The sequence below is a fragment of the Acipenser ruthenus genome, chromosome 60 (assembly GCF_902713425.1).
Source record: "Acipenser ruthenus chromosome 60, fAciRut3.2 maternal haplotype, whole genome shotgun sequence".
NCBI lineage: Eukaryota > Metazoa > Chordata > Actinopteri > Acipenseriformes > Acipenseridae > Acipenser > Acipenser ruthenus.
In genome coordinates, this window is record NC_081248.1 from 3,578,496 (window position 1) to 3,639,443 (window position 60,948).

At 46.1% G+C, this 60,948-nt stretch overlaps 1 protein-coding gene across 2 annotated transcripts; it reads right to left on the reverse strand.

Moving 5' to 3' along the window:
• Window positions 1–20,779: 20,779 nt before the first annotated feature.
• Window positions 20,780–60,140, reverse strand: LOC117410204 (ras-interacting protein 1). Of its 2 annotated transcripts, none has more exons than XM_059018574.1 (15): window positions 58,394–60,140; window positions 49,965–50,077; window positions 47,725–48,545; window positions 46,493–46,713; window positions 44,452–44,652; window positions 41,715–41,937; window positions 40,429–40,778; window positions 32,286–32,447; window positions 31,900–31,937; window positions 30,202–30,350; window positions 29,902–30,008; window positions 28,401–28,662; window positions 27,607–27,782; window positions 27,335–27,476; window positions 20,780–22,250 (listed from the first exon to the last, which is right to left on the reverse strand). In XM_059018574.1, the coding sequence occupies exons 2-15, from the start codon at window positions 50,075–50,077 to the stop codon at window positions 22,072–22,074; spliced, it is 3,144 nt and encodes a 1,047-aa protein (XP_058874557.1). In that variant the 5' UTR covers window positions 58,394–60,140; the 3' UTR covers window positions 20,780–22,071. The 2 variants fall into 2 exon arrangements, with proteins under 2 accessions (XP_058874557.1, XP_058874558.1); XM_059018575.1 differs by lacking the exon at window positions 58,394–60,140 and adding an exon at window positions 58,069–58,171.
• Window positions 60,141–60,948: the final 808 nt, after the last annotated feature.

Sequence of the window (60,948 nt, forward strand, 5' to 3'; positions counted from 1 at the left end):
ATAGAGTGCACACCATGGGATTGATTCACCTGCCAGAACAGTCAATCGAGTGCACACCATGGGAATGATTAACCTGCCATAGCACTGTCAATAGAGTGAATACCATGTGACTGATTCACCTACCATAGCACTGTCAATGGAGTGCACACCGTGGAACAGAATCACCTGCCACAACACTGTCAATAGAGTGCACACCATGGGATTGATTTACCTGCCATACCACTGTCAATAGAGTGCACACCATGGGAGTTATTCACCTGCCATAGCACTGTCAATAGATTGCATAGCATGGGACTGATTCACCTGCCATACCACTGTCAAAAGAGTATATACCATGTGACTGATTCACCTGCCATACCACTGTCAATAGAGTGCACACTGTGGGACTGATTCACCTGCCAAAGCACTGTCAATAGAGTGCACATCATGGGACTGATTCACCTGCCACAGCACTGCGCACTGTCAATAGAGTGCACACCATAGGATTTATTCACCTGCCATACCACTGTCAATAGAGTGCACACTGTGGGACTGATTCACCTGCCAAAGCACTGTCAATAGAGTGCACACCATGGGATTGATTCACCTGCCATAGCACTATCAATAGAGTGCACACCATGTGATTGATTCACCTGCCACAGCACTGTCAATAGAGTGTACACCATGGGACTGATTCACCTGCCATAGCTCTGTCAATAGAGTCTACACGAAGATTTGATTCCCTTGCCACAGCACTGTCAATAGAGTGCACACCATTGGACTGATTCACCTGCCACAGCACTGTCAATAGAGTGCACACCATGGGACTGATTCACCTGCCATAGCGCTGTCAATGGAGTGTACACCATGGGACTGATTCACCTGCCATAGCACTGTCAATAGAGTGCACACCATGGGACTGATTCACCTGCCATAGCACTGTCAATAGAGTCTACACGAAGATTTGATTCTCTTGCAACCGCACTGTCAATAGAGTGCACACCATAGGACTGATTGACCTGCCACAGCACTATCAATAGAGTATATACAATGGGACTGATTCACCTGCCATAGCACTGTCAATAGTGTGGCCACCAGTGACTGATTCACCTGCCACAGCACTGTGAATTGAGTGTACACCAGGGACTGATTCACCTGCCACAGCACTGTCAATAGTGTGTACACCATGGACTGATTTACCTGCCATACCACTGTTAATAGAGTGTACATCAGGGACTGATTCACCTGCCATAGCACTGTCAATAGAGTGCACACCATGGGATTGATTCACCTGCCAGAACAGTCAATCGAGTGCACACCATGGGACTGATTCACCTGCCATAGCGTTGTCAATAGAGTGTATACCATGTGACTGAATCACCTGCCATACCACTATCAATAGAGTATACACCAGGGAATGATTCACCTGCCACAGCACTGCGTACTGTCAATAGAGTGCACACCATAGGATTGATTTACCTGCCATACCACTGTCAATAGAGTGCACACCATGGGAGTTATTCACCTGCCATAGCACTGTCAATAGATTGCATAGCATGGGACTGATTCACCTGCCATACCACTGTCAATAGAGTATATACCATGTGACTGATTCACCTGCCACAGCACTGTCAATAGAGTGTACACCATGGGACTGATTGACCTGCCACAGCACTATCAATAGAGTATATACAATGGGACTGATTCACCTGCCATAGCACTGTCAATAGAGTGCACACTGCGGGACTGATTCACCTGCCAAAGCACTGTCAATAGAGTGTACACCATGGGACTGATTGACCTGCCACAGCACTATCAATAGAGTATATACAATGGGACTGATTCACCTGCCATAGCACTGTCAATAGAGTGCACACTGCGGGACTGATTCACCTGCCAAAGCACTGTCAATAGAGTGTACACCATGGGACTGATTGACCTGCCACAGCACTATCAATAGAGTATATACAATGGGACTGATTCACCTGCCATAGCACTGTCAATAGAGTGCACACCATGGGCTGATTCATCTGCCACAGCACTGTCTATAGAGTGCACACCATGGGAGTTATTCACCTGCCATAGCACTGTCAATAGAGTGCTTAGCATGGGACTGATTCACCTGCCACTGCACTGTCAATAGAGTGTACACCAGGGACTGATTCACCTGCCACAGCACTGCGCACTGTCAATAGAGTGCACACCATAGGATTTATCCACCTGCCATACCACTGTCAATAGAGTGCACACCATGGGCTGATTCATCTGCCACAGCACTGTCTATAGAGTGCACACCATGGGATTGATTCACCTGCCATACCACTGTCAACAGAGTGCACAGCATGGGACTGATTCACCTGCCATAGCGCTGTCAGTAGAGAGTACACCATGGGACTGATTCACCTGCCATACCACTATCAATAGAGTGTACACCAGGGGAGTTATTCACCTGCCATAGCACTGTTAATAGAGTGCATAGCATGGGACTGATTCACCTGCCATAGCGCTGTCAATAGAGAGTACACCATAGGATTGATTTACCTGCCATACCACTGTCAATAGAGTGTACACCATGGGAGTTATTCACCTGCCATAGCACTGTTAATAGAGTGCATAGCATGGGACTGATTCACCTGCCACTGCACTGTCAATACAGTGTACACCATAGGACTGATTAACCTGCCATACCACTGTCAATAGAGTATATACCATGTGACTGATTCACCTGCCAGACCACTGTCAATAGAGTGCACACTGTGGGACTGATTCACCTGCCAAAGCACTGTCAATAGAGTGTACACCATGGGACTGACTGACCTGCCACAGCACTATCAATAGAGTATATACAATGGGACTGATTCACCTGCCATAGCACTGTAATAGAGTGTACACCAAGGGCTGATTCATCTGCCACAGCACTGTCTATAGAGTGCACACCATGGGATTGATTCACCTGCCATACCACTGTCAATAGAGGGTACACCAGGAAATGATTCACCTGCCACAGCAATGTCAATAGAGTGTACACCATGGGATTGATTCACCTGCCATACCACTGTCAATAGAGTGCACAGCATGGGACTGATTCACCTGCCATAGCGCTGTCAATAGAGTGTACACCATGGGACTGATTCACCTGCCATACCACTATCAATAGAGTGTACACCATGGACTGATTCACCTGCCACAGCACTGCGTACTGTCAATAGAGTGCACATCATAGGATTGATTTACCTGCCCTACCACTGTCAATAGAGTGCACACCATGGAAGTTATTCACCTGCCATAGCACTGTCAATAGAGTGCATAGTATGGGACTGATTCACCTGCCACTGCACTGTCAATACAGTGTACACCATAGGACTGACTCACCTGCCATACCACTGTCAATAGAGTATATACCATGTGACTGATTCACCTGCCATAGCACTGTCAATAGAGTGCACACTGTGGGACTGATTCACCTGCCAAAGCACTGTCAATAGAGTGTACACCATGGGACTGATTGCCCTGCCACAGCACTATCAATAGAGTATATACAATGGGACTGATTCACCTGCCATAGCACTGTCAATAGAGTACACACCATGGGACTGATTAACCTGCCACAGCACTGTCAATAGAGTGTACACCAGGGTCTGATTCACCTGCCACAGCACTGCGCACTGTCAATAGAGTGCACACCATAGGATTTATTCACCTGCCATACCACTGTCAATAGAGTGCACACCATGGGCTGATTCATCTGCCACAGCACTGTCTATAGAGTGCACACCATGGGAGTGATTCACCTGCCATAGCACTGTCAATAGTGTGTACACCAGTGACTGATTCACCTGCCACAGCACTGTGAATTGAGTGTACACCAGGGACTGATTCACCTGCCACAGCACTGTCAATAGTGTGTACACCAGGGACTGATTCACCTGCCATAGCACTGTCAATAGAGTGCACACCATGGGATTGATTCACCTGCCAGAACAGTCAATCGAGTGCACACCATGGGACTGATTCACCTGCCATAGCGTTGTCAATAGAGTGTATACCATGTGACTGAATCACCTGCCATACCACTATCAATAGAGTGTACACCAGGGAATGATTCACCTGCCACAGCACTGCGTTCTGTCAATAGACTGCACACCATAGGATTGATTTACCTGCCATACCACTGTCAATAGAGTGAACACCATGGGAGTTATTCACCTGCCATAGCACTGTCAATAGATTGCATAGCATGGGACTGATTCACCTGCCATACCACTGTCAATAGAGTATATACCATGTGACTGATTCACCTGCCACAGCACTGCGCACTGTCAATAGAGTGCACACCATAGGATTTTTTCACCTGCCATACCACTGTCAATAGAGTGCACACCATGGGCTGATTCATCTGCCACAGCACTGTCTATAGAGTGCACACCATGGGATTGATTCACCTGTCATACCACTGTCAATAGAGGGTACACCAGGGAATGATTCAACTGCCACAGTAATGTCAATAGAGTGTACACCATGGGATTGATTCACCTGCCATACCACTGTCAATAGAGTGCACACCATGGGAGATATTCACCTGCCACAGCACTTTCAATAGAGTGCATAGCATGGGACTGATTCACCTGCCACTGCACTGTCAATAGAGTGTACACAATAGGACTGATTCACCTGCCACAGCACTGTCAATAGAGTATATACCATGGGACTGATTCACCTGCCACAGCACTGTCAATAGAGTGCACAGCATGGGACTGATTCACCTGCCATAGCGCTGTCAATAGAGTGTACACCATGGGACTGATTCACCTGCTATACCACTATCAATAGAGTGTACACCAGGGACTGATTCACCTGCCACAGCACTGCGTACTGTCAATAGAGTGCACACCATAGGATTGATTTACCTGCCATACCACTGTCAATAGAGTGCACACCATGGGCTGATTCATCTGCCACAGCACTGTCTATAGAGTGCACACCATGGGATTGATTCACCTGCCATACCACTGTCAACAGAGTGCACAGCATGGGACTGATTCACCTGCCATAGCGCTGTCAATAGAGAGTACACCATGGGACTGATTCACCTGCCATAGCACTGTCAATAGTGTGTACACCATAGGACTGATTCACCTGCCTCAGCACTGTGAATCGTGTGTACACCATAGGACTGATTCACCTGCCACAGCACTGTCAATAGAGTGTACACCAGGGACTGATTCACCTGCTACAGCACTGTCAATAGTGTGTACACCAGTGACTGATTCACCTGCCACAGCACTGTGAATTGAGTGTACACCAGTGACTAATTCACCTGCCACAGCACTGTCAATAGTGTGTACACCATGGACTGATTCACCTGCCATACCACTGTCAATAGAGTGCACACCATGGGAGTTATTCACCTGCCACAGCACTGTCAAAAGAGTGCATAGCATGGGACTGATTCACCTGCCACTGCACTGTCAATAGAGTGTACACCATAGGACTGATTCACCTGCCATACCACTGTCAATAGAGTGCACAGCATGTGACTGATTCACCTGCCACTGCACTGTCAATAGAGTGTACACCATAGGACTGATTCACCTGCCACAGCACTGTCAATAGAGTATATACCATGTGACTGATTCACCTGCCATACCACTGTCAATAGAGTGCACAGCATGGGACTGATTCACCTGCCATAGCGCTGTCAATAGAGTGTACACCATGGGACTGATTCACCTGCCATACCACTATCAATAGAGTGTACACCATAGGACTGATTCACCTGCCACAGCACTGTCAATAGAGTATATACCATGTGACTGATTCACCTGCCATACCACTGTCAATAGAGTGCACAGCATGGGACTGATTCACCTGCCATAGCGCTGTCAATAGAGTGCACACCATAGGACTGATTCACCTGCCATACCACTGTCAATAGAGTGCACACCATGGGAGTTATTCACCTGCCATAGCACTGTCAATAGAGTGCATAGCATGGGACTGATTCACCTGCCACTGCACTGTCAATAGAGTGTACACCATAGGACTGATTCACCTGCCATACCACTGTCAACAGAGTATATACCATGTGACTGATTCACCTGCCATACCACTGTCAATAGAGTGCACACTGTGGGACTGACTGACCTGCCACAGCACTATCAATAGAGTATATACAATGGGACTGATTCACCTGCCATAGCACTGTCAATAGAGTGCACACCATGGGACTGATTCACCTGCCACAGCACTGTCAATAGAGTGTACACCAGGGACTGATTCACCTGCCACAGCACTGCACACTGTCAATAGAGTGCACACCATAGGATTTATTCACCTGCCATACCACTGTCAATAGAGTGCACACCATAGGATTTATTCACCTGCCATACCACTGTCAATAGAGTGCACACCATGGGAGTTATTCACCTGCCATAGCACTGTCAATAGAGTGCAGAGCATGGGACTGATTCACCTGCCACTGCACTGTCAATAGAGTGTACACCATAGGACTGATTCACCTGCCATACCACTGTCAATAGAAAATATACCATGTGACTGATTCACCTGCCATACCACTATCAATAGAGTGTACACCAGGGACTGATTCACCTGCCACAGCACTGCGTACTGTCAATAGAGTGCACACCATAGGATTGATTCACCTGCCATACCACTGTCAATAGAGGGTACACCAGGAAATGATTCACCTGCCACAGCAATGTCAATAGAGTGTACACCAAGGGCTGATTCATCTGCCACAGCACTGTCTATAGAGTGCACACCATGGGATTGATTCACCTGCCATACCACTGTCAATAGAGGGTACACCAGGGAATGATTCAACTGCCACAGCAATGTCAATAGAGTGTACACCATGGGATTGATTCACCTGCCATACCAATGTCAATAGAGTGTACACCATGGGACTGATTCACCTGCCACAGCACTGTCAATTGAGTGTACACCATAGGACTGATTCACCTGCCACAGCACTGTCAATAGAGTGCACACCATGGGAGTTATTCACCTGCCACAGCACTGTCAATAGAGTGCATAGCATGGGACTGATTCACCTACCACTGCACTGTCAATAGAGTGTACACCATAGGACTGATTCACCTGCCATAGCACTGTCAATGGAGTGCACACCGTGGAACTGAATCACCTGCCACAACACTGTCAATAGAGTGCACACCATGGGATTGATTTACCTGCCATACCACTGTCAATAGAGTGCACACCATGGGACTGATTCACCTGCCACTGCACTGTCAACAGAGTGTACACCATAGGACTGATTCACCTGTCACAGCACTGTCAACAGAGTATATACCATGTGACTGATTCACCTGCCATACCACTGTCAATAGAGTGCACAGCATGGGACTGATTCACCTGCCATAGTGCTGTCAATAGAGTGTACACCATGGGACTGATTCACCTGCCATACCACTATCAATAGAGTGTACACCAGGGACTGATTCACCTGCCACAGCACTGCGTACTGTCAATAGAGTGCACAGCATGGGACTGATTCACCTGCCATAGTGCTGTCAATAGAGTGTACACCATGGGACTGAATCACCTGCCACAACACTGTCAATAGAGTGCACACAATGGGATTGATTTACCTGCCATACCACTGTCAATAGAGTGCACACCATGGGCTGATTCATCTGCCACAGCACTGTCTATAGAGTGCACACCATGGGATTGATTCACCTGCCATACCACTGTCAACAGAGTGCACAGCATGGGACTGATTCACCTGCCATAGCGCTGTCAATAGAGAGTACACCATGGGACTGATTCACCTGCCATAGCACTGTCAATAGTGTGTACACCAGTGACTGATTCACCTGCCTCAGCACTGTGAATCGTGTGTACACCATAGGACTGATTCACCTGCCACAGCACTGTCAATAGAGTGTACACCAGGGACTGATTCACCTGCCACAGCACTGTCAATAGTGTGTACACCAGTGACTGATTCACCTGCCACAGCACTGTGAATTGAGTGTACACCAGTGACTAATTCACCTGCCACAGCACTGTCAATAGTGTGTACACCATGGACTGATTCACCTGCCATACCACTGTCAATAGAGTGCACACCATGGGAGTTATTCACCTGCCATACCACTGTCAATAGAGTGCACAGCATGTGACTGATTCACCTGCCACTGCACTGTCAATAGAGTGTACACCATAGGACTGATTCACCTGCCACAGCACTGTCAATAGAGTATATACCATGTGACTGATTCACCTGCCATACCACTGTCAATAGAGTGCACACTGTGGGACTGATTCACCTGCCAAAGCACTGTCAATAGAGTGTACACCATGGGACTGATTGACCTGCCACAGCACTATCAATAGAGTATATACAATGGGACTGATTCACCTGCCATAGCACTGTCAATAGAGTGCACACCATGGGACTGATTCACCTGCCACAGCACTGTCAATAGAGTGCACACCATGGGACTGATTCACCTGCCACAGCACTGCGCACTGTCAATAGAGTGCACACCATAGGATTTTTTCACCTGCCATACCACTGTCAATAGAGTGCACACCATGGGCTGATTCATCTGCCACAGCACTGTCTATAGAGTGCACACCATGGGATTGATTCACCTGTCATACCACTGTCAATAGAGGGTACACCAGGGAATGATTCAACTGCCACAGTAATGTCAATAGAGTGTACACCATGGGATTGATTCACCTGCCATACCACTGTCAATAGAGTGCACACCATGGGAGATATTCACCTGCCACAGCACTTTCAATAGAGTGCATAGCATGGGACTGATTCACCTGCCACTGCACTGTCAATAGAGTGTACACAATAGGACTGATTCACCTGCCACAGCACTGTCAATAGAGTATATACCATGGGACTGATTCACCTGCCACAGCACTGTCAATAGAGTGCACAGCATGGGACTGATTCACCTGCCATAGCGCTGTCAATAGAGTGTACACCATGGGACTGATTCACCTGCTATACCACTATCAATAGAGTGTACACCAGGGACTGATTCACCTGCCACAGCACTGCGTACTGTCAATAGAGTGCACACCATAGGATTGATTTACCTGCCATACCACTGTCAATAGAGTGCACACCATGGGCTGATTCATCTGCCACAGCACTGTCTATAGAGTGCACACCATGGGATTGATTCACCTGCCATACCACTGTCAACAGAGTGCACAGCATGGGACTGATTCACCTGCCATAGCGCAGTCAATAGAGAGTACACCATGGGACTGATTCACCTGCCATAGCACTGTCAATAGTGTGTACACCAGTGACTGATTCACCTGCCTCAGCACTGTGAATCGTGTGTACACCATAGGAATGATTCACCTGCCACAGCACTGTCAATAGAGTGTACACCAGGGACTGATTCACCTGCTACAGCACTGTCAATAGTGTGTACACCAGTGACTGATTCACCTGCCACAGCACTGTGAATTGAGTGTACACCAGTGACTAATTCACCTGCCACAGCACTGTCAATAGTGTGTACACCATGGACTGATTCACCTGCCATACCACTGTCAATAGAGTGCACACCATGGGAGTTATTCACCTGCCACAGCACTGTCAAAAGAGTGCATAGCATGGGACTGATTCACCTGCCACTGCACTGTCAATAGAGTGTACACCATAGGACTGATTCACCTGCCATACCACTGTCAATAGAGTGCACAGCATGTGACTGATTCACCTGCCACTGCACTGTCAATAGAGTGTACACCATAGGACTGATTCACCTGCCACAGCACTGTCAATAGAGTATATACCATGTGACTGATTCACCTGCCATACCACTGTCAATAGAGTGCACAGCATGGGACTGATTCACCTGCCATAGCGCTGTCAATAGAGTGTACACCATGGGACTGATTCACCTGCCATACCACTATCAATAGAGTGTACACCATAGGACTGATTCACCTGCCACAGCACTGTCAATAGAGTATATACCATGTGACTGATTCACCTGCCATACCACTGTCAATAGAGTGCACAGCATGGGACTGATTCACCTGCCATAGCGCTGTCAATAGAGTGCACACCATAGGACTGATTCACCTGCCATACCACTGTCAATAGAGTGCACACCATGGGAGTTATTCACCTGCCATAGCACTGTCAATAGAGTGCATAGCATGGGACTGATTCACCTGCCACTGCACTGTCAATAGAGTGTACACCATAGGACTGATTCACCTGCCATACCACTGTCAACAGAGTATATACCATGTGACTGATTCACCTGCCATACCACTGTCAATAGAGTGCACACTGTGGGACTGACTGACCTGCCACAGCACTATCAATAGAGTATATACAATGGGACTGATTCACCTGCCATAGCACTGTCAATAGAGTGCACACCATGGGACTGATTCACCTGCCACAGCACTGTCAATAGAGTGTACACCAGGGACTGATTCACCTGCCACAGCACTGCGCACTGTCAATAGAGTGCACACCATAGGATTTATTCACCTGCCATACCACTGTCAATAGAGTGCACACCATGGGCTGATTCATCTGCCACAGCACTGTCTATAGAGTGCACACCATGGGATTGATTCACCTGCCATACCACTGTCAATAGAGTGCATAGAATGGGACTGATTCACCTGCCATAGCGCTGTCAATAGAGTGTACACCATGGGACTGATTCACCTGCCATACCACTATCAATAGAGTGTACACCAGGGACTGATTCACCTGCCACAGCACTGCGTACTGTCAATAGAGTGCACACCATAGGATTGATTTACCTGCCATACCACTGTCAATAGAGTGCACACCATGGGAGTTATTCACCTGCCATAGCACTGTCAATAGAGTGCAGAGCATGGGACTGATTCACCTGCCACTGCACTGTCAATAGAGTGTACACCATAGGACTGATTCACCTGCCATACCACTGTCAATAGAAAATATACCATGTGACTGATTCACCTGCCATACCACTATCAATAGAGTGTACACCAGGGACTGATTCACCTGCCACAGCACTGCGTACTGTCAATAGAGTGCACACCATAGGATTGATTCACCTGCCATACCACTGTCAATAGAGGGTACACCAGGAAATGATTCACCTGCCACAGCAATGTCAATAGAGTGTACACCAAGGGCTGATTCATCTGCCACAGCACTGTCTATAGAGTGCACACCATGGGATTGATTCACCTGCCATACCACTGTCAATAGAGGGTACACCAGGGAATGATTCAACTGCCACAGCAATGTCAATAGAGTGTACACCATGGGATTGATTCACCTGCCATACCAATGTCAATAGAGTGTACACCATGGGACTGATTCACCTGCCACAGCACTGTCAATTGAGTGTACACCATAGGACTGATTCACCTGCCACAGCACTGTCAATAGAGTGCACACCATGGGACTGATTCACCTACCACTGCACTGTCAATAGAGTGTACACCATAGGACTGATTCACCTGCCATAGCACTGTCAATGGAGTGCACACCGTGGAACTGAATCACCTGCCACAACACTGTCAATAGAGTGCACACCATGGGATTGATTTACCTGCCATACCACTGTCAATAGAGTGCACACCATGGGAGTTATTCACCTGCCACAGCACTGTCAATAGAGTGCATAGTATGGGACTGATTCACCTGCCACTGCACTGTCAACAGAGTATATACCATGTGACTGATTCACCTGCCATACCACTGTCAATAGAGTGCACAGCATGGGACTGATTCACCTGCCATAGTGCTGTCAATAGAGTGTACACCATGGGACTGATTCACCTGCCATACCACTATCAATAGAGTGTACACCAGGGACTGATTCACCTGCCACAGCACTGCGTACTGTCAATAGAGTGCACAGCACGGGACTGATTCACCTGCCATAGTGCTGTCAATAGAGTGTACACCATGGGACTGATTGACCTGCCACAGCACTATCAATAGAGTATATACAATGGGATTGATTCACCTGCCACACCACTGTCAATAGAGTGAATACCATGTGACTGATTCACCTGCCATAGCACTGTCAATGGAGTGCACACCGTGGAACTGAATCACCTGCCACAACACTGTCAATAGAGTGCACACAATGGTATTGATTTACCTGCCATACCACTGTCAATAGAGTGCACACCATGGGCTGATTCATCTGCCACAGCACTGTCTATAGAGTGCACACCATGGGATTGATTCACCTGCCATACCACTGTCAACAGAGTGCACAGCATGGGACTGATTCACCTGCCATAGCGCTGTCAATAGAGAGTACACCATGGGACTGATTCACCTGCCATAGCACTGTCAATAGTGTGTACACCAGTGACTGATTCACCTGCCTCAGCACTGTGAATCGTGTGTACACCATAGGACTGATTCACCTGCCACAGCACTGTCAATAGAGTGTACACCAGGGACTGATTCACCTGCCACAGCACTGTCAATAGTGTGTACACCAGTGACTGATTCACCTGCCACAGCACTGTGAATTGAGTGTACACCAGTGACTAATTCACCTGCCACAGCACTGTCAATAGTGTGTACACCATGGACTGATTCACCTGCCATACCACTGTCAATAGAGTGCACACCATGGGAGTTATTCACCTGCCATACCACTGTCAATAGAGTGCACAGCATGTGACTGATTCACCTGCCACTGCACTGTCAATAGAGTGTACACCATAGGACTGATTCACCTGCCACAGCACTGTCAATAGAGTATATACCATGTGACTGATTCACCTGCCATACCACTGTCAATAGAGTGCACAGCATGGGACTGATTCACCTGCCATAGCGCTGTCAATAGAGTGTACACCATGGGACTGATTCACCTGCCATACCACTATCAATAGAGTGTACACCATAGGACTGATTCACCTGCCACAGCACTGTCAATAGAGTATATACCATGTGACTGATTCACCTGCCATACCACTGTCAATAGAGTGCACAGCATGGGACTGATTCACCTGCCATAGCGCTGTCAATAGAGTGCACACCATAGGACTGATTCACCTGCCATACCACTGTCAATAGAGTGCACACCATGGGAGTTATTCACCTGCCATACCACTGTCAATAGAGTGCACACTGTGGGACTGATTGACCTGCCACAGCACTATCAATAGAGTATATACAATGGGACTGATTCACCTGCCATAGCACTGTCAATAGAGTGCACACCATGGGACTGATTCACCTGCCACAGCACTGTCAATAGAGTGTACACCAGGGACTGATTCACCTGCCACAGCACTGCGCACTGTCAATAGAGTGCACACCATAGGATTTATTCACCTGCCATACCACTGTCAATAGAGTGCACACCATGGGCTGATTCATCTGCCACAGCACTGTCTATAGAGTGCACACCATGGGATTGATTCACCTGCCATACCACTGTCAATAGAGTGCATAGAATGGGACTGATTCACCTGCCATAGCGCTGTCAATAGAGTGTACACCATGGGACTGATTCACCTGCCATACCACTATCAATAGAGTGTACACCAGGGACTGATTCACCTGCCACAGCACTGCGTACTGTCAATAGAGTGCACACCATAGGATTGATTTACCTGCCATACCACTGTCAATAGAGTGCACACCATGGGAGTTATTCACCTGCCATAGCACTGTCAATAGAGTGCAGAGCATGGGACTGATTCACCTGCCACTGCACTGTCAATAGAGTGTACACCATAGGACTGATTCACCTGCCATACCACTGTCAATAGAAAATATACCATGTGACTGATTCACCTGCCATACCACTATCAATAGAGTGTACACCAGGGACTGATTCACCTGCCACAGCACTGCGTACTGTCAATAGAGTGCACACCATAGGATTTATTCACCTGCCATACCACTGTCAATAGAGTGCACACCAAGGGCTGATTCATCTGCCACAGCACTGTCTATAGAGTGCACACCATGGGATTGATTCACCTGCCATACCACTGTCAATAGAGGGTACACCAGGGAATGATTCAACTGCCACAGCAATGTCAATAGAGTGTACACCATGGGATTGATTCACCTGCCATACCAATATCAATAGAGTGTACACCATGGGACTGATTCACCTGCCACAGCACTGTCAATTGAGTGTACACCATAGGACTGATTCACCTGCCACAGCACTGTCAATAGAGTGCACACCATGGGAGTTATTCACCTGCCACAGCACTGTCAATAGAGTGCATAGCATGGGACTGATTCACCTACCACTGCACTGTCAATAGAGTGTACACCATAGGACTGATTCACCTGCCATACCACTGTCAATAGAGTATATACCATGTGACTGATTCACCTGCCATAGCACTGTCAATGGAGTGCACACCGTGGAACTGAATCACCTGCCACAACACTGTCAATAGAGTGCACACCATGGGATTGATTTACCTGCCATACCACTGTCAATAGAGTGCACACCATGGGAGTTATTCACCTGCCACAGCACTGTCAATAGAGTGCATAGCATGGGACTGATTCACCTGCCACTGCACTGTCAACAGAGTGTACACCATAGGACTGATTCACCTGTCACAGCACTGTCAACAGAGTATATACCATGTGACTGATTCACCTGCCATACCACTGTCAATAGAGTGCACAGCATGGGACTGATTCACCTGCCATAGTGCTGTCAATAGAGTGTACACCATGGGACTGATTCACCTGCCATACCACTATCAATAGAGTGTACACCAGGGACTGATTCACCTGCCACAGCACTGCGTACTGTCAATAGAGTGCACAGCATGGGACTGATTCACCTGCCATAGTGCTGTCAATAGAGTGTACACCATGGGACTGATTGACCTGCCACAGCACTATCAATAGAGTATATACAATGGGATTGATTCACCTGCCACACCACTGTCAATAGAGTGAATACCATGTGACTGATTCACCTGCCATAGCACTGTCAATGGAGTGCACACCGTGGAACTGAATCATCTGCCACAACACTGTCAATAGAGTGCACACAATGGGATTGATTTACCTGCCATACCACTGTCAATAGAGTGCACACCATGGGAGTTATTCACCTGCCATAGCACTGTCAATAAAGTGCATAGCATGGGACTGATTCACCTGCCACAGCACTGTCAATAGAGTGTACACCATGTGACTGATTCACCTGCCATACCACTGTCAATAGAGTGCACACTGTGGGACTGATTCACCTGCCAAAGCACTGTCAATAGAGTGTACACCATGGGACTGATTGACCTGCCACAGCACTATCAATAGAGTATATACAATGGGACTGATTCACCTGCCATAGCACTGTCAATAGAGTGCACATCATGGGACTGAATCACCTGCCACAGCACTGTCAATAGAGTGTACACCAGGGACTGATTCACCTGCCACAGCACTGCGCACTGTCAATAGAGTGCACACCATAGGATTTATTCACCTGCCACAGCACTGTCAATAGTGTGTACACCATGGACTGATTTACCTGCCATACCACTGTTAATAGAGTGTACACCAGGGACTGATTCACCTGCCATAGCACTGTCAATGGAGTGCACACCGTGGAACTGAATCACCTGCCACAGCACTGCGTACTGTCAATAGAGTGCACACCATAGGATTTATTCACCTGCCATACCACTGTTAATAGAGTGCACAGCATGGGACTGATTCACCTGCCATAGCGCTGTCAATAGAGTGTACACCATGGGACTGATTTACCTGCCATAGCACTGTGAATAGAGTGTACACCATAGGACTGATTCACCTGCCATACCACTGTCAATAGAGTGCACAGCATGGGACTGATTCACCTGCCATAGCGCTGTCAATAGAGTGTACACTATGGGACTGATTCACCTGCCACAGCACTGTCAATAGAGTGCACACTATGGGATTGATTCACCTGCCACAGCACTGTCAATAGAGTGCACACCATGGGACTGATTCACCTCCCATAGCACTGTCAATAGAGTGTACACCATAGTACTGATTCACCTGCCACAGCACTGTCAAAAGAGTGTACACCATAGTACTGATTTACCTGCCACAGCACTGTCAATAGCGTGTACACTATGGACTGATTCACCTGCCACAGCACTGTCAATAGAGTGTATACCATGTGACAGACTCACCTGCCAAAGCACTGTCAATAGAGTGCACAGCATGGGACTGATTCACCTGCCATAGTGCTGTCAATAGAGTGTACACCATGGGACTGATTCACCTGCCATACCACTATCAATAGAGTGTACACCAGGGACTGATTCACCTGCCACAGCACTGCGTACTGTCAATAGAGTGCACAGCATGGGACTGATTCACCTGCCATAGTGCTGTCAATAGAGTGTACACCATGGGACTGATTGACCTGCCACAGCACTATCAATAGAGTATATACAATGGGATTGATTCACCTGCCACACCACTGTCAATAGAGTGAATACCATGTGACTGATTCACCTGCCATAGCACTGTCAATGGAGTGCACACCGTGGAACTGAATCATCTGCCACAACACTGTCAATAGAGTGCACACAATGGGATTGATTTACCTGCCATACCACTGTCAATAGAGTGCACACCATGGGAGTTATTCACCTGCCATAGCACTGTCAATAAAGTGCATAGCATGGGACTGATTCACCTGCCACAGCACTGTCAATAGAGTGTACACCATGTGACTGATTCACCTGCCATACCACTGTCAATAGAGTGCACACTGTGGGACTGATTCACCTGCCAAAGCACTGTCAATAGAGTGTACACCATGGGACTGATTGACCTGCCACAGCACTATCAATAGAGTATATACAATGGGACTGATTCACCTGCCATAGCACTGTCAATAGAGTGCACATCATGGGACTGAATCACCTGCCACAGCACTGTCAATAGAGTGTACACCAGGGACTGATTCACCTGCCACAGCACTGCGCACTGTCAATAGAGTGCACACCATAGGATTTATTCACCTGCCACAGCACTGTCAATAGTGTGTACACCATGGACTGATTTACCTGCCATACCACTGTTAATAGAGTGTACACCAGGGACTGATTCACCTGCCATAGCACTGTCAATGGAGTGCACACCGTGGAACTGAATCACCTGCCACAGCACTGCGTACTGTCAATAGAGTGCACACCATAGGATTTATTCACCTGCCATACCACTGTTAATAGAGTGCACAGCATGGGACTGATTCACCTGCCATAGCGCTGTCAATAGAGTGTACACCATGGGACTGATTTACCTGCCATAGCACTGTGAATAGAGTGTACACCATAGGACTGATTCACCTGCCATACCACTGTCAATAGAGTGCACAGCATGGGACTGATTCACCTGCCATAGCGCTGTCAATAGAGTGTACACTATGGGACTGATTCACCTGCCACAGCACTGCGTACTGTCAATAGAGTGCACACCATAGGATTTATTCACCTGCCACACCACTGTCAATAGAGTCTACACCATGGGACTGATTCACCTGCCACAGCACTGTCAATAGAGTGCACACTATGGGATTGATTCACCTGCCACAGCACTGTCAATAGAGTGCACACCATGGGACTGATTCACCTCCCATAGCACTGTCAATAGAGTGTACACCATAGTACTGATTCACCTGCTACAGCACTGTCAAAAGAGTGTACACCATAGTACTGATTTACCTGCCACAGCACTGTCAATAGCGTGTACACTATGGACTGATTCACCTGCCACAGCACTGTCAATAGAGTGTATACCATGTGACAGACTCACCTGCCAAAGCACTGTCAATAGAGTGCACACCATGGGACTGATTCACTTGGCACAGCACTGTCAATAGAGTGTATACCATGTGACTGATTCACCTGCCATAGCACTGTCAATAGAGTGTACACCGGGGATTGATTCACCTGCCACAGCACTGTCAATAGAGTACACACCATGGGATTGATTCACCTGACATACCGCTGTCAACAGAGTGTACACCAGTGACTGATTCACCTGCCATACCAGTGGTGTACCAAAGGGATCAGTATTAGGTCCTCTGCTATTCCTAATCTACATTAATGATCTAGATTCTGGTATAGTTAGCAAACTTGTTAAATTTGCAGACGACACAAAAATAGGAGGAGTGGCAAACACTGATGCAGCAGCAAAGGTCATTCAAAATGATCTAGACAGCATTCAGAACTGGGCAGACACATGGCAAATTACATTTAATAGAGAAAAGTGTAAAGTATTGCATGCAGGCAATAAAAATGTGCATTATAAATATATGGGAGATACTGAAATTGAAGAAGGGAACTATGAAAAAGACCTAGGAGTTTATGTTGATTCAGAAATGTCTTCATCTAGACAATGTGGGGAAGCTATAAAAAAGGCCAACAAGATGCTCATATATGGTAAAGTTTTGAATTTAAAATCAAGAGAAGTAATTTTACAGAAAATAGGAGGCACTTTTTTACACAGAGAATTGTGAGGGTATGGAACCAACTCCCCAGTAATGTTGTTGAAGCTGACACCCTGGGATCCTTCAAGAAGCTGCTTGATGAGATTCTGGGATCAATAAGCTACTAACAACCAAATGAGCAAGATGGGCTGAATGGCCTCCTCTCGTTTGTAAACTTTCTTATGTTCTTATGAGAGGGCGAGGTTACTGGGCCATCCAGGGCAGATGCTACTCCGGCCCCTCTCAATAGACCGGACATGTGGTACTCAAGCGTGGACATAGTGTGGGGCCGTCAGTAGTGCACGTTTGGGGGCAGGTCCGGTCTATTAAGAACATAAGAACATAAGAACATAAGAAAGTTTACAAACGAGAGGAGGCCCCATTCAGCCCATCTTGCTCGTTTGGTTGTTAGTAGCTTATTGATCCCAGAATCTCATCAAGCAGCTTCTTGAAGGATCCCAGGGTGTCAGCTTCAACAACATTACCCAAGGAAATCCTGACTGATCACGGAACTAACTAAAATACTAAAAATACTTCCCATCAGGACATCTGTTTATCATCCACAGATGGTTTGGTGGAAAGTTTTAATCAGACTTTGAAGCAGATGCTGAGACGATTTGTGAATCAACAGCAAAAACATTGGGCATCGCTAGTCGTAAAACTTTAATTTCGGCACGACTTGTAACCCATTCCCACTGATAACCCTTTCTTTCATGCGGGTCCCAGCGTTACAACCACGAAAGGGCTTGAGGCATCTTTTCACAGAATGACTCAGGCTGGAACACCTCACACAGACTCAGAAGAGCGGCTGATATGGTGACAGCAACGCTGAGTGAAACAACAGCCAAGCAACTTGGTGGTCCAATGGTTAAAGAAAGGGTCTTGATACCAGGAGATTCCCAGTTCAAATCCCAGCTCAGCCACAGACTCACTGTGTGTGACCCTGAGCAAGTCACTTAACCTCCTTGTGCTCCGTCCTTCGGATGAGTCGTAAAACTGAGGCCCTATTGTAAGTGACTCCGCAGCAGTTGTGATGCACAGATCAACCAAGTCGTTCTGGAAAAAAGCGTATGCTAAATGACTAATTAATAACAATAATAATCTAATTTATTATTTATTGTACGTTGGTGTTCCCAATTCTAATCTTCCTCTCTCAGCTCAGTGACTGTGGATCCCAACAGAGCACGCAGTGCTCTGATACTGTCTCAGGATCTAACGAGAGTGATGAGAGGGATAACAGACAGCAAGCTTCCTGACCACTCAGAGCGGTTTGATCGCTATGGTGCTGGGCTCTGAGGGATTCACCTCAGGGAAACACTGCTGGGACGTGGAAGTGGGAAACACAAGTTACTGGAATCTGGGTCTGACAATAGAGTCCAGTCAGAGGAAAGTGAACCCCGGAGCAGGACACTGGATTATAACCCTGTGGGATGGGGGTCAGTACTGGGCATGGACCTCACCATGGACACGACTCACTCCAGAGAAAAATATCCCAGGAGATCAGTTCAGCTGGACTGTGACGGGGGGAAGTGGCATTCTTTGACGCCAGTGATATGAGACCTATCTACACTTTTAAAGAGAGATTTACTGGGAGAATGTTTTCATATTTCTGGACTGGCTGTTCTGCCCCTCTCAGAATGTGTCCTGTGAAGGAAGTTATAAAAGTAGACTAGCCCTATGTGTTCAGGATAAATAATAATAATAATAATAATAACAATAACAATAATAATAATAATAATAATAATAATAATAATAATAATAATAATAATAATAATAATAATAATAATAAACATGTGAACCTCCTCTCCTCTTCTGCTCTCTCCCCTCCTCTCTCTCCTCTTCTGCTCTCTCCCCTCCTCTCTCTCTTCTGCTCTCTCCCCTCCTCTCTCTCTTCTGCTCTCTCCCCTCCTCTCTCTCCTCTTCTGCTCTCCCCTCCTCTCTCTCCTCTTCTGCTCTCTCCCCTCCTCTCTCTTCTGCTCTCTCCCCTCCTCTCTCTCTTCTGCTCTCTCCCCTCCTCTCTCCTCTTCTGCTCTCTCCCCTCCTCTCTCTCCTCTTCTGCTCTCTCCCCTCCTCTCTCTCTTCTGCTCTCTCCCCTCCTGACTCTCCTCTTCTGCTCTCTCCCCTCCTCTCTTCTGCTCTCTCCCCTCCTCTCTCTCTTCTGCTCTCTCCCCTCCTGACTCTCCTCTTCTGCTCTCTCCCCTCCTCTCTCTCTTCTTCTGCTCTCTCCCCTCCTCTCTCTCCTCTCTCTCTCCTCTCGCTGCTCTCTCCCCTCTCGCTGCTCTCTCCTCTGTGGTTTCTGTGCTGTGTTTAAATTATTGGGTTGGGTTAACTATTTCAGCTCCTGTTAAGATTGATAAGAATTCAATTGAGGCGTTTTTGAATTAACAAGTAACAGTTTTATTTAAGCTAATAGCAAGATTACAAAGTATTGATAAACGTTTACAATGCTCAGGGTAAAGCTACAGGCTATTAAAATACAAAAGGTTAATATAAACCAGCCTGTAAGTGACATCCATCCCCATCCCAGCAATATAAACCAGCCAGTCAGTGACATCATCCACCCCCCATCCCAGCAATATAAACCAGCCTGTCAGTGACATCATCCACCCCCCATCCCAGCAATATAAACCAGCCTGTCAGTGACATCATCCACCCCCCATCCCAGCAATATACACCAGCCTGTCAGTGACATCATCCACCCCCCATCCCAGCAATATAAACCAGCCTGTCCATGACATCATCCATCCCCCATCCCAGCAATATAAACCAGCCTGTCAGTGACATCATCCACCCCCATCCCAGCAATATAAACCAGCCTGTCAGTGACCTCCTCTCCCCATCGCCACGGCTGCACATTCACAATCAGAGCTCTCAGTGAGAGGGAAACGTCGATGTCCGTCACGTGTATCAACAGCATGTACAGAACAGTGCAGGATAAGAAATGACAATGAAGAGTTTAATGGAAATTGATAAGAGTTTCTCCTGACATATGCAAAAATGTGAGACTGGTGGGCGGATGTATGGACAGACAGACAGACACCCCCTATATCCCCACAATCTGATATTCTCAATATCTTCTGCTAGATAATGTGAATAGCCAGTGTCATGACAATGGGATCAGCGCTTCTCTAAATATTGTGAATAGCCAGTGTCATGACAATGGGATCAGCGCTTCTCTAAATATTGTGAATAGCCAGTGTCATGACAATGGGATCAGCGCTTCTCTAAATATTGTGAATAGCCAGTGTCATGACAATGGGATCAGCGCTTCTCTAAATATTGTGAATAGCCAGTGTCATGACAATGGGATCAGCGCTTCTCTAAATATTGTGAATAGCCAGTGTCATGACAATGGGATCAGCGCTTCTCTAAATATTGTGAATAGCCAGTGTCATGACAATGGGATCAGCGCTTCTCTAAATATTGTGAATAGCCAGTGTCATGACAATGGGATCAGCGCTTCTCCAGATACAAGTTGACAGACAGATGGAAGGATGTACAGACAGACACCCCCTTTATCCCCAGAATCCCCTGTATCCAACTTCTCCTTCCTGATTGGCTGCATCTGTCGCACAACGCTCTATCATTGGCTCTCTTCTCACAGCTGTATCCTCTGATTGGCCGGCAGGGCTTCCTGTTCCAGGTCCAATAGGAAGGCTCGGATCCTCTGCACTTCCTGCTGCAGCTCCTGCGACGTGATTGGCTCTCCCAACCCCAGCCGAGACACCTCATTAGGCAGGATCAGAGGGGGGTGATCCAGGAAACTCTCGAAGATATCTGATTGGGTGAGAGGAGAGAGGAGAGGAGAGGAGAGAAGAGAGAGGGGTAGAAACTTGTTAGAAATACTGACGTTTCCACAAGAAGTCTTTCTCAATCCCAGTCCAACAGTTTTTTAATAAAATCTATAGAATCGTAAATGGAAGTGTGGTGAAGAAATTAAAAATAATAGCAGGTTAGACAACATTATTAATATTATTATTATTGATTTCTTAGCAGACGCCCTTAACCAGGGCGACTTACAATTGTTACAAGATATCACATTATACATTATTTCACATTATACAGATATCACATTATTTTACATACAATTTCCCATTTATACAGTTGGGTTTTTACTGGAGCAATCTAGGTAAAGTACCTTGCTCAAGGGTACAGCAGCAGTGTCCACCAGCTGGGATTGAACCCACAACCCTCCGGTCAAGAGTCCAGAGCCCTAACCACTACTCCACACTGCTACTGCACATTGCAAAAAGTGTAGAATCCGTCTAGCCCTTAGCGGTCCAAAACAACGCCAAATCAATATGCGTCAAAATAACGGACAAAAATTCAAAGGGCATGTGACAGGGTGGCTGGGTGGTGACTCGGACCAGAAGAAGGCACAACAAAAACAGAAGGTACGGTGCAGTGGCGCGGGCGCCGTTTTATTTAAAGAGAACCAAAAATAAAATATTTAAACAAAAATAAACACTTGCTCACAGAGCAGAAATAAAACAAGTAAACCAAAAATAAAAAATCTCGAACACAAATAATGAATGAGGGTCCGGCTGGGCAGTAGCCTTCACGGATCCTTTTCTTCTTTTTAACTCTCTCTCTCGCCTCTCGCTCTCCCGTTCACTTCCGAACACCCACCTCGAGTGCAGAGAGCTGCAGGTATTTATACAGGTGACCATCTCCCGATTAGCAACTAATTAGTCACTTAACTAATTGGGGAGATGGCCACCTTCTGCACGAGTTTTATAATGTCAATGGGGCTTCCCATCCACGCTGCAAAACAAAACGCACGGCGCTTCACCGTCATTTACACACAAATATAAAACAATAAACAAATACCAAATAACACAGGGGCGGAGGGGGAGCTGCTACATATCCCCCTCCTTGTGTGAAGCACACATGGCCCCAACGGCCACCTCCCCCCTCAGTCTCAATGTCCTGGAAGAGGGGTCTGGAGTAATCCATGGGGGTGGCCATGGTGGGAGGTCCTCCTCTCCCCATGTCTTCCTGGCTGGTAGCTCCCTCTTCCGGGGCTTCAGCCACTGTTCCTCCTGCCGTGAAAGTTCGGCTGGGGGAGCTGGTCTCCTGACCTCCCCCCCCTTCTTCATGGCCAGCAGTTCCCCTCCGTGGGGCTCCGGCCATAGTGTAGTGACCCCAGGCGAAGCAGGATCCCTGGCGACCCCAGGCGAAGCAGGACCCTCGACGACCCCAGGCGAAGCAGGATCCCTGGCGACCCCAGGCGAAGCAGGATCCCTGGCGACCCCAGGCGAAGCAGGATCCCTGGCGACCCCAGGCGAAGCAGGATCCTGAATGACCTCAGGCGACGGCAGCAGCAGCGGACCCTCGGGAGGCAACGGCAGCAGCAGCGGACCCTCGGGAGGCAAACTCGGGAGGGGAGCCCCTGGCCATGGAGACGGCAGCGGGAGCTCCACTTCTCCCTCGTACCCTGTACCCTGTGCGAAGCAAAAGGCAGCCCCAGGCGATGCGGAGCACCAGGTAGCCCCAGGCGATGCGGAGCCACAGGCAGCCCCAGGCGATGCGGAGCCACAGGCAGCCCCAGGCGATGCAGAGCCACAGGCAGCCCCAGGCGATGCGGAGCCACAGGCAGCCCCAGGCGATCCAGGCGTGGCATCCTTGGGCGATCCAAGCGTGGCATCCTTGGGCGGTGCGAGGCTGGCATCCTTGGGCGGTGCGAGGCTGGCATCCTTGGGCGGTGCGAGGCTGGCATCCTTGAGCGGTGCGAGGCTGGCATCCTTGGGCGGTGCGAGGCTGGCATCCTTGGGCGGTGCGAGGCTGGCATCCTTGGGCGGTGCGAGGCAGGGCCGTTGTGGTCCCTCAGGAGGCGATGGCGGCATTGGACCCTCGGGAGGCGACGGCGGGAAGAGAGCCAGGACCAGCGGTGGTGCTGGGGTTGGCCCTCTTTGCAACCACTGCAGCCGGGCGGTTCTCCCCCGTGCTCCCCTCAGCAACCTATGCAGGGGCTGCTGAGGACTGCCAGCATCCTGTCCTGACCCTTTAATTTGTGCAGGGAGAGGTAGCTCCTGCTTCTCTCCCTCTGGCGGTGGTGGAGACAGAGGCAGCTCCTGCTGCTCTGCTCCAGGTGGGGGTAGTGAAGGCGGTGGTGATGGTGGTGGAGGTGGTGAGGCCAACAGGCATCCTCCCTCTGTTAGTGGGGCTGGAGGTAGAGGTAGCTCCTGCTCCTCTCCTCGTGATTGTAGGGGTAGTGAAGGAAGTGGCGGTGTGGCCAGCAGGTCTCTTCCTTCTGCTGGCGGAGGTGGGACCAGCAGACTCTCTCTCTCTGCTGGTAGGGGTGAAGCCAGCAGGCATGCACCCTCTACTGGCGGAGGTGGAGGCAGAGGCAGCTCCTGCTCCTCTCCTCATGCTGGGGGTGATAGTGGTGGTCGTGATGGATGTGAAGGTGATGAAGGCGGCAGGGGCTCCTCCCCTTCTGGCTGCGAAGGCGGCAGGGGCTCCTCCCCTTCTGGCTGCGAAGGCGGCAGGGGCTCCTCCCCTTCTGGCTGCGAAGGCGGCAGGGGCTCCTCCCCTTCTGGCTGCAGCCGTGAAACCAGCAGGCATGCTCCCTCTGCTGGTGGCAGTGATGGAGGCGGAACCAGCAGGCATGCTCCCTCTGCTGGCGGAGGTGGGACCAGCAGGCACTCTCCCTCTGCTGGTGGCTGCGGTGGAGACAGAGACAGCTCAGCTGCTCTGCTCCGGCCGTTGGAGGTGGTGGAGGCGGGACCAGCAGGCATGCTCCCTCTGCTGGTGGTGGTGATGGCTGCAGCACGTATTCCACTGGTGGGAGGGGGCAGTTAGCTGGGAAATGCCCCCACTCCCCACAGATGCAGCAACAGTACTGCACACCCATGCTGCAAAGGAGGGCCTCCCAGCCATCCTCCTCCTGTGGCTCTGGTTCCGCCACTTCTTCCTGAGGTGGGGAGTGGTAGTAGTCGGGCGACACGTGCCCGACCTCGCCAACTTCAAAACACCACTCCTCCCCCCTCCAGCAGGTCATGCAGACGTCCACCTGGCCAGATGCACGGTGGGGCTTGCGACCCGCCCCGCGCTGCTGCTTCTGCCGCTGCTTCTTCTGCCGCTGCTTCTTCTTTCCCATTTTTCCTCCTCTTCACCCTCCTCACACACAATAAAAAACGAAAAAAAAACGAAAAACCTGCAGTACCCTACTGCAGTACCTCTTCTGGCCTGAGTCCAGGAGGCGCTGGTGATCCCACGCTGGACACCACGTGTGACAGGGTGGCTGGGTGGTGACTCAGACCAGAAGAAGGCACAACAAAAACAGAAGGTACGGTGCAGTGGCGCGGGCGCCGTTTTATTTAAAGAGAACCAAAAATAAAATATTTAAACAAAAATAAACACTTGCTCGCAGAGCAGAAATAAAACAAGTAAACAAAAATAAAAAATCTCGAACACAAATAATGAATTAGGGTCCGGCTGGGCAGTAGCCTTCACGGATCCTTTTCTTCTTTTTAACTCTCTCTCTCGCGTCTCGCTCTCCCGTTCACTTCCGAACACCCACCTCGAGTGCAGAGAGCTGCAGGTATTTATACAGGTGACCATCTCCCGATTAGCAACTAATTAGTCACTTAACTAATTGGGGAGATGGCCACCTTCTGCACGAGTTTTATAATGTGGATGGGGCTTCCCATCCACGCTGCAAAACCAAACGCACGGCGCTTCACCGTCATGTACACACAAATATAAAACAATAAACAAATACCAAATAACACAGGGGCGCAGGGGGAGCCCCCGTTCAAAAAATAAACAAACAATATGATTAAACAGCAGGGCTTTTCTACCGCCCTGCTACAGGGCATAATAATAGGAGCATGCTATAGACCAGCAGATTCAGACGCCGAGCAAAATAATGTGTTATACAATGACATTCGAAATGCATGTAGAAAAGGAGAAGCCATATGTGGCAATGCGCCCCGCCCCTGTGTGCATTTGTGTGTTATGTGTTGCATGTTGCGTGTGTTAATGTTGGTGTATAGAGATTGGTACACGGGATATAAACGGGTCTGTGTTTCACGTGTATTTAAAAATGTAGATTTGTATTTAGGCACGAGGAGGGCACAAATCACTTCACGTGCTGGTTAAATGTAATATGTGAGCACAGGGTTGCACAGAATTAATTCACGTGCTGGGATTCAAGTGAATAATTAATTAGTAATTGAATCCCAGCACAACAGTATATATAGACGCACATTTCATTCAGTCGGGGTTGGATGTTCGGTGAGTGGAGAACGGGATTGGAGACGGAGGTATTTGTGTAAAGAATAATAGTTAAAATCTGCTCACCGTGTTTTGTTCGTCTGTCTGTGCACTGTCTAGTCCGTTTTGTTTGTCTTTTTATTTTGGCGTGTAGTGCCGTGTCCCGTGTTTTTGTGTTTAAAACCTTTTATTTTCTGTTCTGGTTATTAAATGCTGAGCGCGATCACGCGCTCAGCTTCACCAAAACTCCATCTCTCTGTTTATTTATTTCCTGGCTCTGGTCTGACACCACCCACTCCGGCCGTCTTTGTGACACCATACTAATTGTGGATTTCAACTTCCGCTGTATAAAATGGGGAACCCGGTGGGGAGCACGACGGACGAAATTGAAATGGTGGAAATGACAAATGACTGCTTCCTAACGCAATTTGTCAAGGCACTGACTAGAGGGGAGGCATGCCTTGATTTAGTCTTTTCAAATAATGAAGACAGAATAACTAAAACAGAGGTCAGAGAGACATTGGCAAACTCAGACCACAACATGGTCTAATTAGAAGTGATTTTTAAAACCCCAAAAGTAAGGACTAAAGCTAAGGTTTACAATTTTAGAACAGCAAACATCAGAAGGGGGCATGGCCTACCTGAGCTCAGATTGGAATCTTCAGGGGGCTGCCAGGAAGTGGGCGGTTCCCTGCCGGCTCCCAGCCTATAGTGTCGCAGCAGGTGATTCAGCTGGGCGGGGCTTAGTAAGGGGTATTCCTCCTGGAGAGAAGACCAGCTAGACTGAAGAGAGAGAGAAAGAGAGAGAGAGATGAGAGAGGGGAGAGGAGATAGAGGGAGGAGAGAGAAATTTGAATTTGAGGTAGACAAGAAGGGGGAAGGGGTGTTGGAGGAAGTGATGTCAGAGCCCTACATGTATGAGGCGGGTTTTGGGGATGCACAGGAAGTTGACGGTGATTGACAGCTTGCGGAAGAACTCATTGGCGATGTCACCGAGCCCTGCCCCCTGGAGCCAGTCCAGAACCAGGTCCAGATTCGTCCGGATTTGAACCGCGCGAGACCAGGTGAAGAACGAATCAGAACCAGAACCTGAGAGAGGAAAGAGAGAGAGGGGGGGTTCACAGAGAAAGGACTTACACAGAGAGACACTGAGACACTGAGACACAGAGAGATGAGTTACACAGAGAGGAGTTACACAGAGAGACACAGAGACACTGAGACACAGAGAGATGAGTTACACAGAGAGGAGTTACACAGAGAGACACAGAGACACAGAGAGAGGAGTTACACAGAGATATAAAGAGACACACAGAGAGGAGTTACACAGAGATACACAGAGACACAGAGAGAGGAGTTACACAGAGATACACAGAGACACAGAGAGAGGAGTTACACAGAGATACACAGATAGGAGGTGAGGGGAGGATAGAGTTACAGAGAGAGAGAGACACACACAGACACACACACACACACACACTGACACACTCTGAGACACACACAAACACTCACACTAAGACACACACATACACACACTAAGACACACAGACACACACAGAGACACGGACACACACACACACACTGACACACTCTGAGACACACACAAACACACTAAGACACACAGACAGACACTGACACACACATGTACACTCACACTAAGGCACACACATACACACACTAAGACACACGGACACACACACACACACTCACCTCTCTCCATGAGTGTATTAAACAGCGAGGCGTTGCTGAAGAACAGCAGGTACCCGAATGTCTGAGAGACGAGGTCGGGGTGCAGTTGACAGGTGCGCGTCAGCTCCAGCGTTGACAGGTACACCTCCAGCACCCGGGCCACGCCCCCCGGCATCAGGGACAGGTCAGGGGTCAGGGGTGAGGGGTCCGGGGGCAGCGCGGAGGGAGGAGGCAGGGAGAAAGGGTTTGAATCCAGCAGGGCTGGGAGAGCAGAGTACAGAGTCTGAGAGAGAGGGGGAGAAAGGAGAAGGGAGGGAGAGAAGAGAGGGAGGGGGAGTGAGGAGAAGGGGAGAAGAGAGGGAGGGGGGGAGGGGGAGGGAGAGGGGAGATAGAGAGTTAGATGGGGTCATTCTTATAATAATGGTGTGGCAGGGCGGGAGCTCTGCACAAGGAATTCAAGTTGTGTTTGTGTTTTGTATCAACAACTGTCACTTCCTACTATGCAGCTCAGTTGCTCAGCGAGGATGCACTGACAGCCAATTGACTGACGGGGCTCGGTCAGGGTTTGGTTGACCAGGAGTCCCTGACTGGCTGGAGGGGCGGATCCCAACCATAAAGGGAGGTTGCACTGAACACCCGCTCTTCTTCTAATCGCATGTACAGCACGTCTGCTGCGTGCATCCAGATCTAGCTGAAAGGATCATGGTTCGACTCAAGAGTTAGCAGTGACGGCATTGCCTAGCCTGAAACGTGAGAGCGAAATTAAACAAGACCCTGGACAACAGCAACAAGGCAGCGTGTGTGTGTCTCGGATCGTCAGGACTGAGATCGCGAGTACGTGAACCAGGATTTGTTGTGTTTGTAGCAGGGCGAGTTTATGGGATCCGGTTACCATTCCCCAATAGTATAGCGAGGGTTCAGTGCAGCCTTTTAACAGTGGGACCCTGCTTATAGTGGAGATCGTGCACGGCCCGAGCATGGCCACCTTTTCTTTATTAGTTGTGTTTTAATGTGTTTTGTTTTGGGACATTTTTACACTGTGTCAACACTTTGAGTGTTTTCTCCCACACAATGGATACCATGTACCACTGCACTACATTGTGTGATTAGAAATAAATTATAAATGAATCTGCACACCTGTGCAGTGTGGCAACGTTAAATAACTGTCTCAGTGAATACCCACAACCCTACAAAAAACCCTTTCACAAATGGTTCACCTCTGCTGTATTTCAGACATGATTTTGAAAGCTCTATGGAGGCCACAGGGTTTGCGTTAAACTTTTTTTAAAAAGTCTCCAGGATGTGACGAGTGAAACAGAAAATGATACAGAGGGCATCTGAACTAGAAGAGGAGAGTGGAGAGAGGAGAGAATAGAAAGGACAGAGGAGAGAGGAGACAGGAGAGAGGAGCAGAGATAGATGAGAGGGGAAAAAGAATAAGAGAGAGGAGGGAGTTTATATAGAAAGTTTTATTCAATAGCTTTAAGACAGGCAGTGATGTCATCAGTGAGCGCGGGCTGACCTTGGTGAGGTAATAGACGCACTGCTGGAAGGTGTACATGATGACATCATCAAGCAGCGCCAGCGCCTCGGAGCTTGTCTCCAGGTCAGCTGACAGGTCACTCGAACCTGCAGCGGAAAAAAAAACAAAAACAAAGAAATTTGAACTATCTCCGAGAGTTTAAACACTGTGACTGTGCTGTATAATAGGAAAGAAGATTAGATATGCAGACAGACAGGGAGGCAGGCAGACAGACAGACAGACAGAGACAAACATACTTTGTTTTCTCTCAGACACACACACACACTATTGAAGCCTCACTCTCAAACTCCAGGTCTCGCTCCATGTCCTCAACTTTGACCTGGATGTAGTTCAGCAGCTCGGTGGCGTTGGACATCCAGAACATGAGGGGTCGGAGTTCAGAGGTCAGGGCCTCTATGCTGAGCGCGCTCACATCGCTCTTCTCCTGACTGTGGAGGGGAGGGGGGAGGGGGCACACACACATAAACTTTATCCAGTGACAATCTTTCATTTCATTTTTTAGAAAATGCCTAAAAACTGTTTATGTGAACTACAGCTCCCATCATCCCTCGTTGTTGCTGCCAGAGAGGAGGCCTGCTGGGAGCTGTAGTTATCATTCAGATTCAACTTGCTGATCGCTCAGTCCTGATCATTTCAGTGTTTAAGGGGGTCAGACAGGGGTCAAAACCCTTAGAAAAGTTCACCATAGTAAACTTGCACAGTAAAGTCCCGTCCCATTCATTTACCTGGTTTGTTAATACCACACCTCTCTGTGCTTTACAAATGATAAGAGGCTGTGTGGTCCAGTGGTTAAAGAAAAGGGCTTGTAACCAGGAGGTCCCCGGTTCAAATCCCACCTCAGCCACTGACTCATTGTGTGACCCTGAGCAAGTCACTTAACCTCCTTGTGCTCCGTCTTTCAGGTGAGACGTTGTTGTAAGTGACTCTGCAGCTGATGCATAGTTCACACACCCTAGTCTCTGTAAGTCGCCTTGGATAAAGGCGTCTGCTAAATAAACAAATAATAATGCTTCCCTATGCTTTACCACACCTCTCTGTGCTTTACAATGTTTCCCTATGCTTTACCAGACCTCTCTGTGCTTTACAATGCTTCCCTATGCTTTACCACACCTCTGTGCTTTACAATGCTTCCCTATGCTTTACCACACCTCTCTGTGCTTTACAATGCTTCCCTATGCTTTACCAGACCTCTCTGTGCTTTACAATGCTCCCCTATGCTTTACCACACCTCTCTGTGCTTTACAATGCTTCCCTATGCTTTACCAGACCTCTCTGTGCTTTACAATGCTTCCCTATACTTTACCACACCTCTCTGTGCTTTACAATGCTTCCCTATGCTTTACCAGACCTCTCTGTGCTTTACAATGCTTCCCTATGCTTTACCACACCTCTGTGCTTTACAATGCTTCCCTATGCTTTACCAGACCTCTCTGTGCTTTACAATGCTTCCCTATGCTTTACCAGACCTCTCTGTGCTTTACAATGCCTCCCTATGCTTTACCATACCTCCCGTACCATGCTTTCACTGTGCTTTATTACACTATGCTGTACTTTTGCTGTGGGACATTTTTATAAGGGTTAGTTTACCATGCTTTATGTTTTTTTATATGCTTTGCCAGACCTCTCTGTGCTTTACCATGCTGCCACTGTGCTGTATCACACTGTGCTGTATCACTCTGTGCTGTATCACACTGTGCTGTATCACACTGTGCTGTATCACACTGTGCTGTATCACTCTGTGCTGTATCACTCTGTGCTGTATCACACTGTGCTGTATCACACTGTGCTGTATCACACTGTGCTGTATCACTCTGTGCTGTATCACACTGTGCTGTATCACACTGTGCTGTATCACTCTGTGCTGTATCACTCTGTGCTGTATCATACTGTGCTGTATCACTCTGTGCTGTGTTGTTACTATCGCATACTGTTATCCAGACTCACACACACTGAGACACTGTTTGTAAAGATACTCACTTCTCTGGCTGCTTGTCTCCAATCTCTTTGATTTTGTCCTGGAGAGGAGAGAGAGAAAGAGAATGTGAGAGAGGGAGTGTGGGAGAGAAGAGAGATGAAAGGAGAGAGGAGAGAGCAGAGAGGAAAGTTTACAAATGAGAGGAGTCCGTTCAGCCCATCTTGCTCGTTTGGTTGTCAGATGGCAGTGCTGACAGACAGACACACAGACACACAGACACACAGAGGTTTACACACAGGACAAACAGACACAGGACAGAGACAGAGACACATTAACACACACTGACACATGCACACAGACACTCTCTTACAAAGACACTCTATCACAAAGACACTCAGACACTCTCTTATCCACTCAGACACACTCCCTCAGACACACTCAGACTCACCCACACCAGTCCCTTCACCAGATTGGCTGTTTTGAGCAGCAGGGCTGGCAGGTGGGCGGGGTGCAGGTGTTTGGAGGCGTGGTCTATGCAGAGTGACAGCAGGAAGGCAGGAGCCAGAGCCCCGGCCCCTGAGTCAGGTGACCCGTTCTTCTCAACGATCTCCTGACAGAGAACAAAATCAACAGACAAATTCAACAGAATGAAATCAACAGAATGAAATCCACATACAAAATCAACAGAATGAAATCCACAGACAAAATCAACAGAATGAAATCCACAGACAAAATCAACACAATGAAATCAACAGAATGAAATCCACAGACAAAATCAACAGAATGAAATCAACAGAATGAAATCCACAGACAAAATCAACAGAATGAAATCCACAGACAAAATCAACAGAATGAAATCCACAGACAAAATCAACACAATGAAATCAACAGAATGAAATCCACAGACAAAATCAACACAATGAAATCCACAGACAAAATCAACAGAATGAAATCCACAGACAAAATCAACAGAATGAAATCAACAGAATGAAATCCACAGACAAAATCAACACAATGAAATCCACAGACAAAATCAACAGAATGAAATCCACAGACAAAATCAACACAATGAAATCCACAGACAAAATCAACAGAATGAAATCCACAGACAAAATCAACACAATGAAATCAACAGAATGAAATCCACAGACAAAATCAACAGAATGAAATCAACAGAATGAAATCCACATACAAAATCAACAGAATGAAATCAACAGAATGAAATCCACAGACAAAATCAACAGAATGAAATCCACAGACGAAATCAACAGAATGAAATCCACAGACAAAATCAACAGAATGAAATCAACAGAATGAAATCAACAGAATGAAATCCACATACAAAATCAACAGAATGAAATCAACAGAATGAAATCCACAGACAAAATCAACAGAATGAAATCCACAGACAAAATCAACAGAATGAAATCCACAGACGAAATCAACAGAATGAAATCCACAGACAAAATCAACAGAATGAAATCCACAGACGAAATCAACAGAATGAAATCCACAGACAAAATCAACAGAATGAAATCAACAGAATGAAATCCACAGACAAAATCAACACAATGGAATCCACAGACAAAATCAACAGAATGAAATCCACAGACAAAATCAACAGAATGAAATCAACACAATGAAATCCACAGACAAAATCAACAGAATGAAATCCACAGACAAAATCAACACAATGAAATCAACAGAATGAAATCCACAGACAAAATCAACAGAATGAAATCAACAGAATGAAATCCACAGACAAAATCAACAGAATGAAATCAACAGAATGAAATCCACAGACAAAATCAACACAATGAAATCCACAGACAAAATCAACACAATGAAATTGTCAGTCTCTCCTCAGTCTCACACTGATGAACAAGGTTGTATTTTTTCATGGTTATCATGATTTCAGTGAAATCTACCCATTGTGAAATATGTAATTCCCTGGGAAAATTCCCATTTTTGATAGAATAGTGTAAAATGCATATGTTTGTATCACTTAAAAATAAGTACAGCAAATGTTTGCCTGATTGACGCACTGCATTTAGGAACCTGGCAGCCGGTTTAGTTTGCTTCCTTCCTGTACACGATTGAACACATTGCATAGAGCTGCATGATTTCTTTACAATGTCTTCAATGAAAAAGACACCAGCAGCATCAAAGATCAGGAATATTTCTGCTAAAGATTGCTCTGTCCATTACAAGAAAGGGACATCTCGCGTGTTCAGACCTGAAGATTACCGGCATGCAGCGCGGGCGTCATTCCAGAAGTGTTGGGTCAACATTCTCTGTCCCAATAAACTGAGAAAAAACAGACAGTAATTGGTCCAGTTTACAACGCGATAGCGCGCTGCGCTTTGTCAACATCGTTCTTATTCTTTAAATAAATTATACACAATGTACAAGTATTTTTAAAGCACGGCACTGGTTTATAACAAACTTGAAAATGTTGTTCCACTAAGTCTCATTTTATAGTAATGGCAGCAGTGTGGAGTAGTGGTTAGGGCTCTGGACTCATGACCGTAGGGTCGTGGGTTCAATCCCTGGTTGGGGACACTGTTGCTGTACCCTTGAGCAAGGTACTTTACCTAGATTGCTCCAGCAAAAACCCAACTGTATAAATGGGTAATTGTATGTAAAAATAATGTGATATCTTGTAACAATTGTAAGTCACCCTGGATAAGGGCGTCTGCTAAGAAATAAATAATAATAATAATAGTAATGTAATGGACCTGGTTGGTCGCTCCATTAGAACTGTGAATAGACACAGCTGTTTAATTAGTGCAATGCAATGTGTCGGCAGGTGCTGGCGATTGCAATTTGACTGCCCAGACTTTAAAAAGAGAAGCAGCGCTTAACACGGGGCTCCTGGACTGCGGATAGACTGCTCTGAGTGAGCACCGGGATTCTAATAGGCTGTAAGGGGACCGACTTTTATTTTTTTATTGTTTTACAGTAGCAGCTAGACTGGGACATTACACTACTCTTATTAACAATCATTGGAAAGAAAGTAAGGTATTGCGTGGTGTGACAGGGTACCCCTGCCCCTGTGTTTATTTGTAGTGTAAGAAAGTAAGGTATTGCGTGGTGTGACAGGGTACCCCTGCCCCTGTGTTTATTTGTGGTGTAAGAAAGTAAGGTATTGTGTGGTGTGACAGGGTACCCCTGCCCCTGTGTTTATTTGTGGTGTAAGAAAGTAAGGTATTGCGTGGTGTGACAGGGTACCCCTGCCCCTGTGTTTATTTGTGGTGTAAGAAAGTAAGGTATTGCGTGGTGTGACAGGGTACCCCTGCCCCTGTGTTTATTTGTGGTGTAAGAAAGTAAGGTATTGCGTGGTGTGACAGGGTACCCCTGCCCCTGTGTTTATTTGTGGTGTAAGAAAGTAAGGTATTGCGTGGTGTGACAGGGTACCCCTGCCCCTGTGTTTATTTGTGGTGTAAGAAAGTAAGGTATTGCGTGGTGTGACAGGGTACCCCTGCCCCTGTGTTTATTTGTGGTGTAAGAAAGTAAGGTATTGCGTGGTGTGACAGGGTACCCCTGCCCCTGTGTTTATTTGTGGTGTAAGAAAGTAAGGTATTGCGTGGTGTGACAGGGTACCCCTGCCCCTGTGTTTATTTGTGGTGTAAGAAAGTAAGGTATTGCGTGGTGTGACAGGGTACCCCTGCCCCTGTGTTTATTTGTGGTGTAAGAAAGTAAGGTATTGCGTGGTGTGACAGGGTACCCCTGCCCCTGTGTTTATTTGTGGTGTAAGAAAGTAAGGTATTGCGTGGTGTGACAGGGTACCCCTGCCCCTGTGTTTATTTGTGGTGTAAGAAAGTAAGGTATTGCGTGGTGTGACAGGGTACCCCTGCCCCTGTGTTTATTTGTGGTGTAAGAAAGTAAGGTATTGCGTGGTGTGACAGGGTACCCCTGCCCCTGTGTTTATTTGTGGTGTAAGAAAGTAAGGTATTGCGTGGTGTGACAGGGTACCCCTGCCCCTGTGTTTATTTGTGGTGTAAGAAAGTAAGGTATTGCGTGGTGTGACAGGGTACCCCTGCCCCTGTGTTTATTTGTGGTGTAAGAAAGTAAGGTATTGCGTGGTGTGACAGGGTACCCCTGCCCCTGTGTTTATTTGTGGTGTAAGAAAGTAAGGTATTGCGTGGTGTGACAGGGTACCCCTGCCCCTGTGTTTATTTGTGGTGTAAGAAAGTAAGGTATTGCGTGGTGTGACAGGGTACCCCTGCCCCTGTGTTTATTTGTGGTGTAAGAAAGTAAGGTATTGCGTGGTGTGACAGGGTACCCCTGCCCCTGTGTTTATTTGTGGTGTAAGAAAGTAAGGTATTGCGTGGTGTGACAGGGTACCCCTGCCCCTGTGTTTATTTGTGGTGTAAGAAAGTAAGGTATTGCGTGGTGTGACAGGGTACCCCTGCCCCTGTGTTTATTTGTGGTGTAAGAAAGTAAGGTATTGCGTGGTGTGACAGGGTACCCCTGCCCCTGTGTTTATTTGTGGTGTAAGAAAGTAAGGTATTGCGTGGTGTGACAGGGTACCCCTGCCCCTGTGTTTATTTGTGGTGTAAGAAAGTAAGGTATTGCGTGGTGTGACAGGGTACCCCTGCCCCTGTGTTTATTTGTGGTGTAAGAAAGTAAGGTATTGCGTGGTGTGACAGGGTACCCCTGCCCGTGTTTATTTGTGGTGTAAGAAAGTAAGGTATTGCGTGGTGTGACAGGGTACCCCTGCCCCTGTGTTTATTTGTGGTGTAAGAAAGTAAGGTATTGCGTGGTGTGACAGGGTACCCCTGCCCCTGTGTTTATTTGTGGTGTAAGAAAGTAAGGTATTGCGTGGTGTGACAGGGTACCCCTGCCCCTGTGTTTATTTGTAGTGTAAGAAAGTAAGGCATTGCGTGGTGTGACAGGGTACCCCTGCCCCTGTGTTTATTTGTGGTGTTTTGGGTTATTATTTGCTGTTATTGAAATGTGTTTGTTTTATTGGTATAGTTCAATGTATTTTGGCAGGGGCGATGTTTGCAGCTCGTCTTTGCCAGACTACATCTCGTGAGAATGCGCGGGCGGCAGCTAATGATTTACTGACAGATCGACCAGGCATGTGAGAAACCTCGTGCAGAATGTGGCAGAGGGATAAACTAAGTTCATCCCTCGACCACGATATAAAAACCAGCAGGTTTTGCTGACCAGCGTTGGGGTTGTTCAGAGGTGGAATGTAAAAGTTGTTGAAGCTGACACCCTGGGATCCTTCAAGAAGCTGCTTGATGAGATTCTGGGATCAATAAGCTACTAACAACCAAACGAGCAAGATGGGCTGAATGGGGCCTCCTCTCGTTTGGAAACTTTCTTATGTTCTTATGTTCTTAAGAGAGTAAAAACTGAAAACAATTGCTACCCGTGCTGGCTTTTCACCAGCATGATACTTGTTAAATTACTGTCTGTTTATTTTGGCCACCATGTCGTTTTGTCCCAAATCACAGCACCCTGAAGGACAGTCAAAGCAGAGAAAGTAATTGTTAATGGAACATTTATGTTTAACTCTGCAAATCAAATATTTGTTTGTTTAACTTGATCTCCCTCTGATTTATTTTGTGATATTAATCAAAAGTCACCAACACACTCACTCAGTCAATTAAGTTCACTATTTACATTTCACCAGGTGTTTGGTGAAATTTTTACCATAGATGCCTTTTGATTGCTTTCATTTATGACTGCACCTCAACTCTCACTTTGGGTACATTAATTTAATGGACTATATAAATATATTAAAATAGTTGAAATTGTTGCATACACATGACAGGCACTGACTTGTAGCTTTGGGGATGGAGTAAGTGCTCCTGGTCGTGCATTGTTGACAGCTGTTATGCAGAATGCAGCTTGCAACAATGAGTGTGCACACTTTCCCAGGGCTGTACTGTAGCACACCACCAGATCTATCTGAAGCAGCTTTTTAACACTCCAGATGTCCGCTCAATATTGTACTGAATATCTGCAAGAATTAATCTAGAAGTGTTGAATTTAAATCAAGGGAAGTGATGTTAAAACTTTACAATGCATTAGTAAGACCAGAGTCAGAAGTGTTAAAGGGACTAGGAGCTCTTAAAATAAACAAATCCCCTGGGCCGGATGAGATCCTCCCAAAGTACTCAAAAGAAATGAAAGAAGTTATTTACAAACCGCTAACCAAGATCATGCAACAGTCTCTTGACACAGGGGTTGTACCGACAGACTGGAAAATAGCAAACGTAATACTGATCCACAAAAAGGGAGACAAAACCGAACCAGGTAACTACAGACCAATAAGCCTGACTTCTATTATATGTAAACTTATGGAAACTATAATAAGATCCAAAATGGAAAATTACCTATATGGTAACAATATCCTGGGAGACAGTCAGCATGGTTTTAAGAAAGGGAGATCATGTCTAACTAACCTGCTTGATTTTTTTGAGGATGCAACATCGACAATGGATAATTGCAAAGCATATCTCATGGGTTATTTAGATTTCCAGAAAGCTTTTGACAAAGTCCTGCATAAAAGATTAATTCTCAAACTGAACGCAGTAGGGATTCAAGGAAATGCATGCACATGGATTAGGGAGTGGTTAACATGTAGAAAACAGAAAGTACTGATTAGAGGAGAAACCAGTGGTGTACCACAGGGATCAGTATTAGGTCCTCTGCTATTCCTAATCTACATTAATGATTTAGTTTTTTGGTATAGTAAGCAAACTAGTTAAATTTGCAGACAACACAAAAGTAGGAGGAGTGGCAAACACTGTTGCAGCAGCAAAGGTCATTCAAAATGATCTAGACAGCATTCAGAACTGGGCAGACACATGGCAAATGACATTTAATAGAGAAAAGTGTAAAGTATTGCATGCAGGCAATAAAAATGTGCATTATAAATATCATATGGGAGACACTGAAATTGAAGAAGGGAACTATGAAAAAGACCTAGGAGTTTATGTTGACTCAGAAATGTCTTCAGCTAGACAATGTGAGGAAGCTATAAAAAAGGCCAAAAAGATGCTCGGATATATTGAGAACATAAGAACATAAGAAAGTTTACAAACGAGAGGAGACCATTCAGCCCATCTTGCTCGTTTGGTTGTTAGTAGCTTATTGATCCCAGAATCTCATCAAGCAGCTTATTGAAGGATCCCAGGGTGTCGGCTTCAACAACATTACTGGGGAGTTGGTTCCAGACCCTCACAATTCTCTGTGTAAAAAAATGCCTCCTATTTTCTGTTCTGAATTCTGCATGAAATGTGATCCGATGGTGGATAAAACGGAGGAAATTAGGCGAATATTTTTTAACGGATTAACCTGTGGAAAAATTCAACTCATTTTACCGTTTCCACCGAAAATAAAACCCCTTTCAAAATTTGGGTCCATAATGTCATAATGTGGGGGGGGGGAGCAGCTGCCCCTCCCCTTATAGCAAATGCCGCCCCTGGCATGCAGCTACCACCATCAACAATAAATCACGACCCATAAATCAAGGTCAGTACATTAGGATGCTGTCCCTCTTTCTTAATGATAAGATCCGGTACCTTTGTGTTAACAAATGAACCCCTGGATATTTCTTTAAAAGGGGCAGAGAGACGGACACACAGATACAGAGAACCAGACAGGCACACAGACAGACAGAGAGGCAGACAGACAAGCAGACACGCACAGACACACACACACACACACACTAAGACACACACAATCAATCAATCATTATTTGATATAGCGCCCTTCACAATGACTTGTTGCAAGGAGCTTCACTGGTACAACATAACAGTAATTATTGATACTATACCAGCAATAGCAAACATGAAAACATTTAATTCAAAAATCAATTAGAATGCAATACAGGGTAAAACTGTTATTTAATATTAAGATGTGAACGATAGATTATAAAAGTGTGTCTTCAGTCGTGTTTTAAACACTGCAACAGTTGGTGCCTCCCTTACAGAAACCTCGTTTCCATAATTCGGCAGCCCTAAAGCCAGATGCTCTACTGCCCGTGTTCTTTTTTGAAACCTCAGGGACAGGAAGCAATCCTGCGTCCTGGGATCGCAGTGGACGTCTAGGTATACATGGGATTAAAATATCATTTAAATATGAAGGAGCCAAACCATTTAATGCTTTGTAAGTAATAAGCATGACCTTAAAATCGACCCTAAACCTACAGGAAGCCAATGTACGGCTGCCAATACCGGCGTCATGTGATCAAGTCTTCTAGTTCTTGTTCAAACCCTGGCAGCAGTGTTTTGCACAATCTGCAGTCGGGATAACACAGATCTGGGAATACCAGAAAACAGAGCATTGCAATAATCCAGTAATCCAGATTTCTCAATTCAGACCTTAAGGGAGGCTGCAAAACATCTGAATTTGTATTGATTAATTGATTTTTTGATCCCAATAGCATTACCTGTTTTATCAGAGTTTAACAATAAATTGATTTTTGACATCCATTGCTTAATGTTGTCCAGACGGATGGTAAGGATATTTGTGATTGTCTCACTCACACACACACTCACACACACACTCTCACACACGTACACAGACAGACACACAGACACTCACACATACACACAGTGCAGTTTTACCCTGAGTAGCTGTTCCTCGTGTGCTATGCTGTATCTCAGCACTGGCTGTGTGGAGCTCAGGTACTCCCTCAAGCGAGCCTGCCTCTCTGCCTGCGATCGCCCGCACGCCTGGCAGCACAGCGCCCCCACGAGGCTGGGAGGAGACTGCGTGGGGGAGCGGAGCGGGGAGAGGAGGGCAGGGAGGAGGGGGGCGGAGACACAGCGCGGGTCTTTATACAGGAACAGGAAGTGCTGGCCCAGCCCCAGCACATCCCCCGGCCTCAGCTTCGCCTCCCTCACTAGCTCCGCCCCATTGTGAGTCACGACCCCGCCCCTGAAGGGACGGACCAATGCTGCTGAAGGGGCGTGGCCTGAAAGACAGAAAGAGAGAACAAGTGCATATGCGATTTAAATGAAGTCCCATAGTAAAAGTTTCCCACAGTAAAAGCACAGCAAAGTGTAGTAAAGCACAGTGAAAGCATGGCAAAGCACAGGGAAGCATTGTAAAGCACTGAGAGGTGTAGTAAAGCATAGGGAAGCATTGTAAAGCACAGAGAGGTGTAGTAAAGCATAGGGAAGCATTGTAAAGCACAGAGAGGTGTAGTAAAGCATAGGGAAGCATTGTAAAGCACAGAGAGGTGTGGTAAAACATAGGGAAGCATTGTAAAGCACAGAGAGGTGTAGTAAAGCATAGGGAAGCATTGTAAAGAACAGAGAGGTCTGGTAAAGCATAGGGAAGCATTGTAAAGCACAGAGAGGTATGGTAAAGCATAGGGAAGCATTGTAAAGCACAGAGAGGTGTAGTAAAGCATAGGGAAGCATTGTAAAGCACAGAGAGGTGTAGTAAAGCATAGGGAAGCATTGTAAAGCACAGAGAGGTGTAGTAAAGCATAGGGAAGCATTGTAAAGCACAGAGAGGTGTGGTAAAACATAGGGAAGCATTGTAAAGCACAGAGAGGTGTAGTAAAGCATAGGGAAGCATTGTAAAGAACAGAGAGGTCTGGTAAAGCATAAGGATGCATTGTAAAGCACAGAGAGGTATGGTAAAGCATAGGGAAGCATTGTAAAGCACAGAGAGGTATGGTAAAGCATAGGGAAGCATTGTAAAGCACAGAGAGGTGTGGTAAAGCATAGGGAAGCATTGTAAAGCACAGAGAGGTATGGTAAAGCATATTAAAAAAGAGGATAAACTAACCCTTAAAAATGTTTCCCATAGTAAAAGCACACACATACAGACAGAAAAATAGACACACACACAAAAACTCACACACACACACACAGACTCTCTGGAATTTCCCTTCCGGTACCTGTCTCTGCAGAGGGGGCGTGTCCTCGGACGGCGGAGTCCCTGCGGACCAATAGGTGCCTGGGAAGGATATCAGGGGCTGAGAGGAAGGTGTCGACCCTCAGCTTGTCCCTCCTTTTCCCCTCCCTCTCTCTCTCGCTCCCCCTCTCCTTCTCCCTCTCCGCTGGGGTTAGAGTGCGCCCAAAAATGTGAGTGTGTCCCGCCATCACGTAGAGAACAAAGTCCTGAGAGAAACAGGTGGAGACAGGGCCTTACTGCTGTTATACAGACTAGACAGGGCCTTACTGCTGTTATACAGACTAGACAGGGCCTTACTGATGTTATACAGACTAGACAGGGCCTTACTGATGTTATACAGACTAGACAGGGCCTTACTGATGTTATACAGACTAGACAGGGCCTTACTGATGTTATACAGACTAGACAGGGCCTTACTGCTGTTATACAGACTAGACAGGGCCTTACTGATGTTATACAGACTAGACAGGGCCTTACTGATGTTATATAGACTAGACAGGACCTTACTGCTGTTATACAGACTAGACAGGGCCTTACTGATGTTATACAGACTAGACAGGGCCTTACTGCTGTTATACAGACTAGACAGGGCCTTAGTGATGTTATATAGACTAGACAGGACCTTACCGCTGTTATACAGACTAGACAGGGCCTTACTGATGTTGTACAGACTAGACAGGACCTTACTGCTGTTATACAGACTAGACAGGGCCTTACTGATGTTATACAGACTAGACAGGGCCTTACTGATGTTATATAGACTAGACAGGACCTTACTGCTGTTATACAGACTAGACAGGACCTTACCGCTGTTATACAGACTAGACAGGGCCTTACTGATGTTATACAGACTAGACAGGGCCTTACTGCTGTTATACAGACTAGACAGGGCCTTACTGCTGTTACACAGACTAGACAGGGCCTTACTGCTGTTATAGAGACTAGACATATTTTATTATATATATTATAAATAACATTTATATATATATATATATATATATATATATATATATATATAAGAAAATAAATGGATAAATAGACTAGATACCATGATGCCTAAAGGTTAAAATAGAAAGGAACAGTAGATTGTTACATCATTAGCTACATAGTGAATGACATCACAAAGACATTAAAGAGAAATAAATGTGTGGTTACCATGGCATCTAAAAGCTTATAAATACCTCCAATGTTTGTTTTCAAACACACTTTCCCTTGACAAAGGTATGTGAAACATACTGAAACGTTGGGAAGTTGGCTCTTTGAGCAAAAACTAATATATATATATATATATATAAGACAAAAAGCCATTTTATAAAAGTGCATTTTTAGTCTTGACTTGAAAACTGTAACAGTCCCAGCTTCCCTGACAAACAAAGGCAGAGCATTCCAGAATTTAGGAGCTCTACAATAAAAGGCCCTTCCTCCCGTGTTGCTTTTGTAACCCTAGGAATAACCAGCCGCCCCGCATCCTGTGATCTCAGAGTGCGGTTTGGAAGATACAGGGTTAGTAACTCCTGCAAATAACTAGGTGCTAATCCATTCAGGGCCTTGTAAGTTAACAGCAAACTCTTAAAATCAATTCTATATTACACAGGGAGCCAGTGTAAAGAGGCCAAAACAGGGGTGATATGTTCACTTTTCCTGGTTTTAGTTAGAATTCTAGCAGCGGTATTCTGAACAAACTGCAAGCGGGATACCAGAGAGAAGTGCATTACAATAATCAATTCTAGATGAAACAAAGGCTTGCATTAGTCTCTCGGCATCAGATACTGAAATAATAGGTCTAAGTTTAGCTATATTTCTCAAATGATAAAATGATACTTTTTGTAATTTTCCAAATATGATTCTCAAATGATAGATCAGGATCAAAGATGACCCCCAAATTTCTCATGTCTAGTTTTAGTTCCAATGAGGCACTGCTAAGGTCTAGCTTATGTAAATGGATATTCTTTAGTTGATGCTGTGAGCCCACAAGCATGACCTCTGTTTTGTCAGAATTCAACATGAAGAAGCTCTGTGACATCCAACACTTGATGTCAGCAAGGCAAGCAGCTAATAGCACCCCAGTAGAAGGACTGCCTGGATCCAAAGAGAGACGAAATACAGACTAGACAGGGCCTTACGGCTGTTATAGAGACTAGACAGGGCCTTACGGCTGTTATAGAGACTAGACAGGGCCTTACGGCTGGTATAGAGACTAGACAGGGCCTTACGGCTGGTATAGAGACTAGACAGGGCCTTACGGCTGTTATAGAGACTAGACAGGGCTTTACAGCTGTTATAGAGACTAGACAGGGCTTTACAGCTGTTATAGAGACTAGACAGGGCCTTACGGCTGTTATAGAGACTAGACAGGGCTTTACAGCTGTTATAGAGACTAGACAGGGCTTTACAGCTGTTATAGAGACTAGACAGGGCATTTCTGCTGTTATAGAGACTAGACAGAGACTAGACTGCTGTTACAAAAGGGAAGAAGGAGAAAGAGAGAGAGAGAGGGATCATGGAAAGAGACACACAGTGAGATACAGAGATGCAGAGACATAGAGGGAGATAATGGAAAGGAGAGACACAGAGATGCACAGAGACGCATAGAGATACACACAGACACAGAGAGACACACAGACAAAGAGAGACACATAGACAGACAGAGAGAGACACAGAGACAGACACAGAGAGACACACAGAGACACAGAGATTCCCCTCCCCGTCTCTCCTCTCACCTTTTTCTGAGTGTAGCCCTGCAGTAGCAGGAAGTAGGGCCGGTCTGTAGGGGGCAGTATAAGGCTCTGAGACAATTTCTCCAGATCACTGCAGCCGCTTCCCCTCTCCCCTTCCCCCCCTGCTCCTCCTCCTCCTCTCCCCTCTCCATCCCTCGCTTCCTCTCCTCCCACCTCCTTTGATCCAGCTGTCAACAAGTCAGACTGAGGACAGAAATAAACAAAAATAAAGAGTGTGAGAACCAGTGAGTGTGTGTGTGTCTCAGCGTGTGTCAGTGTTTGTGGGTCTGTGTGTATGTGTGTCTCAGTGTGTGTGTGTCTCAGTGGGTGTGCCTCAGTGGGTGTATCTCAGTGTGTGTATATCAGTGAGTGTGTGTCTCAGTGCATGTGAGTGTTTGTGGGTCTCAGTATGTATGTGTGTCTCAGTGGGTGTGTCTCAGTGTGTGTGTGTCTCAGTGTGTGTATATCAGTGAGTGTGTGTCTCAGTGCGTGTCAGTGTTTGTGGGTCTCAGTGTGTATGTGTGTCTCAGTGTGTGTGTCTCAGTGGGTGTATCTCAGTGTGTGTGTGTCTCAGCGTGTGTATATCAGTGTGTGTGTGTCTCAGTGTGTGTATATCAGTGAGTGTGTGTCTCAGTGTGTGTCAGTGTGTGTGTGTCTCAGGATGTGTCAGTATTTGTGGGTCTCAGTGTGTGTGTCTCAGTGTGTGTATATCAGTGTGTGTGTGTGTCTCAGCGTGTGTATATCAGTGTGAGTGTGTGTGTCTCAGTGTGTGTCAGTGTGTGTGTGTCTCAGTGTGTGTCAGTGTTTGTGGGTCTCAGTGTGTGTGTCTCAGCATGTGTATATCAGTGTGTGTGTGTGTGTCTCAGTGTGTGTATATCAGTGTGTGTGTGTGTCTCAGCGTGTGTATATCAGTGTGAGTGTGTGTGTCTCAGTGTGTGTCAGTGTGTGTGTGTCTCAGTGTGTGTCAGTGTTTGTGGGTCTCAGTGTGTGTGTCTCAGCGTGTGTATATCAGTGTGTGTGTGTGTGTCTCAGTGTGCGTATATCAGTGTGTGTGTGTGTCTCAGCGTGTGTATATCAGTGTGTGTGTGTGTCTCAGCGTGTGTATATCAGTGTGAGTGTGTGTGTCTCAGTGTGTGTCAGTGTGTGTGTGTCTCAGTGTGTGTCAGTGTTTGTGGGTCTCAGTGTGTGTGTCTCAGCATGTGTATATCAGTGTGTGTGTGTGTGTCTCAGTGTGTGTATATCAGTGTGTGTGTGTGTCTCAGCATGTGTATATCAGTGTGTGTGTGTGTGTCTCAGTGTGTGTCAGTGTGTGTGTGTCTCAGTGTGTGTCAGTGTTTGTGGGTCTCAGTGTGTGTGTCTCAGCGTGTGTATATCAGTGTGTGTGTGTGTGTCTCAGTGTGCGTATATCAGTGTGTGTGTGTGTCTCAGCGTGTGTATATCAGTGTGTGTGTGTGTGTCTCAGTGTGTGTCAGTGTGTGTGTGTCTCAGTGTGTGTCAGTGTTTGTGGGTCTCAGTGTGTGTGTCTCAGCGTGTGTATATCAGTGTGTGTGTGTGTGTCTCAGTGTGTGTCAGTGTGTGTGTGTCTCAGTGTGTGTCAGTGTTTGTGGGTCTCAGTGTGTGTGTCTCAGCGTGTGTATATCAGTGTGTGTGTGTGTGTCAGTGTGTGTGTGTCTCAGTGTGTGTCAGTGTTTGTGGGTCTCAGTGTGTGTGTCTCAGCGTGTGTATATCAGTGTGTGTGTGTGTGTCTCAGTGTGTGTCAGTGTGTGTGTGTCTCAGTGTGTGTCAGTGTTTGTGGGTCTCAGTGTGTGTGTCTCAGCGTGTGTATATCAGTGTGTGTGTCAGTGTGTCTCAGTGTGTGTCAGTGTTTGTGGGTCTCAGTGTGTATGTGTGTCTCAGTGTGTGTGTGTGTGTGTCTCAGTGGGTGTGTCTCAGTGGGTGTATCTGTGTGTGTGTGTCTCAGTGTGTGTCAGTGTTTGTGGGTCTCAGTGTGTGTGTGTGTGTTTTTCTTTTTGTGTGTCTCAGTGTGTGTCTCATATAAACTAACTGGAGTGTCTGCCAGGCCCTCCCCCTCATCCAGCAGCATGCTCTTCACGTGTTTGCGCTCCTCGCTCTGGGTGCCATGGCGACGGCGCACGCTCAGGTGCATGTCGCTGATGCTGCGCCGGAGCTCCGCCCCCTTCTCGTCCCGACCACGACCACTGTCTTCGACCCCGCCCCCGGACGCCATGCGAGAGCGGATTGGACGGAGCCTGCGGGTCACAAGACCTGGGGGGAGGTGGGGGGGGGGGGGGGGGGGGGGGGGGGTTATAAAATTATAGAATGTAATTAAATATACTGCACAGTCTCTCCCTCTTTACTCCGGTAAATATCCCCATATATCTCAGCATCTTTCAAAATATACTGCAGTATATTACTTCATGATTACAGAATTTATGTATCTGAATGTTTAAAATGTATCTCCTCTCTCCTCTCTTACCTGCAGTGTTCTCCTCCTCCTCTCCTCTCCTTTCTCCTCTCTCTTACCTGCAGTGTTCTCCTCCTCCTCTCCTCTTCCTCTCCTCTCTCCCCTCCCCCTCTCTCTTACCTGCAGTCTTCTCCTCCTCCTCTTCCTCTCCTCTCTCCCCTCCCCCTCTCTCTTACCTGCAGTGTTCTCCCCCTCCTCTCACTCCTCTCTTACCTGCAGTCTTCTCCTCCTCCTCCTCTCCCTCTCCTCTCTCCCCTCCCCCTCTCTCTTACCTGCAGTGTTCTCCCCCTCCTCTTCCTCTCCTCTCTCCTCTCTTACCTGCAGTGTTCTCCCCCTCCTCTCCCTCTCCTCTCTCCCCTCCCCCTCTCTCTTACCTGCAGTGTTCTCCCCCTCCTCTTCCTCTCCTCTCTCCTCTCTTACCTGCAGTGTTCTCCCCCTCCTCTTCCTCTCCTCTCTCCCCTCCCCCTCTCCCCTCTTACCTGCAGTCTTCTCCTCCTCTTCCTCTCCCTCTCCTCTCTCCCCTCCCCCTCTCTCTCTTACCTGCAGTGTCCTCCTCCTCCTCTCCCTCTCCTCTCTCCCCTCCCCCTCTCTTACCTGCACTGTTCTCCTCCTCCTCTCCCTCTCCTCTCTCCCCTCCCCCTCTCTCTTACCTGCAGTGCTCTCCTCCTCTTCCTCTCCTCTCTCCCCTCCCCCTCTCTCTTACCTGCAGTGTTCTCCTCCTCTTCCTCTCCTCTCTCCCCTCCCCCTCTCTCTTACCTGCAGTGTTCTCCTCCTCCTCTCCCTCTCCTCTCTCCCCTCCCCCTCTCTCTTACCTGCAGTGTTCTCCTCCTCCTCTCCTCTCCTCTTCCTCTCCTCCTCTCTCTCGCACTCGTCTCTCCTCCTGATTTCAAAGCGTCTCTCAAAACCTTCCTTCGGTCTCCACATCTCCATGAGCAGCAGAGGGCGCTCCGAGCTGGCCACGCCCCTCCGACACTCTGCCGTCCAGCCAGCCCCGCCCCCCAACTCCGCCCCCAGCCCCTCCGCCAGGGGGCGCCCGATGACATCACACAACACAAAGTCACTCGCTAACAACACACATTTCTCCTCTCCTCCTTCTCTCTCTCCTCCCCTCTCTCCTCTCTCATCCCCCTCTCCTCTCCTCCTCAGCACGTGTCCGTAACGGTTAATAAAATCTGCCACGATCTCTCCGGCTGTGGAGCTCTTGGTCGCCAGAACGCTTTTATAGTTCGCCCCCATCGACAGGGCGTCTCCGTAAATCTTTATCAGTCCCGGGGGGCTGCTGCACCCCCCCGCTCCGCCCCCTCCCCAGCCTCGGCCCCCCCGCTCCCGGTCACTATGGGAACGCCCCCTCAGAAATAGCTGGGACAGGCGCTTGTGTCTTGGCTGAGGGGGCTGGGCTGAGTTCTTGGGTCGGAGGAAGGAGGGGGGTGAGGAGAGGGAGGAGGGGGAGGGGGGGAGGGAGGGAGTGGAGCTGGAGAGGGAGAGGGGGAGGGGGCGAGGAGGGGAGGGGGCACTGGACTGGGAGCCCGGCTGCTCGTGGTACTGGGAGCTAGACTGGGAGGAGTGGAAAGTGCCGCTAATCCCAGTGCTGGGGAGATCTTGACAGGAGATGACATCAGAGCTAGAGATGGATCTGAGAGAGGAGAGGAGAGAGAGAGAGGAGAGAGAGGATAAAGGGTTAGGGTTGAGGGTATTGAAATTAATGGTGTGATCCCTCTAATGAATGCTGTGACCCTCCCTCTAGTGAATGCTGTGACCCTCCCTCTAGTGAATGCTGTGACCCTCCCTCTAGTGAATGGTGTGACCCCCCTCTAGTGAATGGTGTGACCCCCCTCTAGTGAATGGTGTGACCCCCCTCTAGTGAATGCTGTGACCCCCCCTCTAGTGAATGCTGTGACCTCCCCTCTAGTGAATGCTGTGACCCCCTCTAGTGAATGCAGTGACCTCCCCTCTAGTGAATGCAGTGACCTCCCCTCTAGTGAATGCTGTGACCCCCTCTAGTGAATGCAGTGACCTCCCCTCTAGTGAATGCTGTGACCTCCCCTCTAGTGAATGCTGTGACCCCCCCTCTAGTGAATGCTGTGACCCCCCTCTAGTGAATGCTGTGACCCCCCTCTAGTGAATGCTGTGACCCCCCTCTAGTGAATGCTGTGACCCTCCCTCTAGTGAATGCTGTGACCCCCCCTCTAGTGAATGCTGTGACCCCCCTCTAGTGAATGCTGTGACCCCCCTCTAGTGAATGCAGTGACCCCCCCTCTAGTGAATGCTGTGACCCCCCTCTAGTGAATGCAGTGACCCCCCCTCTAGTGAATGCAGTGACCCCCCCTCTAGTGAATGCTGTGACCCCCCTCTAGTGAATGCAGTGACCCCCCCCTCTAGTGAATGCTGTGACCCCCCTCTAGTGAATGCAGTGACCCTCCCCTCTAGTGAATGCTGTGACCCCCCCCTCTAGTGAATGCAGTGACCCCCCCCTCTAGTGAATGCTGTGACCCCCCTCTAGTGAATGCAGTGACCCTCCCCTCTAGTGAATGCTGTGACCCTCCCCTCTAGTGAATGCTGTGACCCCCCTCTAGTAAATGCTGTGACCCCCTCTAGTGAATGCAGTGACCCTCCCCTCTAGTGAATGCTGTGACCCCCCCCTCTAGTGAATGCTGTGACCCCCCTCTAGTGAATGCTGTGACCTCCCCTCTAGTGAATGCTGTGACCTCCCTCTAGTGAATGCTGTGACCCCCTCTAGTGAATGCTGTGACCCCCCTCTAGTGAATGCTGTGACCCCCCTCTAGTGAATGGTGTGACCGCCCCTCTAGTGAATGCTGTGACCCCCCCTCTAGTGAATGCTGTGACCCCCCTCTAGTGAATGCTGTGACCCCCCTCTAGTGAATGCTGTGACCCCCCCTCTAGTGAATGCTGTGACCCCCCTCTAGTGAATGCTGTGACCCCCCCCTCTAGTGAATGCTGTGACCCCCCCTCTAGTGAATGCTGTCACCCTCCCTCTAGTGAATGCTGTGACCCCCCTCTAGTGAATGCTGTGACCCCCCTCTCTCTCACTCACTTCTCACTCCCTGCGCTCGGCCTCCTCTTGCTGAAGTGTTTCTTGGGGTTGTTAATCCAGAGCCCGACCGGGAAGTGCAGCTTCCGGAACCTGGGAGAGCCGTCTGAGAACATCTGAGACAGAGAGACCAGTGAGACCAGTACTGAGAGACCAGTACTGAGAGACCACTACAGGAAGACCAGTACAGAGACCACTACTGAGAGACCACTACAGGGAGACCAGTACAGAAAGACCAGCACACAGAGTATTGATGTATACTGGTCTCACTGGTTTAGTGTACTGGTTTCACTATACTGGTTTCAATTTCCACTGCAGCATGAAATCAGTCTGTGATCAGTCTTTATATTAATAGGAGCCAGCGCCATCTAGTGGTCTGACTGATTTTTGTTAAGTTTTGCTGGCACTACACTAGCTGTGCACTAGTGTAAAGATAATATATAAAGATGACCTAGCCTGTGTTGCACATGTCCATGGCAGTGCAGCTAGAACTGAAGAGCAGCTCCTGAACTCACAGTCAAAGCAACACAGACTGAGGAACAAAAAACAAAAGCCAGTGTCTGAGCGACTGCAATGATAAGAAGAGCTCGGAATGACTGCAAACACCATGGGAAGGGTGCGGGACAGTGAACAAATAACTAAGAAGGGTTATTATACTATTTAAATGCACAATGCTTTTTTACAATATAGACTAAAGAAAATAATTCTTAAATATTAATTATCTATATTATTATTATTATTTAGCAGACGCCTTTATCCAAGGCGACTTACAGAGACTAGGGTGTGTGAACTATGCATCAGCTGCAGAGTCACTTACAATTACGTCTCACCCGAAAGACGGAGCACAAGGAGGTTAAGTGACTTGCTCAGGGTCACACAATGAGTCAGTGGCTGAGGTGGGATTTGAACCGGGGACCTCCTGGTTACAAGCCCTTTTCTTCAACCATTGGACCACACAGCCTACTAACAAACACTTGATAGGGCTGAATTTAGAAATACTGAAAGAAACGTTAGTCACTGAATTTACGCTGAAGACACACAGAAAGACTTCTACTGGAAACGTTAGTTTCACAGGATGACACGAGTGGAAGGGCTGTCAGGCGGTAATGCAGGGAGACTCGGAGACAGACGGCAGGTGAAAACGCTACGGCGCGTATTTATTTACAAAACAAACACAAAACCACAACAAAATAAACAGTTTAAAGATCATCAGATCTCGCACACTTTAACAGCAAAACCCACTACACACAGGATCAGCCATCTACCCTCTCCAGAATCATAACACCAACTAAACCTGTGCTCCCTTATATACACACCTGTGCAGCAATTTACACCCACTTAATCAATTAAACCTGTGTGACTGCACTTAAACAGAAAGGGAACCAATCTACTCGGAGAAAGGATCCTTCAGGAGGTCCAGAAGCATTTAAACTAGAAAGAAAGGGGGGAGAAAACAAAAAAACAGAAGGGAGACCACATCAAAACAAGGCCAACAACTCAGGTAAGACAACTATTAAATGTATATTTATCTTAATGCTAGAAGTCTCAGAAACAAAATGTTAGAACTTGAAGCTACTGCACTAACAAGTAACTACGATGTGATAGGTGTAACAGAAACTTGGTTGTCTGAGAGTGATGGAGACGAATATTATATTAGTGGGTACACACTATATAGGAAAGACAGGCAGGACAGAAGAGGCGGAGGGGTAGCGCTATACATAAGAAATAGTCTTGAAGCCCAGGTGTTAAATCAGGACAAAGAAAACAATGCAGAATCAATATGGGTCAGAATAATGGACACAAATTCAAAGGGCATAATAATAGGAGCATGCTATAGACCGTCAAATTCAGACGCTGAGCAAAATAATCTGTTATACAATGACATTCGAAATGCGTGTAGAAAAGGAGAAGCCATACTAATGGGGGATTTCAACTTCCCACGTATACAATGGCAGTGTTTGCTCCAGGACTTATAGACTGAGGGTCAATGTGGCCCTCTCTCAAAATTTTAGGGGGACATTTTCTTCAGTGAGGGGGTCGATATGTTTGATGATTCAGAACCAACCACCATTTCTTATTTTTGTTTGTTTTTAAATATGCCAGCAGAGTTTACTGACCTTTTGTTTCTGAACAAAATATAAAACTGTAAAGCTGTAGATACAACCAAGGTGTCTCTACAATACTCACTGTCACTTTGGGGGAAATTATTGGGAAACGTGTCACAATGATGCTGGTGTATCAACTGAGTAGAGGATATTCATTGTACCAAATCACATTAGAACAGGGGTTTGCAATCTTTAAGCTGCATATCCTTTTCCAAACAATGTAGTCCACTGAGATAGTCAGTCATAAAATGAAAACAGAAAAAAAAGATCTGTACAATAACAGGATACAACAAAACACACAAGCCTTGGAGTGTGTGATGGATACAATTATAAAAGTTACAGTATTATAACAGAAATATATATTATATTTACTTTTGGCTAAAAACAGTCCCTCAAACAGGTTTCTAGTTGTCGGAAACATCATTTTATTGTAAATATTAATTAATTAAAATCAACAAAGCCTCCGTGCTAGCCTCATATCACTCAGAAATGACACTATTCCATGATAGCAAATGGCAATCATGTATTTTTATTGATAATAAAATTACAGAAAACAAGGCAAAGAAAAGTTCACTACCCACGCATCTCTACAGCTAACCTCATTACCAAAACATATTATCGGCATTTTTAAATTCTTGGTGACTAAAACGTACAGTACTGATGCTAATTAAAAAAAACAATAATAAAACGCTTACCTAGTATGTGATGGATGTCCCTGCTTGTTACCACACAAATCTCTGATGAGGGCAGGGGAATTGGAGAGAGCTTCAGTCGCAAGACATTTTTGGCGTTTTTAATCTATGACGGTATTTCGTCTTGATCGCCCTTTGCTAGTAATGTTCTAGTATTGAACCAACAATCTTTTTCACTGGATTGAAAGCTAACAACTCTTAAAACACCAGACGTAACGCATGGCAATACTTTGGTTTCTGATTGGCCATACATTCTGTATTTTGAAATGTTGTACTTAAGTTACAATAAACTTTAATCGGGTCATTGAAAAAATAAATATCGATTTGCAGGTACTAACCCACACAGGAAATAAAATGAGTTAAAGACTAGGCTTTTAGTTTTTTAAAATATGTAATTATTATTATTTAAAACGCACATATTTAATATGTAAATTAGTCGTGTGCGCTGAACGCTGTGTCACAGCACATCAGTCTGGCGTTAGCAACTAAACGTTGATTAAAAGTTTGCAATAGGATTGGCAAGTGGTACTAAATAAAATGCGTTGTCTGCCATTTCAGAATTTTTCTCGCGTACCCCCAGGGGTACGTGTACCCCAGTTTGAAAACTGCTAGAAGAAACCACATTACTAACAGATACAGTTTAATTGTAGTAGTATTTAAATGTCATTGTCCTGACTGGTAAATTCTTACCTTTCAGCTTCCCCTTTATTTTGACAATTTCCATATAAAAATTGCATTTTTTTGTTTACATTTTTCATTCTTAGCCCCCAAGTAAATATTTTGGACAGTTTTCAAAACAATTGTTGCTTTATTTTTGCAACACACGTTGGTGTTGTTGATATGATAGACGCGTATATCTGCTTCAGGTACTGTATTTAATTTTTTTCAAGGTTAAACGATGGCCCGTGTTACACAGAACACTAAAAATAAAATGTCAGATATGCAATATGTATTTGGTTTTGTGGATTTGCTATATTTTTTAACTTATTGTAATACTGCACATAATGATATGGTTTTGAAAACCGCGACTGCACGTGAACTGTATTACATAATAATTTCCTTTATTCCGATTCCAGTGGTGTTTTCTCAGTGCAAGATATACAGTGCTGTATAAAATCACATACACTGTGTGTGTGTAATATATATATATTAAAAATTTCACATATTTTATAACGTTACCGTAGGCTACTTTTTTTTTTTTAGTCAATAATGCGGTTTTCGTTTCGCAAATCTACAGCACACAGTATTTTTAAGCACAAATATAATAGCCTGCATTTCAAAAGTCACTGCCGAAGCTGATTAGTTATTCTTCCAGAAGTAATGGTCGGGTCTAACAGGGATACAAGGTTATATTTGCGCCGGGCCATGTTGTTAACAAGCCTGATGTTGTCATCCAGGCTTTACTGTGAAACTTACTGTAACGGGAGTTTAATTATGAAAACGCAAGTGTAAACAAACAAGTCAAAAAGATTAGCCTGTCGTCAGACATGTCATGTTAATACAAAATGCATTCATTTACTGCGTATTGGTATTGCGTCTGGTCTGGGAAGGGGGGACACACGGGCGCGTTAAGAGAATTTCAGCGGGACATTTTTTATTTCAGGGGGGCATTGGCGCAATGGCGCGGCCTAGCGTGAACACTGCAATGGGAAATCCCGATGGGGGGCACGGCGGACGAAATTGAAATGGAGGAAATGACAAATGACTGCTTCCTAACGCAATTTGTCAAGGCACCGACTAGAGGGGAGGCATGCCTTGATTTAGTCTTTTCAAATAACAAAGACAGAATAACTAAAACAGAGGTCAGAGAGCCATTTGCAAACTCAGACCACAACATGGTCTCATTTGAAGTATTTTTTTAAACCCCAAAAGTAATGACTAAAGCTAAGGTTTACAATTTTAGAAAAGCAAACTATGAAGGTATGAAACAGAGACTAACAGAAGTAGATTGGAGTAAAATAGAGAAAACATCCACAGAAAAAGGATGGCGGTTTTTTAAATGTAGTACTAGAGGCGCAAAACAATAACATCCCAAAAGTAGACAAATCTAAATCTAAAACAAAATGGCCAAAATGGTTTAATAGATCAATTAAAAAAAATATTCAGCGAAAAAAGGCACTTTACAGAGCATTTAAAAGGGACCAAAAACAAAAGCACACAGAAAGAGTACTTGGAACTGCAAACACAAGTCAAAAAGGAAGTTAGAAAGGCCAAGAGAGAGAGATAGAAACCAATATTGCTAAGGGGGCTAAAACCAATTCCAATATTATAACAGCAAGAGAACATTCAAAGAGGAGGTTAAATGTCTAAGAGACACAAATGGCAAAATCATAGATGAAGAAAAAAAAATAGCAAATATATTAAATGATTACTTTTCACAGGTTTTTACAAAGGAGGACACGGACAACATGCCTCACATGTCGACCTGTTCCTATCCAATTTTAAATAACTTTAGCATAACAGAGGCAGAAGTGTTAAAGGGATTAGGAGCTCTTAAAATAAACAAATCCCCTGGGCTGGATGAGATCCTCCCAATAGTACTCAAAGAAATGAAAGAAGTTATTTACAAACCGCTAACCAAGATCATGCAACAGTCTCTTGACACAGGGGTTGTACCGACAGACTGGAAAATAGCAAACGTAATACCGATCCACAAAAAGGGAGACAAAACCGAACCAGGTAACTACAGACCAATAAGCCTGACTTCTATTATATGTAAACTTATGGAAACTATAATAAGATCCAAAATGGAAAATTACCTATATGGTAACAATATCCTGGGAGACAGCCAGCATGGTTTTAGGAAAGGGAGATCGTGTCTAACTAACCTGCTTGACTTTTTTGAGAATGCAACATTGACAATGGATAATTGCAAAGCATACGACATGGTTTATTTAGATTTCTAGAAAGCTTTTGACAAAGTCCCGCATAAAAGATTAATTCTCAAACTGAACGCAGTAGGGATTCAAGGAAATGCATGCACATGGATTAGGGAGTGGTTAACATGTAGAAAACAGAAAGTACTGATTAGAGGAGAAACCTCAAAATGGAGTGAGGTAACCAGTGGTGTACCACAGGGATCAGTATTAGGTCCTCTGCTATTCCTAATCTACATTAATGATTTAGATTCTGGTATAGTAAGCAAACTTGTTAAATTTGCAAAAGACACAAAAATAGGAGGAGTGACAAACACTGTTGCAGCAGCAAAGGTCATTCAAAATGATCTAGACAGCATTCAGAACTGGGCAGACACATGGCAAATGACATGTAAAGTATTGCATGCAGGCAATAAAAATGTGCATTATAAATATCATATGGGAGATACTGAAATTGAAGAAGGGAACTATGAAAAAGACCTAGGAGTTTATGTTGACTCAGAAATGTCTTCATCTAGACAATGTGGGGAAGCTATAAAAAAGGCCAACAAGATGCTCGGATATATTGTGAGAAGTGTTGAATTTAAATCAAGGGAAGTAATGTTAAAACTTTACAATGCATTAGTAAGACCTCACCTAGAATATTGTGTTCAGTTCTGGTCACCTCGTTACAAAAAGGCTGTGTGGTCCAATGGTTAAAGAAAAGGGCTTGTAACCAGGAGGTCCCCGGTTCAAATCCGTCTTTCGGGTGAGATGTAATTGTAAGTGACTCTGCAGCTGATGCATAGTTCACACACTCTAGTCTCTGTAAGTCGCCTTGGATAAAGGCGTCTGCTAAATAAACAAATAATAAAAAGGATATTGCTGCTCTAGAAAGAGTGCAAAGAAGAGCAACCAGAATTATCCCGGGTTTAAAAGGCATGTCGTATGCAGACAGGCTAAAAGAATTGAATCTATTCAGTCTTGAACAAAGAAAACTATGCGGTGATCTGATTCAAACATTCAAAATCCTAGGCGACAATGTCGACCCAGGGGACTTTTTTGACCTGAAAAAAGGACCAGGGGTCACAAATGGAGATTAGATAAAGGGGCATTCAGAACAGAAAATAGGAGGCACTTTTTTACACAGAGAATTGTGATAGTCTGGAACCAACTCCCCAGTAATGTTGTTGAAGCTGACACCCTGGGATGCTTCAAGAAGCTGCTTGATGAGATTCTGGGATCAATAAGCTACTAACAACCAAAGGAGCAAGATGGGCTGAATGACCTCCTCTCGTTTGTAAACTTTCTTATGTTCTTAAAGTGCCAGTGAATTAACCCTTTAATTACCCACCACCACTACAAACACACATATACACAAACTATATACATAAAATACAATATATACATAGGGCAGTACCCTCATTCTGCCACAGTTAGTCATTGAATTTACTCTGAAGACACTGAGAGACTTCTACTGGAAATGTTTGTTATTGAATTTACACTCAAGAAATGTTATTTTTTAATTCATGCCTTTTTTATTATTTCTAAATTCTTAAATATAAAATATAGAAGCCAAAAATATTGAATATGGAAACCAGTTATATTTTATGTTCTTGAAAATGTTAAATATTTGTAATACTAAATACTGTATGGAAACCTATGATACAGTAGTGATCCTGGGGGCGGGGGGGTGTGTGCGTGCAGGGGTGGCATGTTGTGTGTGTAGGAGAATTGGGGTACAAGTTTGGCGCGAAATACGCAGGGGCAGGGGTCTGATTGAGGGAGCGGAGGATATAAGGGGGTGCATGAAAAGACCGCAAGATGGGGGAGACCAGGGTGTGAGAGAAGGGTGTGTTCATTTTCATTTTCAACTTTCAGTTCCCTTTCTTTACTTTATGATTTTATTGTATTGATTACTTGTGTAAAAACAAACGGATTGAGCCTCCAACTCCATCACAGCCTCAGGCTCAGTCCCAAGAACCTGAAAATGCTACAATATATTTAAAATATAAACAAAAATAAAGGCTCCTTTTGAAGTGAATGAATTAAAATGACATATTTAAAACTTGATTAAAAAGCCTCTTTAAAAGTGAATTAATTGAAATTGAAATTGAATTTCAATGTATTTTATTTATATAGCGCCTTTCATATCGCAGCATCTCAACATGCTTTACATGTCGGGTGAAACAGAAAGAAGTCTGCAATATCAAGAAGTGAAAATGATAAATTAATACTAAATACTACTGCTAATAATAATAATAATAATAATAATAATAATAATAATAATAATAATAATAATAATAATAAATATTAACAATGAAAAAATCAAAATAAAACGATTGAAGAAAACAGGAAATTAATTAGAATGATCGATAAAAGACAAAATGACACCAATAATCCGAATAAAACAGATCAAAACAGTTGTAATATAAGTCAGGTTAAACAGGCTAACCTATAAAAGCAAGTCTTTAATCTTGACGTAATGATGATATGAAATGAAAAGCCCAGTTTGACAGTGACAGGAAGCTCTGCTGCTGTTTCTCTGAGTGCTGAATTATGTGTTCTGTGTAACGGAGTGGACTAACCCGTCCTTCTGGTGAGACATAAAACAACGAGGTCCTATTGAAGAGACTCTGCAGCAGCAGCAGTTGTCGATGAAGCAGAGTTCACTCCCTAGTCTCTGTAAGCTGCTTTGGATAAAAGCATCTGCAATAATAATAATAATGATAATAATAATAATAATAATAATAATAATAATAACTCTGCCGCTCTCTTACCGTGTGCGATGCCCAGCGGAACGTTTTATTTTCAGATTATTTCTGTTTCTTTGTATTTATGTTCTTGTCCACGCTCTGTCTCTTCTTGATCGAAGCTCAGATTCCTCTGTACAGAGGCAGCTCCACTCAGTGTGTCTCTGTCTCTGCTTGATCAATGCTCAGATTCCTCTGTACAGAGGCAGCTCCACTCTGTGTGTCTCTGTCTCTGCTTGATCGAAGCTCAGATTCCTCTGTACAGAGGCAGCTCCACTCTGTGTGTCTCCGTCTCTGCTTGATCGAAGCTCAGATTCCTCTCTACAGAGGCAGCTCCACTCTGTGTGTTTCTGTCTCTGCTTGATCGAAGCTCAGATTCCTCTGTACAGAGGCAGCTCCACTCTGTGTGTCTCTGTCTCTTCTTGATCGAAGCTCAGATTCCTCTGTACAGTCAGGCAGCTCCACTCTGTGTGTCTCCGTCTCTGCTTGATCGATGCTCAGATTCCTCTGTACAGAGGCAGCTCCTCTCTGTGTGTCTCTGTCTCTTCTTGATCGAAGCTCAGATTCCTCTGTACAGTCAGGCAGCTCCACTCTGTGTGTCTCTGTCTCTTCTTGATCGAAGCTCAGATTCCTCTGTACAGAGGCAGCTCCACTCTGTGTGTCTCTGTCTCTTCTTGATCGAAGCTCAGATTCCTCTGTACAGAGGCAGCTCCTCTCTGTGTGTCTCTGTCTCTTCTTGATCGAAGCTCAGATTCCTCTGTACAGAGGCAGCTCCACTCTGTGTGTCTCTGTCTCTGCTTGATCGAAGCTCAGATTCCTCTGTACAGTCAGGCAGCTCCACTCTGTGTGTCTCTGTCTCTTCTTGATCAAAGCTCAGATTCCTCTGTACAGAGGCAGCTCCACTCTGTGTGTCTCTGTCTCTTCTTGATCGAAGCTCAGATTCCTCTGTACTGTCAGGCAGCTCCACTCTGTGTGTCTCTGTCTCTTCTTGATCGAAGCTCAGATTCCTCTGTACTGTCAGGCAGCTCCACTCTGTGTGTCTCTGTCTCTTCTTGATCGAAGCTCAGATTCCTCTGTACTGTCAGGCAGTTCCACTCTGTGTGTCGCTCTGTCTCAGAGTAACTGTATTGTTCTGAAACTAAACCGGCTGAGATTGGGAACTCCCTTATCCTCTCTCCCGCTCCCTCTCCTGCTCCCTTTCCCTCTCCCTCTTCCTCTCCCTCTCACACACTGACACACTTTATAAAAGTTTCCCACAGTAACAGCACAGCAAAGTGTAATAAAACACAGTGAAAGCATGGTAAAATAAAGGCAAGCTTTATAAAGCACAGTGAAAGTATGGTAAAGCACTCTGCTTTACCATACCTCTCTGTGCTTTACAATGCTTCCCTATGCTTTACCATAAACTCTCTGTGCTTTACAATGCTTCCCTATGCTTTACCATACCTATCTGTGCTTTATAATGCTTGTCTATGCTTTACAATGCTTCCATATGCTTTATCATGCTTCCATATGCTTTACCAGACCTCTCTGTGCTTTACAATGCTTCCCTATGCTTTACCAGACCTCTCTGTGCTTTACAATGCTTCCCTATGCTTTACCACACCTCTCTGTGCTTTACAATGCTTCCCCATGCTTTAACACACCTCTATGTGCTTTACAATGCTTCCCTATGCTTTACCATACCTCTCTGTGCTTTACAATGCTTCCCTATGGTTTACCACACCTCTCTGTGCTTTACAATGCTTCCCTATGCTTTACCACACCTCTCTGTGCTTTACAATGCTTCCCTATGTTTTACCAGACCTCTCTGTGCTTTACAATAATTGTCTGTTTTACCATACTTTCACTGTGCTTTATTACACTCTGCTGTGTTTTTACTATTTTCATTGTTTTGATTTGCTGACGGAGTTCTGAAACAGGAAGCTCCCCCCTCCTCAGGACACGAGGTCACTTCCTGCCCTAGCACACTGCTTCCTGCTTCTCCCAGATTGTCGCAGTATCAAGGTCAGCTTCCTGGCAGGCGTTTCCTGTTTCTGAACAAAAGTTTCAAAGTTTCAAAAATATACACACTGGCCTGGCCACTTTATTAGGACCTCCCTGCCTGCCTCTCTGTGCGTCTGTCTGTCTGTCTGCCTGCCTGCCTGCCTGTCTGTCTGTCTGTGCGTCTGTCTGACTGTCTGTCTGTCTGTCTGTTCTTCACTATGCATTGCAACTCTTAACCACTGAATTTGATGTCTCTGAGAAACCGGGTTGTAGAGTGTGCCACAAATCCTCGACAACCCACCTCCACTGGGTAACCCGGACTCTCCATCGTCGCTGTTCTGCTTCAGCAGCTAGTTGAGTATACCGAAGTTTCTTCCTCTCATACGCCTCATCCACAGCATCCTCCCATGCATGGCACTGTTAACTATGAGGCGTGCTGATCCAGACCAGAACAGTATATCAGGTCGAAAGTTAGTGGTGGCAATCTCAGGTGGGAAAATAAGCCGTTGTCCAACATCTGCCAGCATTTTCCAGTCTCTAGCAGCTTCCAGTTGTCCTAGATGAGTTTTGGTTTTAATACCTTTTCTTGGAGTTTG

Excerpts from the sequence above, each read along its gene's own strand:
- LOC117410204 (XM_059018574.1), bottom strand. The coding sequence starts at position 50,077 with ATGTTCTCAGACGGCTCTCCCAGGTTCCGGAAGCTGCACTTCCCGGTC. Across the intron at positions 46,714-47,724 it reads GGAGGAGGAGAACACTGCAG|GTCTTGTGACCCGCAGGCTC; the intron begins GTAAGAGAGAGG and ends ACCTCCCCCCAG. Across the intron at positions 27,477-27,606 it reads CCAAAACCCGCCTCATACAT|TCTAGCTGGTCTTCTCTCCA; the intron begins GTAGGGCTCTGA and ends CTCTCTCTTCAG.